A 65,484-nucleotide genomic window follows, 5' to 3' on the forward strand; every position below is an offset into this window, starting at 1 on the left:
GGGCAGGGCGCAGCGCCCCGTGAAATAAGCCTAGCGGGAACACTACTACCCTGTATAGCACTGACTTGCTGACACATTACATGTATCTATAGCAGCCTACCCGGTATAGCACGTCTTACTGACACATAGTGTGTATCTATAGCAGCCTACCCTGTATAGAACTGGCTTACTGACACATCGTGTGTATCTATGGCAGCCTATCTGTATGGCACTGGCTTACTGACTCTTTGTGAGTAACAATATGGCAGTTCACCCTGTATACCACTGGCTTGCTGACGCATTGTGTGTAACCATAGTAGCCTACTCTGTATAGCACTGGTTTACTGACACATTTAATGTAAATTTAGCAGCTCACCCTGTAATAGCACTGACTTACTGACACATTGTGTTTAATTATAATAGCCTACCCTGTATAGCACTAGTTTACTGACACCTTGTGTGTAACTATAGTAGTCTACTCTGTATAGCACTGGCTTACTGACACATTGCATTTAATTATAGTAGCCTACCCTGTATAGCATTGGCTTACTGATGCATTGTGTGTAACTATAGCAGCTCACCAACCTGTATAACACCAACCTGTATAACACTAGCTTACAGAAGCATTGTGTATAGCTATATTAACCTACTCTGTATAGCACTGGCTTACTGACACATTGTATGTATCTATAACAGTTCACCCTGTATAGCACTGGATTACTGACGCATTGTGTGTAACTATAGTAGCCTACCCTGTATAGCACTGGCTTACTGACATTGTGTGTAACTATAGTAGCCTACTTTGTATAGCACTGGCTTACTGACACATTGTGTGTGTAACTATAGTAGCCTACCCTGTATAGCACTTGCTTACTGACACATTGTGTGTATCTATAGCAGTTCACCCTGTATAGCACTTGCTTACTGACGCATTGTGTGTAACTATAGTAGCCTACCCTGTATAGCACTGGCTTACTGACACATTGTATGTAACTATAGTAGCCTACCCTGTAATAGCACTGGCTTACTGACGCAATACATGTATCTATAGCAGCCTAGCCTGTATAGCACGTCTTACAGACATATTGTGTATAGCTATAGCAGCCTACCCTGTATAGCACTGACTTACTGACATATTGTGTGTAACTATAGTAGCCTACTCTATAGTATGAAAGTAATATAAAGGTGTTCAAATCGCGCTTAGAATGCATCTTGGTGGATAAAGACACAGGGATGGTGTCCCCACACCATATAAACACATGAAAGAAAAAGATCATATGCAAGACCATATGAAATTGTGTCTCGTTCATCAGCGCTATCAATAGATAATACATCCCTATGAAGGTATATTAGTCTCCTCTTCTCCGCCTCAAACTGGTTTATACAGTAGAGATGACCGCAGTATTGAAAGGGATTCTTGTTATATATGGATACCCATTACCGAAGATGCCTGCCAGAGTGGGGAGAAAATACCATACATCCCTATATTATTAATTTATTTATTAGCAGTTTCTTATATAGCGCACACAGATTCCGCTGCACTTTAGAGAGAATATTTGAACATTCACATCAGTCCCTACCCCAGTGGAGCGTACAATCCATATTCCCTACCACATGTAGATTGGGCGTCTCCTCTTCTCCGTTTGTATGAAATAAAGTGTGGCCAAAATCGATAATCATCTGACTATACCACTCTCCAGTGGTGTGTACATAAGGAGAGAGATAAGTGTGCCACGTGTGCTGTTCATCAAGGCTTGTCTGCCTTTTTGGATGCTGTACACTGTATTGTCAGGACATAATTACCCATTTCCTTGTCTGCACCAAATAAGCGCTGGACTTGAAGTGTTCGGAAGAAGCCTGCTGTGTCTGTAAGGAGGATATTTATCAAAGATTGGAGAGAGCTAAGGTACCAACCAATCAGCTCTTAGCTGACATTTTTGAAACACAGGCCGTAACATGGCAGTTAGAAGCTGGTTGGCTGTTTTTATCTCATTCGAACCTTTTTCACTTGGATAACTTGTTATAATTTATTATCCACGTGGCCTACAATTGGTAATGGTAAAGTATGGCGAGGGAGGCACCATACGAGGGTACTTGGTACACTAATTGAGGGACTGTTGTTGACCTAGGCACTAAAAATCTTAAAAAGTCATGTCGACCTTTTGCTTGTCTCAAACTTTAGTCCATGTCAACCATAGTGCATGTAGACCTTTTTACTGTCGACCAATAGTGGTTGACCTAATGACCGTTGACCTAGTTATCGTCGACCTACTAATACACTTTTTGACAGACAGCAATGCTAATATTGCATTGTGTGTATTATTTTAGCACAAACTTGTTAGGAAGATGCAAAATATCAGTCACTGTGAACAAGGGGCCTCACTGCAGCGCTTTGTGAAGTGGCCATTTTGTTTCCTGAGGTAACATTTTGAATGTGCCGCAACCTACTGTATGAACTCCCCAGGCATTTGTAACATTACTGAAATTACAGGATTTTTATGGCTGTTTTAAATACTGCAAGGACCAAAGCAAGGAACCCTCTGGTATGTGTGTAAACAGGAGAATGATGGGGTCTCCTCCTAGACCAAGGGATCTCCTCCTAGACCAGGGAACCCTCTGAGATGCCCTGTATGTAGACACAATAATGATGAGGTAATGGCTGCATCTCCTAATAGACCAAGGAACCCATCTGAGTTGTGTGTAGACAGGAGAATGATGGGGTAATGGCTATGTCTCCTCATAGATCAAGAAACCCTTTGAGATGTCTGTAGATAGGAGAAAGGAACCAAGGAACCCTCTGAGATGTATGTAGATAGACGAATCATGGGTAATGGCTATGTCTCCTCATAGACCAAGGAACTCTCTGAGATGTGTGTAGACAGGAGAATGATGGGTAATGGCTAGGTCCTTCTCATAGACCAAGGAACCCTCTGAGATGTGTGTAGACATATTTAAAATAGTAAATGTACACATGTTTTATTTGACATATTCTGACACTGTAGCTGCTAAGCATTCACCCAGCATGGAGACGATCCAAATGAGGAAATAACCACAGAGATACAGTATTATTCACCACTCATTTTATTACCCAAATTGTTGTTGGAAATAACACATGATGGGGTATAAGATGGGAATTCTGTTGAAGATGGGATGTTGCCCATAACAACCAATCAGATTCTATCTAGTATCTCCTAGACAATACTAAATAAATAATTTGTCTATTATCTAGACTACTCATTAATTTAGTATCGTATAGGAGATAATAGATACAGTCTGATTGGTTGTTATGTGCAATATTCCATATTTAACAGAAGTTGAAATGTAGTGGGACGCCTCTACATTGGGAGTGCATGCCACTTCGTGATGGTGACAGGGGTGCATACCACTCCTTGGATGGTGTAGGGGGTGCATGCCACTCCAGTGACAGGGACGCATGCCACTCCGTAAATGGTGACGGGGGCGCATGCCACTCCGTGGATGGCGGCGGGGGTGCATACCACTCCGTGGATGGTGACGGGGGCGTATACCACTCTGGCGGTGGTGACGGGGGGCCACTCCATAGATGTTTCCTGGGTCTCTTGCCACTCCGTGTAGGTTTCCTGGGACTCTTGCCACACCATGGATGCTTCCTGGGACTCTTGCCACACCGTGGATGCTTCCTGGGACTCTTGCCACTCCGTGGATGCTTCCTGAGACTCTTGCCACTCTGTGGATGTTTCCGGGATCTCAGAATACCAGTCCATTGAGAATGGGTTCTCATGCCACTCCGTGGATTGGAACGGGGGCTCTTGCCTCTCCATGGATGGTGATGGGGGCGTATACCATTCCGTTGATCGTGACGGTGGCTCTTGCCACACCGTGGATATTGACGGGGGCGAATTCCTCAATGGTAAGGAAGCCTGTCTCTCCCTTGGTGCCGGTGGGGTCTGTCTCTCCCTTGGTGCCGGTGGGGCCTGTCTCTCCATTGGTGCCGATGGGGCCTGTCTCTCCCTTGGTGCCGGTGGGGCCTGTCTCTCCCTTGGTGCCGGTGGGGCCTGTCTCTCCCTTGGTGCCGGTGGGGCCTGTCTCTCCCTCGGAGGTGGTGAGGCCTTTCTCTCGCGGGGAGGTGGTGGGGCCTTTCTCTCGCGGGGAGGCGGTGGGGCCTTTCTCTCGCGGGGAGGCGGTGGGGCCTTTCTCTCGCGGGGAGGCGGTGGGGCCTTTCTCTCGCGGGGAGGCGGTGGTGCCTTTTTCTCGCGGGGAGGCGGTGGGGCCTGTCTTACCCGCGGTGCCGGGGGCATCTGCCTCTCCCGGGGTTCTTGTTTGGCTTGGCTCTCTGATGGCAATTGGGCCATTTCCTCTCTTGTAGCAAGTTTGACTCACTGCGTCACCTTAATTCAAGATAAAATAGAAATATTAAATAACAAATAAGCTATACACAAATATCCCTTCTAGTCATAATGGACGGAAACACAACGAACAGAGGAAAAATCATTCGATGCGGGTGGTGAATGTGTAAGCGTACGTGTTGCAGCATAGTGCGGGTATTTGTGTGGTGGGGTGGGCGTGCCTTTGGCGGGATGGAGTTTGCCTGCTTGATAGGCAGCGGAAATAGGCAGCCAAGCGAGCCCTTTACGCTACTATACGCGACCCCTCTGGGCGCCATGAAAAGCAAAAAATGAATATGGTCCCCGATCTCCTGTCACAATTAATTTCATATTCATATGATTATAATCCGGAATCACAATGCTCCGCTAGTAGGATCAGTATAAATATGTGTTACACAACTGACCACAGATATGCAGGTATCAGCGAATACAATACCATAATGGAGTATTGGGGGAAATAAAGGGCTTTATTATTTAAAGCCCATTTATCAGCAACCTCATTTGCAGTGAAATGTGGGCATTGTCACATGCAAATTGTGATTATTTAACCACCAACAAAAAGAAAGGGTTTAAACCAAAATAAAAAAGTGTTTGTGTGTGTGTGGGGGGGGGGGAGGGGGACACGAACCCACTGGAATCGAATAACCATTTTAGCTCATATTGAAAGCCAAAAATTTTGGGGGTCATTGGGAACCGGCAGTGATATAAATAATAAATAACCCCTCAGGTTTGGGCAAAGAGCCCCTGAAACACCCACTAAATTGGGACATAACCGCCTTCTATGCTATGACACGCCCACTTTAAGGCGAGCCTCGCCCTTTAAGAAATCCATGAAGAACCCCAATTGCTCAAACAAAAAAGTATGAATAGAAATAAGAGCGCACTTACCTTGCCAATATAGAACGGGACGCAGCGCAGGGCTGCTCCCGTTTGTCTCCTCCTTCCTCCTCTCTCTCCTCTCTCTCCTCTCTCTCCTTGCTCCTCTCCAAACACAATATATGAACTGAAAATGCTGAATAATCAGACACGTTCAAAAGCTCTGACTGCACAAGTCGGGACCAGGCAACAGAATGACTCCTAGTATTCCGTCCTGGCTCACCAGGCATTGTGACATCATAGAATCACTGTTATGTCATCCCAGGGCCATTGTGATGTCATCACACAGGTATTAGCAGTAGCCACACAGGCAAATATATGTATACAAATAAAGTGGTGCCCATACACTAGTAAGATTTATCTTCAGATCTGGCTGGTTGGAACAAAAGCATGGTTATGGATGAGTGACAGTTTGTCTGTTTTCCAACATTTCCAAGCAAATGGTCAACTGTCATTTGCTCTCATCCATAACCATTTTTTTGTTTCAAGCAGCCAGATCTGAAGATAAATCTGCGTGTGTATGGCCACCTTTAGACTATGTGTATATATAAGCAAGGGCAAAATAGCATATCTCCTACCTGCCTCAATTTACAACCCTGAAAGGGGCAAATATATTACCAAAGTGGGAGGCGCTTTGCAGATTGGGGCAGGGTTTTTTATACCAATATAACATGTCTTAATGCATCAGGCCTTGCCAAGTACCATACTAAAGTTTGGGAAGGGGTCTGTCAGTGCTGCTTCAGCCTCTGTGCTCTCAGAAGGTCTGTTCGGGCACCGCTACTGGTCATGTGCGACCCTGATAAAGCCATTAAAGTGAAATGCGCATTGGCGGAACACCTGTGTTGTTATGGTAACAGTGATAGGTTACTGTGTGTGGCCTAGACAGAAGGGCTCAATAGTGGAGTTACCTGTAAGCCATAGGATAGATAGCTGCGGAAGGCTGATTGGATATACTGAATCACCTCTATGCAATATTGTTAGCAAACGAGATATTGATAAAGATATCGCTTCACCTGGTGGGCGAACGATCTAGGTCTTAAACACTGAATGATACCATTAACGATTTATAAACGGAATGTTAGGAGTGAATCACTGCTCTCTGACCGTCAGTGTAACATCTACCTACCCTGTATATCACTGGCTTACTGACACATTGTGTAACTATACACGCCTACCCTGTACAGTATATCACGTTTTACTGACAAATTGTGTGTAACTACAGTAGCCTACCTAGTGTTCACTCTAGAAATTTTTTAGGGCAGGGTGCTGATCACGGGGAGGGCACATTTTTCAATCGCGAGGGCACATTTTTCATTCACGAGGGCACATTTTAATTTAAAAGGTCAAAATGGTGACACCTGATCTTCAAACCATCAGCACGTTATTGCTACAGTATATAATCCACCTTGTGACACCCGAGCGTCACACCATCGGCACATTTATGCTATATAACCCATCTTGTGACACCGGAGTGTCACACCATCTGCACAGTTATGCTATATAACCCATCTTGTGACACCGGAGTGTCACACCATCGGCACATTTATGCTATATAATCCATCCTGTGACACCTGAGCGTCACACCATCAGCACATTTATGCTATATAACCCATCCTGTGACACCTGAGTGTCACACCATCAGCACATTTATGCTATATAACCCATCTTGTGACACCTGAGCGTCACACCATCAGCACATTTATACTATGTAATCCATCATGTGACACCTGAGCGTCACACCATCAGCACATTTATGCTATATAACCCATCTTGTGACACCTGAGTGTCACACCATCAGCACATTTATGCTATATAACCCATCCTGTGACACCTGAGTGTCACACCATCAGCACATTTATGCTATATAACCCATCATGTGACACCTGAGCGTCACACCATTAGCACATTTATGCTATATAACCCATCCTGTGACACCTGAGTGTCACACCATCAGCACATTTATGCTATATAACCCATCATGTGACACCTGAGCGTCACACCATTAGCACATTTATGCTATATAACCCATCCTGTGACACCTGAGTGTCACACCATCAGCACATTTATGCTATATAACCATCTTGTGACACCTGAGCGTCACACCAACAGCACATTTATTCTACTGTATATAATCCATCCTGTGACACCTGAGCATCACACCATCGGCACATTTATGCTATATAACCATCTTGTGACACCTGAGCGTCACACCATCAATTTGCATGTGCACTGCACTCGTACTGCGAATGAATAGTATGGGTCTGTGACATCGGTCATACTTTGACATCATAATGTCAGTGATGGAGAATGGGCAATAGTGTTGTTGGCACCCATTAAGTATTGCCTATTTCAAGCACAAATTCCTTGAGTTTAGCCATGTAAACCTGATAAATTTATGAATACTGCTGGGCTTTGAGTACATTACTTCTGACCACCTGAGACCCCCTGGCCACATCCTGTATTTATTATGGACAATGTTTTGATTGGCAATATGCATACTGTGATTACAGAAAATGTGAGTGGATCAATATAATGCAAACAATTGCGTCCAGAAATGAAACGTTAAAGTTGGGTTCCTGCAACTTCCCTATGTATACTGGACAATATTATATGGCCAACAATGGTGGTTATTAGCATTGCACATGTAAATAAACTTGCACATATGAAACAGACCTTTGACACTTATCTGTGATTTATATAATCAACTTTGCCGTCCACGTCCCTGACCTGCTCCCAGCCCTCTGGCAGGGGTAACTCTCCGGAGCGGGTTATATCCCCCATAAAGTCCCCCAGAGGCAGCACTGAGGAGTCCGTGTGGCCTGCGGAGAGGGGGCAGATGAGCCGGGACCCCCCTACACGCTGCACTTGGGCGCATCAACAAGTGCGCAGCGGCGGGGGAGCGGGAGGGCTGCATATCCCAGGGTGCCCAGCTGTCCATCACCGGCCCCGGGGGCCAAGCACTCCTTCCAGCCAGCAGGTGTCACTACCAGCAGGCTTCTGGGCCGGTGCCTTCAAGTGGACGCACTGTCATGCACAGAGCAGCCTCTGCCCCGTGATCTCCTGGTGCTCACTGTCCCCCCCACTGCTGCGGCATGTCAGAGCTGAGGGGGGAGTGTCCACACGCTGCCGCGCTAGCAGCTTACACTGTCAGCGGGAGGAGACTTCTAGCGCGGCAGCGGCTATTAACTATGCAGGGCGGGCAGAAACAGGCAGGGTGGAAATCGGCAGCTATAAAAGGGGCAGGGTGCAGCACCTCGTGAAATAAGCCTAGCGGGAACACTACAACCCCGTATAGCACTGACTTGCTGACACATTACATGTATCTATAGCAGCCTACCCTGTATAGCACGTCTTACTGACACATAGACCCTTATTCAGATCTGATCGCAGTACACATTTGTTCTCAAAATGGGCAAAACCATGTGCACTGCAGGTGGGGCAGATGTAACATGTGCAGAGAGCATTAAATTTGGGTGTGGTGTGTTGAAACTGAAATCTAAATTGCAGTGTAAAAATAATGCAGCCAGTATTTACCCTGCACAGAAACAAAATAACTCACACAAATCTAACTCTCGCTATACATGTTACATCTGCCCCACCTGCAGTGCACATGGTTTTTCCCATTTCGAGAACAAATTTGTACTGCGATCAGATCTGAATAAGGCCGATAGTGTGTATCTATAGCAGCCTACCCTGTATAGAACTGGCTTACTGACACATTGTGTGTATTTATGGCAGCCTATCTGTATGGCACTGGCTTACTGACTCTTTGTGAGTAACTATGCAGTAGCGCACACAGGGGGGGTTTCTGAGTACCCAGAAACCCCCCAGAAGTCTAAGGGCCCTAGGCTGAAAGCTGAGGGTCCCCTCTTCCCATGGGTACAAGAATTTTAAAAATCGGCCCTTGGGAACCGGAGATATCTGACTTCAAAGCAGTGGTCCCCATCCAAGCCTGTTAATTGCTCTTCCCAGTCAGATATTTCAGGTTCTGGGCGGGATGTATCAACATACATCTCCGCCCTTCACACGGCAGTCGCTGCGATGCTACCGCATATGTACTAACATATGCGGCCAGCATCGGGCTGCGGTAACGGAGACCCCCTCGATACCTGTGATGTTGGCTGCGGGGGCAGTGGCGTAACTATATAATTGGCGCCCCCCCGCCAAACTTTTTCGGCGCCCCCCTCCCCCCTCCCCATAACCATACCTGACAGAGCCGCATCCAGTCTCCCTCAGCTCCGCTGCGCTGCTCCAGTCTCCGCTGCGCTGCTGCCCGGCCGCATCTGTGGTCACTGTCCCGTCACTCGCTCCCGGCGCCGGCTCCTGCTGATAATGAAAAGTGACTCTTAGAAAATGGCTGCCAAAACTGTCTGCAATACGGGGGCAGACATTTTCTAAGTGTCACTTTTTATTATCAGCAGGAGCCGGCGCCGGGAGCGAGTGACGGGACAGTGACCGAAGATGCGGCCGGGCAGCAGCGCAGCGGCTAACTATAGCACCGCAGCCCCCCCCGGCGCCCATAGTTACTCTGCGCCTCCCCGCCATGGCGGGGGCTGCGGAGGCCTAGTTACGCCACTGTGCGGGGGTCTCCGTCACCTCCCAGCGGCTGCCAGCGTCCCCCTGTGTCTCCTCCTCCCCCCTGAAGCCGGATGTCCTGCCGGCTGTGACACCAAGGGGAGGAGATGATCACAGGAGGATGGGAGGGGGTGGGCGAACGGACATCGGATGGCGGGCGGCGAAAGAAGCCCATAGGCTTCTATAGGGTATCGCCACCCAGAGGGTGGCGATACCCTCCCTTGCGAAAACGGGGCGGACGGGTATTAATACATAGGAAAATGCGGTAAAACGGGTGTTTTACCACATTTTCCCATTAGTACATCCCGCCCTCTGTCTGATTATTGATTAAGAGTTTTTCTGAGGGTATATTCCAAAAGCTGGGATTCTCCCCCTTTGATGGACACTAGTAGCTTGTCTCTACTGTTCCCAAAACCAGAGATATCAGCCTTCCAGCAGCTGGTTACTGCTCCAGCTCCACAAAGCTGGTATGTAGTTTTATATACTCGTTGGCAGATTGCTCTGCCTACTGAACTCTGATCCCCTAGTCACCAATATCATTTGGTAGGTGGGATTCTCTAGTTTTTAATTCCTGGAAACTGGAGATATCTGCTGTCAAGCAAGCTGAAAATTATGAATAATAAGCCCACTTCACTATACACCCCTCCTCTGCATATTAAACATCCTCTACCACCCTGGAAGTTATGTATCAGGGCCCCTTCATTCAGCCCAAAGCCAACTTCTCCCACCCCATCTCCCACCATCTGTGCAGTAAAGGTGTAATTAGTGGAAATTACTGATCCAGGCCCTACATGCTGAGCGGTTGATATAATACCCCCTACCACCTGGGGGACATCAAAGCTTCCCCCACCCCTACCGCTGGAGGATCGGTAGGTACCCCAATACATTGCTATGCCCAGGGGTCTACACTGCTGTTGACGCCCCTGTATGTATATATATATATATATATATATATATATATATATATATATAGTCCAAAAGACCGGCACAATCCACGGCCATAAGTCACGAAATCGCCAGGTGCCTGCACAAATTGTAGATACTTCACGGGGGTGAGAGCGGCACTCGCAGCATAAGAACAACACTTGTACAATAGGGTTCAAAGCGACGTTTCAACGTCTTTTATTAGACGTTTTCTTCAGGCTAATACAAACAAAAAATGACACTCACTTTATACACCTCCGTGCTCAAGGCGTCAATTCCCGCCGTCCGACAACCGGGCGTGCTGGGACTGACGTCACTAATGTGCACCCATCACCATGGATACATCTAAACAAATACACAATGTATACAAAACGTTACAAAACAATAAGACCATTTAAAACATATATGTACAATTGGATCATACTGGTAATGGAGACAAGAATATGGCAGTAATGATATCTTATAATAAATGTACGAATGTCATAAGTCTAATGCCGCAAGCATAGTCAAAACACACGGTATGATATGGAACTGCAAAGCAGCGGACATATCCGGACAATGAACCAGGTAATAACCGGCACAGGGAAATTCATGGGGGTACATGTCTTTTATTGAGACATCAGTATTGTACCCCCATGAATTTCCCTGTGCCGGTTATTACCTGGTTCATTGTCCGGATATGTCCGCTGCTTTGCAGTTCCATATCATACCGTGTGTTTTGACTATGCTTGCGGCATTAGACTTATGACATTCGTACATTTATTATAAGATATCATTACTGCCATATTCTTGTCTCCATTACCAGTATGATCCAATTGTACATATATGTTTTAAATGGTCTTATTGTTTTGTAACGTTTTGTATACATTGTGTATTTGTTTAGATGTATCCATGGTGATGGGTGCACATTAGTGACGTCAGTCCCAGCACGCCCGGTTGTCGGACGGCGGGAATTGACGCCTTGAGCACGGAGGTGTATAAAGTGAGTGTCATTTTTTGTTTGTATTAGCCTGAAGAAAACGTCTAATAAAAGACGTTGAAACGTCGCTTTGAACCCTATTGTACAAGTGTTGTTCTTATGCTGCGAGTGCCGCTCTCACCCCCGTGAAATATATATATATATATATATTAGAGATGAGCGGGTCCGGATCTTCGGGATCCGACTATCGCGATCCGAGTCTGGATCCGAGCCGGCTCGGGAGTTCCCGCCTAAATTCCGGACCGAAAACTAGGCAAAACGTCATCATTGCGCTGTCGGATTCTCGCGGGATCTGGATTCTATATAAGACGCACGCGCGCCCCGCCATCTTTACTCCTGCATAGGAGAGGGAAGAGGGTGGTTGTGCTCTGTGCTGTGTGCTGTGCTATAATAATAATATATTATTTTGCTGCTGCTTACTCGATTAGGGGCTGCAGGGGCTGCTGTACACAAGTCCAGTGTACAGGGGCTGCAGTGGCCAGTGTACAAGGGGCTGTACAGGGGCTGTGTTCAGTGTGACAGGGCTTGTGTCCAGTGTGACAGGGCCTGTGTACAGTGTGACAGGGTCTGTGTCCAGTGTACAGGGTTTGTGTCCAGTGTACAGGGGCTGTGTCCAGTGTAAAGGGGCTGTGTCCAGTGTACAGGGGCTGTGTCCAGTGTACAGGGGTTGTATCCAGTGTACAGGAGCTGTGTCCAGTGTCCAGGGGCTGTGTCCAGGGGCAGTGTCCAGTGTACAGGGGCTGTGTACAGGGGTTGTGTCCAGTGTGACAGGGCCTGTGTCCAGTTTGACAGGGGCTGTGTCCAGAGTACAGGGGCTGTTTCCAGTGTACAGGGGTTGTGTCCAATGTACAGGGGCTGCGTCCAGTGTACAGGGGCTGTGTAGAGGTGTTGAGTCCAGTGTACAGGGGTTGTGTCCAGTGTACAGGAGCTGTGTCCAGGGGCTGTGTCCAGGGGCAGTGTCCAGTGTGACGGCTGTGTCCAGTGTACAGGAGCTGTGTCCCAGGGTGGTGTCCAGGGGCTGTGTCCAGGGGCTGTGTCCAGTGTGATGGCTGTGTCCAGTGTACAGGAGCTGTGTCCAGAGGCTGTGTCCATTGTCCAGGGGCTGTGTCCAGGGTGACGGGCTGTGTCCAGTGTCCAGGGGCTGTGTCCAGTGTCCAAGGGGCTGTGTCCAGTGTGACAGGCTGTGTCCAGTGTAAAGTAAGAAAAATAAATAAAAGTAATAAATAAAATAAAAACACATTTTTGGAGGATGATGGAGGAGGAAATAGTGGGAGATCAGCAACCTGATAGAAGTGCTGAAGCTGCTACCACCAGTCATGACAAGGCCGATACCTCTTTGTATTTTTTGCTCTTTGGAGCATTTGTCTTTTTTTGGGATAGTTTATTAAACTGCCACCCTGTCTGCCCCTGCAGTGCCGCTCTGCTTCCAAGATGTGCCAGGTTGGAAGTGTAAGGTCCACATGTATGTGATGCCCACTGCTGTCGCTTAGCTTAGTCATCCAGCTACCTCGGTATACCCTTTTGGCCCAACTACAGTAAATGAAAACAATTTTGTAAGCTGCGAAGTGATCAAAATTGACTAGAAATGAGTGGAAACTAATGTTATTGAGGTCAGTAATACTTTAGGGGCAAAAACAGGCCCAAATTCTGTTATTTTAGCCATTTTTAGCATTTTTTCATAAAAATCCAGATCCAAAACCAAAACCAAAACCCACAAGGGTGGTTTTGCCAAAACCAATCCAGATCCAAAACACGAAGGGAGATCCAAAACCAAAACCCGAAAAAGTGGCCGCCGCACATCTCTAATGTATGTGTATGTATGTATATATATATATATATATATATATATATATATATATATATGTCCACAATGGCACAGCACAACCGATAACTGTAGTAGACTTTGCCCGGTGCCAGCTGTAAGCCCTGGATAGGGCTGATATACAATACTCACGCTGCCTGAAGAAGCAGCTACAGCAGCACCCGGGATTCAACAGAGGCAGACAGGCCTGATGACGATTTTATCAATAAAATCGAAACGTTGCAAGTGAACCTGCTGTCTGCCTCTGTTGAATCCCGGGTGCTGCTGTAGCTGCTTCTTCAGGCAGCGTGAGTATTGTGTGTGTGTGTATATATATATATATATATATATATATATATATACAAGAAACGAGGCGTCACCCAGCAGACTGTAAATATGAAGTACTTTACTCCAACAGTTTCGGGGCAGGTACCCCTTCGTCAGGGACAGACAGCATCTGGCATCATGAAGATTCCCTCCATTCGGCAGGTGTACGGGACTCTGTGAGTAATCACTGGGCGTGGGGGGGTGGGGTTTATGTGGGTATATATACCTGTATCTGTGCACTGTAAATTTGTATTGTATGCTGTCTGTCCCTGACGAAGGGGTACCCGCCCCGAAACTGTTGGAGTAAAGGACTTCATATTTACAATCTGCTGAGTGATGCCTTGTTTCTTGTATTTGCATTTGGAGGTCCCTACCCAGGACCTACCTAGGAAGGCACCGCAGCACTTGTCCTCTCTGCACTATCAAGCTCTCATTGAGCAGTCCTGAGTGCCGGATTACCTGCATCCCATATTTGGACTTTCATCCCGCCGCAAGGCAGTTTGGAGTACCTATCAAGGCACCGGGCAAGTAACCAACATTTGCAGTATTACCCATACGGATACCCCTCTATCCCTTGTGATACACCTGAGGGATCCCACCTGTGTATAGGCACGTGTTCCATTATGACTTCAGCTAGTCAGGAAATGGACCAGGCATTGGAGTTTATCCAGATGGACGTAAGAGAATTTCTAACTCTCTCTGACTCTGATGCAGACGGGATTCTATCCAAGCTGAGTCTGGCAGACGATGTGGCCACTCCTTCGCCAGAAGTCCTATACAAACAATTGCTGCGATTAAAACAGAAGGAATGCGATTTTAAATATCATAGCATTAGCCTGTCTGATTACTACAGGAGCAGATTGATTCCCCGCGGGTTCCGCGTGAAGAAAACACCAACCATCGGACGGCAGAATGCCGCCTTTTGCCGCCGATGGTTGGCAGTTCTCAACAAGTGTTCTATGGACTTGATCTTGTTGGTGGTGGAAGAGTCCACCCGGGAACAAACAAGTTATTTACAACAAATCGAGCAATTTGAAAAAGCACACAACCCTGTGCTAATGTCGGATCCCGACAATAAATGGATTGAAAAAATTCAACAGATGGACACCTACAAAGCCAATCTCCTGGCCTTTAAACGGGAAAGAAGTTAAGAAAAGTCCAATTGGACTATGACCAAAAGCGTGTCTATGAATGGGTGACTCCGAACCGCCCTCAGGGCCGGCCGAGGCCATATAGAAGACGGAATCAACTTCCAGGTGGAGGGAACCCTGAAGACTCGAGTACCTCCCTCAGTGAAGCAGATTCAGGCCCCTCTTCTACCGGCAGCGACAAACGCCCTTTAGGCACCAAGACGCAGGCAATGCTCCTCAAAGAACCCGCGGTAGCAGCAGAAGGAGGACTAGGCGCTCAGGCCAAAATAACAGGCAAAAAAGGCACCAAAGCCACCAAGAGCAAAAGGACCTAGTCTTTAACATATCTGGGGCACCCCTTTCAGAGGAGGAAATTCAGGTCTTGGCCAAAGGCCTGTCATTCATTCCTTCCACACATATGGATACATTCCAATGGAGGGTGGATTCCTTTCGCTTTAACCGGACATTACGCCTAAAAGATCATTTTGGGAAAACTCATACTCAAGTCCAGCCTGTGCCTGCAACTTTAGATATTCCTCTCAAGTTAAAAAAGATAGCGCCTAGGTCCATGTTCGACCCAATTTCTACTAACCCTGCGGTCAAGACCTTCACTCGCCTGATGGAGCAACAAGGTGAGAATATACAACAAAGTATTTCTGGGACTCCCACACATCACAATCTCACTCCAGCTGAAAAAAACGCCCTACAATCTTTGTCAGCCCGCAAGGATATCATCATTCGCGGGGCTGACAAAGGCGGAGCTGTGGTAGTCCTTGGTATTGATGAATACCGTCGAGAATGTGAACGCTTGCTCAGTGATGACATCACTTATGGAAAATTAGATAATGACCCCACCTGGGGCTATAAAGTTGAACTTGACTCTATCCTCCATCAAGCTCTCCGAGAGGGACACATATCAATGTACCTCTTTTTTATACAATTCCCAAGATACACAAGGGGGTCGAGAGCCCCCCTGGTCGTCCTATAATTTCGGCCAGGGGGTCTCTCTATCACCCAATTTCTGTGTATCTTGACAGCCTACTTAACCCATGTGTCCAAGCTTTGCCCTCGTACCTGAAGGATACCACATCGCTGTTGCTGATCTTGAAGGACTTACATCTGTCATATGACCTCGCCGCTATCACCTGTTTGTGCACAGCAGATGTTACTAGCCTCTACACCTGCATCCCACATGATGCAGGTGTAGAGGCAGTTAAAATGTTATTAACTGATAACCCATTGTACCTTGGACCACCGATAGAGCTGTTTGTGAAGTTGTTATATTTAGTGCTTACCAGAAATTATTTTTTGCACAATGGCAATTTCTTCATTCAACGGTCGGGCGTGGCCATGGGGTCTGCAGTGGCCCCGGCCTACGCCAACACATATATGTATGGTATAGAACAGCAGCTATACTTTCAGGGTACAAATTTGGGTGATGGGGTAGTTTTATACTACCGTTACATTGACGATTTACTTATCTTTTGGTCTAAGGATCCATCAGCATTGGACCAATTATTAACTGTTCACAGGGCTATTTTTCAGCAGGCTCCAGCAGGAACTGAGGCCCTTATTCTAGTTCACTCTTTCTGACAAAATATTTCTTAGATGGACAAAACCATGTGCACTGCAGGTGAGGCAGGTGTTACTTGTGCAGAGATAATTAGATTTGGGTGGGGTTTTACACCTGCCTTACCTGCAGTGCACATGGTTTTGTCCATCTAAGAAATATTTTGACAGAAAGAGTGAACTAGAATAAGGGCCTCAGTTCCTGCTGGAGCCTACTGAAAAATAGCCCTGACTGTTCATAATAATACTGGCTGCTTTATTCAATTTACCTCACACATAGATGCTCATCATGTTCAATTTCTTGATGTTGACATCACGCTTCATGCAGATAAGATTACCACAGCTTTGTTTACTAAAAACACTGACAGGAACACCCTGTTGCGCCATAATAGTTCCCACCCACTACCTTTGCGCATAGGCCTCCCTTACTCGCAGTTACTTCGAGTAAGGCGCATAACATCCGATGAAGCAGCAGTGCCTTGTTCACTGGATTCTATGGTGGAAAAATTTGTCCAGAGGGGCTACCCTCGTTCTTCACTATTGCCTATACGAGACAAAGTGGCTCATATCAGTAGGGATCAGACCCTACTGACTAAACCCGAACCTGATCCCTTGGATATGGGTTCTAAAATACCATGGGTCAATCAATTTTCCATGGACAGTAAGACCACAACAGCCCAGGTTAAAAAATGGTGGCCCATAGTCTCCTCTGACAAAGACCTCCCTCTGCTTTATAATAAACACTTAATGCCCAGCTACTCAAGGCAGGCCAATCTAAAGGACCGCCTGGTAAAACTGGACATCTCAGGATGGGACCGAGTGGCACCCTCTCATTTCCTTATTAGGAAGAATGGGTGCTTCCAGTGCCTAGGGTGTGCTACCTGTAAAACAATGCAGATAGGCCAAAGTTTTAAACATGCACACTCGCAGAGGGTTTTTTCCATCAAATATGCGTTGACGTGCAGCACTATGTACGTCATTTATTTACTCACCTGTCCCTGTGGGCTGTCCTATGTGGGGAAAACCCAGCGCCAGTTTAAGGAGCGCATGGCCCTACATAGGACAGCCATCAATCAGGCCATTCAATCTGGCCACAGTGACCAGCCCTTTGCGAGACATTGTCTGATTAAACAACATACCGTTAATAAAATCAGGTCTATCATAATTGATCATATCCCCAAATCTCTTAGGGGTGGTAATCGGAATAAGGCATTACTGCAAAGAGAGAGTAAGTGGATCTACACTCTGGGGACATTGGCCCCTGGTGGTCTGAATGAGACTCTGGGGTTGCAGTGTTTCCTCTAATGTGTTGATCCCTTATTAATATTCTCATGCCTTCATTTTGTCTTCTTCTTTTTGAACATGATTCTACTATGTGCTATGATGGTTTTGTATTATTGCATGTTAGTACATATACAATATTGCTTTATATATATACAGTTTTCCATTATTCCAACCTCTTTGCTGGTGGGTTTTGGGCCACACTCATGGTCGACACACCAATTTAATTGTGTCATCATGAGTCTGGCCATTATCAGCATCAAGGTGTGTGCTTTTTCATAAATGGTTTTTTTCTCATGTATATTTTGTCCTATATTTATTTTTATTTTTTGCATATGGGTTTACTGTCTGTAGTGCCATGTGCTGATTTTTGTTTTTTATTTATTGAGGCATTTTTCTTTATGGTTTTGTCTGATCTCGGTCTGAATAATACTTGTTCCATGTGCATATCCAACAGCGCTTTTTGCTGTCTGATTGCATATAGGATAAGTATGTCTTAAATTTTATGTATGTTTATTATTAACATTATTCACTGTTTATTTATTTATCTGTGCATTTTTTCATTTTTCATTCATTTGTTTGGTTTACAGGCGCAGAGTCCTGTCAACGAGCAGGGGTCACCGCCACACTTCCGGGTCTGGCTGGCTAGCTGCGAGTGTACTGGTTGGCGGAAGTATCAGGGTTTTTACCACTGTGCTCCGTCTTTCCAGGCACTTCCGGCCAGCTGCTCAATACCAATGTGACGGCAGGGGGAACCTTTGTTATCCGGCTGCCGTAGCGGGGGAAGACTTCAGCGGGTGGACTTTCCAGTTCATCTGGCATCATGAAGATTCCCTCCATTCGGCAGGTGTACTGGACTCTGTGAGTAATCACTGGGCGTGGGGGGGTGGGGTTTATGTGGGTATATATACCTGTATTTGTGCACTGTAAATTTGTATTGTATGCTGTCTGTCCCTGACAAAGGGGTACCCGCCCCGAAACTGTTGGAGTAAAGGACTTCATATTTACAGTCTGCTGAGTGACGCCTCGTTTCTTGTATTTGCATTTGGAGGTCCCTACCCAGGACCTACCTAGGAAGGCACCGCAGCACTTGTCCTCTCTGCACTATCAAGCTCTCATTGAGCAGTCCTGAGTGCCGGATTACCTGCATCCTATATATATATATATATATATATATATATATATATATATATATATATATATATATATATATATATATATATATATATATATATATATATATATGTATGTATATGTGTGTGTGTGTGTGTGTGTGTGTGTGTGTGTGTATATATATATATATATATATATATATATATATATATATATATTATTATTATCATTTATATACATTTGGTCTATCTATAATACTTTAACTGACCCGGCATATACTGGGTCACCTAAGTGTCCATCTCCGTGCTTTGCTCCGCCCCTTTGGAAACCCCCTTCTGAAAATCCTGCATTTGCCACTGTCCCTCACACCAGAAAATGCAGGGACGAGGCTGGTATAAAAGGGGCCAACCCAGGAATGCATTTTCTAGTGTGAAAGGAGTATTATTTCAAATAGCTGGGACCAGCAGTGCTCTGAATACAGCCAGGCGGCGGCTGTCCCCCAATTACCGCGAGCATGTATTCCCCCTTGGCAATGAGCATGTAATCCTACATGGCAACAAGCATGAAACCTCTGGCAATGAGCATGGGACCCATGGCAATGAGCATGAAGATAAGCAGCACTTATGTAGCATCATTTTTAATAGGCATTATGGTGTGTGGCATAATACGTAATGGACATAATGCGTGTAACTTAACGTGTAATGGACATTATGGTGTAAATGTTTAATGCGCACCTTTGGAGCACAATGTTTATGAAGGGTATTGTGAATTTTGGCTTAATCTGGGTGGCATTATGTGAATTCTGGCTCAATCCGTGTGGCATTACGTGAATTTTGGCTCAATCCGTGTGGCATTATGTAAATTTTGGCTCAGTTTGTGTGGCATTTTATGAATTTTGGCTCAATCCGTGTGTTATTATGTGAATTTTGGCTCAATCCGTGTTGCATTATGTGAATTTTGACACAATCCATGTGGCATTATGTGAATTTTGGCTCATTCCATTTGGCATCATGTGTAAGGGGCAAGTATAATAGGGTCTAGTATTTTGTTGCATAATGTGTAGAAGCTGTATATGGTGTGGTACACTACACTCAAGGACATGCCCCCTGTTTAGTGGCTACACCCCCTTTTCCGGAGCGCACCTTTGGCGTGCGCACAACTACATCCGTCACTTTTGGAGCCATGGTGGGCCTGCGTACTTTACATGCCAGGGCCTATTTTTAATCCCATTCCCACCCTCTCTCTGTCGCTCTCTTAGCATGTACACTGGCACCACTAACACCGCCCTTCTCCCCCACCCAAACCCTCTTTTATCATGGTGCCCCCCTGTCATTTTATCCTGGATCCGCCCCTGAGCGCATGCGCAGTATGTATGATGTTACTGTGCAAGCGCTGGCCCTGTGCAGGGGACCGGCGGCCGGGGAGCGCGACGGACGGGGAATGCGGTGGCGTCAGCATCATCGGGGGGCACATTGCGGCAGCCCCCCTCCTCCAGAATGGTAAGAGCCGCTACTGAAAAAGACTGTGTGTGTGTGTATATATATATGTATATATTATTATTATCATTTATATACATTTGGTCTATCTATAATACTTTAACTGACCCGGCATATACTGGGTCACCTAAGTGTCCATCTCCGTGCTTTGCTCCGCCCCTTTGGAAACCCCCTTCTGAAAATCCTGCGTTTGCCACTGTCCCTCACACCAGAAAATGCAGGGACTAGGCTGGTATAAAAGGGGCCAACCCAGGAATGCATTTTCTAGTGTGAAAGGAGTATTATTTCAAATAGCCGGGACCTACAGTGCTCTGAATACAGCCAGGCGGCGGCTGTCCCCCAATTACCGCGAGCATGTATTCACCCTTGGCAATGAGCATGTAATCCCACATGGCAACAAGCATGGAACCTCTGGCAATGAGCATGGGACCCATGGCAATGAGCATGTAGATAAGCAGCACTTATGTAGCATTATTTTTAATAGGCATTATGGTGTTTGGCATAATACGTAATGGACATAACGCGTGTAACTTAACGTGTAATGGACATTATGGTGTAAATGTTTAATGCGCACCTTTGGAGCACAATGTTTATGAAGCGTATTGTGAATTTTGGCTTAATCTGGGTGGCATTATGGGAATTCTGGCTCAATCCGTGTGGCATTACGTGAATTTTGGCTCAATCCGTGTGACATTATGTGAATTTTGGCTCAGTCTGTGTGGCATTTTATGAATTTTGGCTCAATCCGTGTGTTATTATGTGAATTTTGGCTCAATCCGTGTGGCATTATTTGAATTTTGGCTCATTCCATTTGGCATCATGTGTAAGGGGCAAGTATAATAGGGTCTAGTATTTTGTTGCATAATGTGTAGAAGCTGTATATGGTGTGGTACACTACACTCAAGGACATGCCCCCTGTTTAGTGGCTACACCCCCTTTTCCGGAGCGCACCTTTGGCGTGCGCACAACTACAACCGTCACTTTTGGAGCCATGGTGGGCCTGCGTACTTTACATGCCAGGGCCTATTTTTAATCCCATTCCCACCCTCTCTCTGTCGCTCTCTTAGCATGTACACTGGCACCACTAACACCGCCCTTCTCCCCCACCTAAACCCTCTTTTGTCATGGTGCCCCCCTGTCATTTTATCCTGGATCCGCCCCTGAGCGCATGCGCAGTATGTATGATGTTACTGTGCAAGCGCTGGCCCTGTGCAGGGGACCAGCGGCCGGGGAGCGCGACGGATGGGGAATGCGGTGGCGTCAGCATCATCGGGGGGCACATTGCGGCAGCCCCCCTCCTCCAAAACGGTAAGAGCCGCTACTGAAAAAGACTCCTATTGGCTAGTGCACATTAGTCTGGGTGCGGGTTTAGAAGGAGAATAAAGCCTAAAGCTAAAGGCCCATACACACTGGGCGACTTTGAGCTGAAAGTTGCTCAAAACAGCAGGTTTGAGCGGCTTTTAGCTCAAAGCCACCCAGTGTGTATGGCCCGGCGATGAGCAGTGAGCACTGCTGCGCGCTCCCGCAACATTGCCGGGAAAGCCACTCATCTGCTGGTTATACCAGCAGATGAGCGGCTTTGAGGACGCATACCTCCCAACATGACCCATTCCAGGAGGGACACAATGCTCTCTTTCTGGACGTCTCCCTTTACTTATTATTGCCATCATTTGTGTTGAACAGGTCGATTGATATGAAAGGTACTTGAACACAGGTGAAAGCAATCATAAATTAAGGGGCAAGTCCAGAAACAGAGCATTCTGTCCCTCCTGGAGAGGGTAATGTTGGGAAGTATGAGGACGGCTTTGCATAGTGCTCCGCTATGCAACGCCGTCCTCCTCCTCCATCGGCACCGGGTAGGGGGAAAGCCTCTCAGTGTGTACGCAGTGATGAATGCGATCATCACTGTCCATACACACTGGGCATAGCCGCCCAGTGTGTATGGACCTTAAGTCTTGAGTACCACAGCACACCTGCGATTCACCCAGGATAAACAGCCAGCACATATTTTACATACAGCATAACATGTACAGTGGGCTTGATTTTGGTTTACACGCTCCCCTGTGTGTACTCGCAGGGGGCGATGTTTGCCTAATGCACATGCGCATTTCTGTGCATGCGCTGGGTGCGAACGGGAGTGGCAAACTACAATTTCGCCATCCTATCCGCACCTAACAGTGTGGGTGGGGGCGCGGTGCGGTAGTGGATAGATGTGCTCATGGGAACATCCAGCGTTCAATGGGTGTTCCCATGAAAACACTGGACGTACCCAAGGAAATAAGACAGTGATGCGGCTGCCAGGGGCGGGCAGCTGACATCATCGGATGTCAGCTGCCTGCCCTCTCCTCGCACACCTGAGAGTGTCTTAGTTTTGAGAGCACGTTCCACATCATTCAGTGGTCGGCGAATTGTGAGCAGGCTTAAAATCACAAAAGTTTGTAGCGCTGTATGTGAACCAGAATAATGTCCATTGTGTTTAAGTGTGCTAAATGGCCCCATGGCCCCCGGCGATGTAGCAAAAGGGCTCCAGCTGTTAGTTTAAAATGTTACCAATTGGGTTTTAGCAGCTTAAACACAACACTGATTTAGATACATTTTTACTGATTTAAAAATGAACAAACTCAGTCTTCAGTAAATATACTTCCAGGAAATCAGGTGAGACAGAAATAAAGGAACACGCACAAAGCCCTAATTTTTGTCTGGGTCAGGAGCAACATAAATGGGTAATTTTACTAAAGCTTCTAAAAGTTAAAGGGGTGATGTTGCCCACAACAACCAATCACATTTTGGGCCTGATTCGGACCTCTTCGCTAGGCTGTGTATGATCGCAGCCTAGAAAACTGGTAAAGTTTGCGCAAATGTCCAACCCCCGCCGTATGAATGCTTGCAGTTGCATGTGAGGGACAAAAAATCATTTGATGGTCGCCGACCATGGAATGATTTTGAGCTCAAGGTAGCTAACTTTTGGCATTGTGAGCTATAAACATCCTAGCATCTGATGTGTGACCTTGTGCATGTATACATTTTCACATTTCAACACTTACTTATATATACCTGAAATAATGACTCTGAGACTTGGGTTTGGCAGAAATTGTTAGCTGAATTTATTTAAAACACTTTAAGCTAATTGCTTTTTATTAGAATTCCTTAATTAAATGGTGGCCCAGAAAGAACGGCTAGTGATCTAAGCTCCACCCCACGACTGACGTATGTAATGACGTATTCCCTACACAAGCGGTATGGCTCCACCTACTCCATTGACTGCCAACCCGAGCGGGTGGTCTCGCTGACCCCTGAGCGGGTGATCTAGCGCAGGCCTATAGTCAATGCAGGTGAGCGCACCGAAAACATCCGATATGATGTATAAACATCGCTTACTGAAGACCTAAATCAATTAATCTGCCGTTCTTTCCCGCCAAAGCGGGTGTCCTGGTCCCAGGACACCCCCGCCCCGCCACCAGACTAGAGCACCAAAAGAACGCTCCTAGGAATAGATCCTCCACAAATCTGAGCCTCCCTTTCCTTACATAGGGGATTCTAACCGGGAGAGGCCACCGGACTGCTCCAGGTCATGGCCCGTAGCTTCCCTGCTGCGCTAATGTGTATCAGATCACTCGAAGTCAGAGCCCGCAGCTTCCATGCTGTGTCCTCGGCCCACTGACCCCTTCTAGGTCAGGTCCCGCAGCTTCCCTGCTGCGCTAACATGCATCAGACCACTCAAGGTCATGGGCCCACAGCTTCCATGCTGTGCCCAATGGCCAACTGACCACTTACAGGTCAGGGCCCGCAGCTTCCCTGCTGCGCTAATCTGCATCAGACCCTCAAGGTCATGGGCCCACAGCTTCCATGCTGTGCCCAATGGCCAACTGACCAATTACAGGTCAGGGCCCGCAGCTTCCCTGCTGCGCTAGTATGCATCAGACCCCTTAAGGTCGGGGCCCACAGCTTCCATGCTGCGCCCATGGCCAACTGACCACTTGAAGGTCAGGGCCCCCGGTTACCATCCTGCACTAGTGGCCAACAGACCACTTGAGGTTAGGGCTTACAGCTTCCATTTGGACTAAGGTGTGACCTGCCCTCCGTACCCCGATACTATCTCTTCCCGACCCCTTATGGGTGGGTACAAGAATTGTGCACTGGTTTGTAAGGCTATGATATGTTAGTGTATTTTAGGAGGATCTGCCAAAGAAAACAAAAATTTCTGATGCCCAATTTTGGTTGCATATAATTTGGTAAAGTACCAATAGAACGCCCATTTCTGACACAAAGGGGGAAGGGTTCTGTGGAATGGGGATTACTCTGCTGGAGGACAAAAACATCTGGACCTGCTGAGGGACTATTGACTATAGAATTCATTCTGTCAGTTCAGGTAAAAAAGCGTGAAAACTCCGGACGCTCTGCCCAACAACAGAGCGTAGTTAATCCCCAAGTAGGATGGGCACAAATGACATACAAACATCAACCCAAGCGCTAGCGCAATCTGGCTGGCGCACTGCCCTCATGGCAGTAGATGCGGGTGGATGTACTTATTGTAACTAGCGGTACGCCATCGGCCCAAGGCCCTACATTTTTTTGCCGTGCGGCCTGCCCTTGCCGCGGTTGTAGCCTCCCCTATTCTGTTTGAGTGTGTGCCGAATTCCCTTGGGGAGAGGCCTAACCCTTCAAGGCATCAGCGCAACATCCAGCTGAAGGGGTACCCCACTTCTAGGTCAGGGCCCGGGGCTTCCCTGCTGTGCCCAATGGCCATCTGACCACTTACAGGTCAGGGCCCGCAGCTTCCCTGCTGCGCTAATATGCATCAGACCAGTCAAGGTTGTGGGCCCCCAGCTTCCATGCTGTGCCCATGGCCAACTGACCACTTACAGGTCAGGGCCCGCAGCTTCCCTGCTGCGCTAGTATGCATTAGACCCCTTAAGGTCAGCATGTCCCTTTTTAGCCCCACTTACTCCCCTTACTGTAGTTAAGTAAGAGGGATTACAATACTGCGCCGCTGAAGGCTGCTGTAACCGTTGTGAAGGTTGCCCTGTAGCGATGGCCGTGGGCCCCCAGATATGTGAGCTTCCCAAATAAGCCGTGTTTCCTTTAGAAAGAAAGGGCCATGACGTATAGCTGTAATTGGCTGTTGTGCCTGCCGCTCTCTTTCAAGCCTCGTGGATCTGCGGTGTAGCCGTATTGGACCACCCCTGGCCAAGCCGCCCTCCTGCCCTTATTGCTGTGCCCTTGCTTGCTCGCCCGCCTACTGGCATACCTGGCTGGCTGTGCCCTTGGGAGCCCTGGCCGTGCTACTTACTCCCGGCCCCTTTCTATCAAGAGTGGCTGGCGTGAGGCCCAGCATGCGCAGAAAGGGAAGAACACCAAAAAACATTGTCTCACCACTGGAAGGACTGTCACCTGCTTGCTCTGACTCGGCTGTCCACACCTCATCAAACTCCTTGTTCGATTTGGATTCGATTTCCAATTCCTTCCACGTTTTCTCGAGCAATTTGTCATCTGTGGAGACATGTGACTGGTCCCTGTCCTACTGCCCTCACACTTCCCTAATGCTGGAGTTATGTTATATACTAATATATAGTGCGATCCGTAGAGGGTGAAGTAGGGTTCTGGGGGGTGGGATCAAAATGTTAATATGGTATTGCGACATATGGCCATATACGCCAGCCCCTTACACCATGGCTAGCGAATAATAGGTTGAAGGATGCTATCATCCCGATGTATGTATTCCTGCAATTGCTACTATCTATGTGTTAGCGGTGATTCATATTGTTCCCATATTACATAGTGCTTTCCAGGGAACCTTTTACCCATAGCGCACTGTCCTGAATCTTAAATTCTATATTTCCTTCCATATGGACGCATATGCCCTCTAAAGCTCGTTGTCAGCACCCCATGCATGTATAAGTATGAGTGTGGAATATTATAATTGGGACTATTGGTTAATATTGTAATGCTGGTGGTGTTAGCTTTATCTATGTTGCTGCTTGTTGCCAAGCCCTAGGGAATATCTGAGCGGGAACCTAGCTCTGTCCATGCACCTAACTTCTGTGTTCTGCAGCCGAGCATGGCATCATTTTGCCGTTGCTGTTATTTAATAGTAGATCTGTGTAGCAGATGGCGGCTCTTGTGTCCTAGAATGTAGCTAATCTGACCATTAAAGGCTAGTGCTCTTAAATACTCATTGTGCGGTGCCCCGTGCATCTACTGTCATATTATGTCATCTATTTATTATGCCGTTTATAAGGCCCCAATATCTAGACCAGTGATTTTCAACCTTTTTACCTTGCGGCATACTAAATGAGATTTTAAAATTGCCAAGGCACACCATGAGATCCCCACAGGGCAAAACCTTTTGGCCCCCATATAAAAAACAATCAAACTGGTCCCCACAGGTAACAAAAATAAAATACATTGGCCCTTTACATGAAAAAAAGAGACCAGTAACTAACAGTTGAACTGGTGGTGGCTGTAAACTGGTTTGGGCATCGCCATCTCCAGATCTGGGGGCACACTTGAGAATTGCTCAAGGCACACTAGTGTGCCAAGGCACAGTGGTTGAAAAACACTGATCTAGACCAATGCCTGGATAACAGTGATCCCTGAGACAAAACACCTTTTATTAACCACTGTATACCTAGGGGCCAAGTGTCAATTATAGCAAGAGATTGCGGTCAGTGTGCAATATGACAGAATATCTATAGATTGTAAGCTTGCAGCAGGGCCCTCCCACTTCCCTGTCTGTCTGTCTGTCTGTTGTTACCCCGTTTGATTTCCCCTTGTCTCTGATTGTAAAGCGCAACAGAATCTGCTGCGTTATATAGGAAACTGCAAATCAATAGATCAATGCGCAAATGTGACAATTGTAGAAGGAAGTTTGATTCCTGTCCTAGAATATAGCTGCTCTCACCGTTAAAGGCTATTGCTTTTAAATAACTCTTTTATTTTTTTACTTTCTTTTATTGAAGCGTAATATCAAAGAAAATCAGTACATTTCAATTTTTTTTTGTATATATTGCACAGTTTCAAATACAAAATAGTTCAATACACAAAATCGACTTCCTAACATTAGGGTACTCTTTCTCTAATACAGGAAAAATAAGAAAATGACATTCACTTAATTTGTTGTTCATTACCATTCATGCATTGTTTTAAATAAATTTTTCAATCGATTCTCATCACTGGTGCGCTGTTCATCCCTTTTTTTCCTACTCCAGTCTTCACTTAATTTCTGCATGGTTTGGTCAGGTCCGGTTCCTTTTCCCCATCTGTGTTCCCTCTTTATAGGTCCGTTATTTTAAAAATCTAGACTTTTAAATAACTCATTGGGTGGTATTCAATGTGAATACTGGCGACGTGCAGCGAATCCTGTTTAGGATTCGCTGAACATTCGCCACTGCTCGCTGCGTTCCGGAGCCTCGCCGGCTCCGGTATTCAACGAGTCAGGGGCTCGCTGCCCCTGACTGGCGAATTTGAGCTCCTGCGGCGGACGCCGCAGGGAGCCTGAGGACGGTGGCAGGCAGGGAGATGGAAGTCTCCCTGCCTGCCCCAGAAAGTTTGTGGGGGGGTGGTGGACTCCCCGGGTGCCAGGCAGCACAGGCTGCCCCCCGGGGGTGCCAGCAGGGGACCGGGCATATTCACTACACCCGATCATGAATATGTAATGATCGGGTGAAGTGAATATATGAATATCTAATGAGCGGCTCGGCTCCGGCCCCCTGCTGGCTGGTCTGTGTAAAAAAAAATATATATATTTTTTTTTTTAATTAAATATATATTCATGTGCTTACAGCACATGAATAAAAATAGCATGCCCCTCCTCAGAATAAAATTCCTGATTTTTTTACACCAATTGTAAAAAACAAAACACTTTATTTTAAAAGTTCACCTTCCACTTCACCATAAAAAGATAGCGATTGCTACTCGGTGAATCATGGCGAAAAAAACCTTGAAATGTATTCGCCATCTGGTCATTGAATAGGGCGATTCACCGTTTTAGTCAGAAATTCGCCTTACAGCACAAAATCGCCATAAAAACCTGGCGAATCAGCCTCATTGAATACCGCCCATTATGCGTTGCCCTGTGCATCCACCATCATATTATGTAGTCTATTTATTATGCCGTTTTAAGGCTGCAACTTCGAGACAAATGCACTGGAGAACGGTGATCCCTGAGCCAAACGCCTTTTACTGTATACCTAGGGATTGCGGCTGATCTTATTGAGACATAAAAAACACATAAACACAGACATAAAAGTGGCGCCCACTTCAACACGGCGAGACTGCCAACTTCCAGACACACTAACCGCAAAACAACTAAAGTGTTGCCGCTCCATTCTACAGAAGTACTGCTATTCCACCGCAAAACCTGTGAGTGTTACTTTATCGCCATCACAATATGGGCTGCCAATTGGCTTATTAACTGTGTCTAAGTTGCCTACTAACACGCTGGTTCAGCAAACTGCTATAAAGCCATTACCTGTATGAAATTTTCTGCGTGTCAGCTTACTCGCTAACCCAGGTCCGGCTTTGGCTTAACCCTTCACCTGCTGCTACATAACCTTTCCAACCGTGTGCATACTAACTGGCTTCTCTCTGAGGGGATCCCTCACATATTATTCCTGCTGGGACGCCAGCATACCCATACATGTGATTTTACCAAGTCTGCATTTTATTCTACAGTTTTTGTACTGGCCCTGCTACCCAGGTTTTATATGAATATATGAGCATTTGTCTTTATATGTATTATACTCCAATTTGTGTTTATATACCCACCTGAAATTTATTATTATTTTTGTCTATATAAAATTCAATTGTCTTAAGTATTGGCCTTACTACTTAGGTTTTATATGAAAATATAAGCATTTGTCTTTATATGTATTATATTCCAATTTGTGTTTTTATACCTACCTGAAATTTATCATTATTTTTGTCTATATAAAATTCAATTGTCTTAAATACAGCGTGTCCTCTTCATTTTGCTTGGTGTGCCATATACCTCAGACCAACCAATTTCATACTGTCCTGACTGACAGCGCAGTGGGTAATCCCAAACAGTATTCTCTGAAGGAAAACTTTTGTTTCTCTTCATTAGAGGTCGGGCAGACCTCTCTCCTCTGCAGCAGCCACTCAGTGCACCATTTTTTATACTATATGTATTCCTCACAAGAGGTATTTTCCATATAATTCAAATCCAATAGCGCCGGGGCACTTGGGAGATCTGGAAATTTCCTTTTTTCTCCTAAGTAAACACAAAACCCAATAAAAAACACAAAGGGCAAACGTGTCAAATATAGAAAGAGATTGCTGTTAGTGGACAATATGACAGAATATGTATACCTTGTAAACTTGTACCCAGTTTGTTTTATCACTGTCTACAACTGTGAAGCGCAACAGAATCTGTTGCACTATATGGGAAACTCTAAATAATTAATTAAATCAATATTCAAACGTAGCAATTATAGAAGGGAATTGCTGCCAGTGGGCAATATGGCAGCATCTGTGCAGTATGGCAGTATAGTGGTTAGCATCACTGCTACTAGTCGGGTTATTGCGTAATTGCAATACCTTGTCCAACCGTTTAAAAACATACTGTACCAGCATGCTTTTTCTTTTTTACAATTGTAACACAGTATATAAACCTAATGCCGTCCGTCCTGGGGGTGGGCCATTAACCTAGGAGGCCCCTGTCTGGGGCGCAATCAATTGCCATATGACATCTATGTGGCCTCCGTGTCCTAACCAGCGGTTGGGACATACTAGGCTACTTTGACTACTAGTTTCAGGGAGATGATAGTTGGTCGAAGAATTTTTGCACGGTGCCTTATGAGGCGGCGTGTCATGCCCCATCCCAAGGCGTGTCTAGTTCCCTATAAGGAGAGCTTGTGCACGTGGCACCTAGAAGCGTGGGTGTGTACTGCTACATCTGAGGGGAATTATTATTATTTATTTATTTTTTTATTGCCTTATATCCCAATGTAGGTGAGGCCCGAAGCAGTTATTTTGAGGCAAAATATAACAGTGTCATGTGTGCCTCCAGCAGTTACTCAGGGTTTCCTCACGCACTCTAAAAACATGCTGTTAGGTTAATTGGGCAGACGGGTGGGCCAACGGATAACTGTAAAGCATGGCAGTCCAAGTTATCCCCTTTTCCCTGCCAGGCCTCTCCAACCTCTGCCTTTGCTTTCCTATTCCTTCCTATTTTCCCATGAAGATTCCTCCATCAGCAGTGTTAAAACCCCTGCCATTTAGAGCCCCCTTTAAGGAAAACAGAGAGGAGTGAGGGGTTCAATGCGGGGGCAGGTGGGATTGATTTAGAGTCACTACCAGACCTTGGAAAAGACCTGGAGTGTTCCCCTGCCTCTGAGCCCCGCATTCCCACCTCAAATTCCTTTGCCTTACCCCTTTCCTGTGAGTCTGAGATGAGTGCGTGCCATCAGCGCCCTCTAGTGGCTGATCCGGCTCCCCCTGTTACGTTTGTTGTTGTTGCTGGCAATACTTTCCCCCCCGCTGCTTCTCCCGTGCCGACCCCCCGCTGACCCTTGACCCGTGGCTTCCGGCTCCCTGCGAGGCCTTGCCGGTTGGAGCCGTGGTGCTTCTGCTGACCTGGCTCCCTCCGGCGCCTAACCCGGCGCTCCCCCTCCCCAGCGGCGTGATAGCATGTGCTCTCCCCCTCCCTTCCGCCATCCACGGGCAGGTGTGTAAGGCAGCCCCGTCGCTGCATCACCCCTGGATTCTGCCATAGAGGGACCTGGCAGGTGGACGTAGGTAGGAGGAGACAATGCATGGTGCCGCGGCGACACAGCTGATGTGTCGGTCGCCGCGGCACTGTCCAGTGCCTTGCTAATGGACCGGCATTGCGTGGAGGCAGCGGGGCGCCGTGGGGAACAGAGCGATGGCTCTGAGGCTTTGAAGCTCAGAACGGCAGCCGCAATAAAGCGTGCGGGCGGGCAGAAAGGGGCGATGTGGACGCCATTGTTTTAGCGGGCATGCGGGCACAAAACAACCAACAAAGGGGAGGCAACAACCCCAGCAACAAACCAATCTCGATTTCACTAATGCTTGTACTGATCCCCTAGCCTTAGAATAAGCAAATAATCAAATGGCTAGTCTCACCACACAATGTTTAATGGCTTATCCCCACAAAGGCTAGTTAAACCCCGGCCTAGATTTTACAGCAGGGTCACAGGGGAAGACAAAAGACTTCCTCCGAAACTTCTCCAGGACTCAGTTATCTGCTCTACGTTCCCTGCAATACCCTGCTAATCTCATGGCCACCTAATTGCAACTGCTCTATCAGTTAGCTAATTGTGTATGCTAGCACTGTAGTAAGGCCTAATAGTGTAAATAAGGGACATCACTCACCAGGACCATTCCAGTGAAATTCCACAGGGAAAAGAGAAAGACTCCTCCTTCCCTGCCTCTATTATCCCAGCTAACTCTGCCCTCCCCTGCTTTCCTATTGGCTCCGAGTCACATGCTCCGTGGTGTACACACAGCCTTGGATTTTTAATTCACTCCTTTCCTATGGCAGTCATTACGTTATTCCTTTGAGCTCTGTATCGCCTAGTGTGTAATCACTCACCATCTAATGGAATCCCCAAGACTGTGTGCCGCGGCTAAGTAAGCCTAGACTTACTTGGTGCTGCGATGGCCCGCCCCAATTACTATTACTTACCAGCAGCGGTGGCGCAACATCTCCCTCCAGCAGCGGCGGTGCAGCATCTTCTCCCTCCTTCATGAACGGTCAGGACTCGGAGCACTCACTGCACAGTGCAGCCTGCAGAGCGCCGAGCCCCTCTGTATCCTAGGCTCTGCTCTCTGCAGGCTGCACTGTGTATTGTGCGTGCCTGGCTGGGGGGCACCGGGTGGGGGATGCATTGTGCGGATGCGGGGAGGTGGTGCCGTGCCACTGTGGGCAGCTGCCCGGGCCCCTCCAGTGGCCAGGGCCCGGGACAGCTGTACCTACGGCACCGCCCTGTCAGCGGCCCTGCCTGGGGAGTTCGGGACTGCTAATATCCTCCCAAAGGCTGGGAGCCGCCCTCGTTTTTCCATGGCACTCCCAGAAAATACCAGGGTGCCACCCACAAACACCGGCTGACCATCGTTTGTGAATGGCTAGTGATGACAAGTCACCTCTGGCTTTGTTCACAGAGAGATCTGATTCAGACCCTTTCGAAGGGCTGGTAATTATTTCTCGGGATACTGCACATGCGCAAGGTTCATGGTGAACCTATTATTGAGAGACCGCGCATGTGCAACATGAACCTTGCGCATGTGCAGTCTCCCAATAATAAATAATTGCCAGCCCTGTGAAAGAGTGCACTGAAGATGATGGCTAGCAAAGCAAGCATAGAGGGCAGATGTACTGCAAGATGTACACAAATCGGGTATGGGTATTATTTGAAATCATTGATGGTTCATGGCCGATGTTGAATACTTTTGCCATCGATGGTGAAGAACCAGATGGTTTCCCTCCATCGATGGAATAGCAAAACAATGTTTTGCTTCTTTTTTTTTTTCAAAAAGTGCCGGGACACGGAGCATAGCTCCGCCCCTGACATCTGCGAAGCCACGCCCCCGTGTTTTGATTGGCCCACAGTCCAATCAATCAAACACAATGGATGACCAAAATATGTAAAAATATCGATGGCCATCCATTGCATAGTTAAGCACTATCGATAGCCAGGTGCAGAATTGCCATCGCTGTTAACCATCGATGGTCATGGCAACGATGGCCATCCCTAGGTATGGGTCATTGGGTACTCTTTACCTAGAACGGCGCCCGCGATTGGCATCGCGGGCGTCGGGGGTAAAAAATCGCGGGCATCGCGGGTACATAAAAAACGGGTGCAACGCGATGCCCGCGATTTTCCCATAGGGATCATTGTTAAAACTGTGATTGGACGTGATTTTACTGTTAAATGCCTCAATGCCCGCGATTTGGCCATAGGAAACAATGTTAAATGGGCCACAGAGCCCTAATACCCCCACTATCCACGTCGGCGTGGAGTTGAGAATAGAATAGTGTGGCGAGCGCAGCGAGCCACCGAGCCCGAAGCGTGGCGAGCGCAGCGGATACCTTCACAGGTAAACGTGTCCCTTCGCGGGCTTCACAGGTGTCCACGTCGCCATGGACACCTGGGAAGCCCGCGAGGGGACGCGTATAACTGTGAAGGTATCCGCGTGCGCTCGCCACGCTTCGGGCTCGGTGGCTCGCTGCGCTCGCCACACTATTCTATTCTCAACTCCACGCCGACGTGGATAGTGGGGGTATGAAAAGGTCGGAGGACGCGTACCGCCGCCCCTCGCGGGCTCGCAACGCTTCGGGTTGACGTTGATCGTGGGGTGGCGTTAACAATTGTGGGGGCCATTTCAGACGTCACGGTGACTATTTGGGCTCTGTGGCCCATTTAACATTGTTTCCTATGTAAAAATCGCGGGCATTGAGGCATTGAACACTAAAATCGCGTCCAATCTCACTTTTAACATTGATCCCTATGGGAAATCGCGGGCATCGCATCGCACCCGTTTTTTAGTGCATTCGATGGTCGCGATGGTCGCCGTTCTAGGTAAAGAGTACCGGTCATTGGGTTGAACACTGAAGGTCGACACCTGAAATCGGTCAACATGGGTAAGGTCGACACATGCAATCGGTTTATATGGGAAGGTCGACAGTAAATAAGTCGACATTAGTTTTTAAAGAAAAATTGTCCCGAATGTCGTCACAGTCAACATGGACACCGTTTAAGCATACCATGTCCCATTGCTTGGCTATTATATTCTCCCAACACGCTATAGTGTATGGTAGTGCATGAAATACCGCATGTCGGCACGTTGGCTCAACAAAAACGTGAATAATTCAAGTCTACCTTTTGACTGTAGAAGACCTTCCCACAGGGCCGGTGCAAGGCACCGGAGCGCCCCAGGCGAGTCGGGGTGGGGGCGCCCCGGAGTCGGGGTGGGGGCGCCCCGGTGCCGGGGGGGTGTACCTGTCCTGCGGCTGTGTATATAAAGCTTGCGGCGGCGGGGGGTCCCTGCAGTCAAGAAATAACGAGCGCTATCCACCTGGCTACGCGGAAGCGCTTCTGTTGTGAAAACACTGGCCGCACGGCACACGCTGATTGGCTGAATCTCAGCCAATCAGCGTGCGGCCAGTGTTTCCACAACAACTGCCTTCCCATTGTTAACCTAATGCTTGTGTCGACCTTCCTATCCTGTCGACCTATTTCAGGTGTCAACCTACAGCAATCGACCCAATGCATGTTGACCTTAATAGGGTAAACCTAATGACCGTATCCCCACAAATCTGCCAGCATGCGAATAGTCACATTTTTAGCCATACATGCAAAATGAGATCAGTTACTTTATGTTTTCCCTAGAGAGCCTTCATTTTTGGGAGGATTACCAAAGCTTGGAAAGAGATATTACAGCTGATCTGTTGGTACTGTCTTTATCTCTTTCACCAGTTCATAAAACACACTCTTATGAGTTAACACATGTTTCAACTTTTCATGAATGACTATCACCCCTATCTCTCTGAGCACATGCATGCTGCCCGGTATGTCAGGCTCTGCCACCGCGACGCCCCCTGTGGCCGTTAACTACACCGATCCCAGCGCTCAAACAGTGCATGCCAGCGGCTCAGTAGGCGCCGGTTATAGGGGTCTCTCACTCTCTCAAGCTTTGAGCCCATGCGCGTCACGTGACGCTTATACCTGGGCCACGCCCCTCCTTCCGCCTGGTTGCCAATCGTGTTCGCCCTTCACATCCGGGCCACGCTGCTCCTCCTGCTCCGGTGCTCGGCGGCTGGAGGTAACCGGGACTAGGGTGTGGCACGACCGGGTTTGACTCCGCCCGGGGGGGACCCTGCGGGGAGGGGACAGAGTGATTCATGCGGCACACACACCATGGGTGCTGGAGGAAGTTTTAGCTACGTGCGAGATACATATATAAATATAGCGCAGGCTGTCACGCACAGGCTATGGCGGACGCGGTAACGCTCATTCGTGTCTCTAGCAGCGGCAGTTACCGGTGCAGTAGGTGTATCCGTGCGCCTGTGTGAGGCGGCACAGACGTGTCACCCCCAGCAGCCTCGCGTGTGTCACTCACTTATAGCGCAGAGCCGGTGAGTGGCGGTTGCTAGTCCCACCACACTCAGGTGTCCGCTGAGTAGCAGCAGCTGGTGTCACCGCTGTATCCTGCACAGTTACATTGTATCCTCAGTGTGTGTCTGAGTCATGTCAAGCAGCTCTCCTGTTCATAATTCCTGTGCCGGCACTATACATCATGAAATAATAAGATACTGTGAATATGTATTTATGCAGCACCGCAGACCACCATTTACAGAACATGTGAGTTATAGTTCAGGCCAAATACCACAGAGGAGGAATGAGCCGAATCTCTCCCAGTGCATCGTTTAGAACCATTTCAAAAGGTTCCTGTGTGTGGATGAAGTAATGCAAATATTACAATTCTAAGAGAAATTCGTATTAAACCATATATATATATATATATATATATATAAATCCCAATAATGCTGCTACAGCCAGTGATATCTCCTATTCATGAAATCATTCTAAAACACGTCATTTTATTACAATTGATGCTTTGGTTACAGCTGCAAACCTGTTACTGTATTACATTTGTAGCTATACTGTAAATTCTGTTTAAGTTTTTCAATTAAAGACTATGCATTGCCACTAGATAAAGGATTCAGCACCTCTAAAGAATTATTCTGATTTCCGATGGGAATAAATGTAATTTGTGTGGTTTTACGGACACCGTCTGGCTGCGTAGAGTATTACAGGCAATTTGTTTCAAACTGTAACTTTTTCACCTACTCTGTATCCTTCAGTGGTCCACTGCCGAAAAGGGTTAATATAAGCTGAGACACTGGCGCAGGAGGAGCAGCAAGCATCCTGGGCCACTCGGGACATACAGGTTAGAAGTTAAGTAAGGTTCAGAGAAATGTGAATGTTTTTGAGGTGTGGTTGAACGGAGCATATTTGGTTTCAGGCGCAAGAGGAGGAGCTGGCATTCCAGGATTTATTGTCATTTTATGGCTATGAAGCATCAGACCCTTTATCAGACAGTGAAATAGAGAATACTGTATCTGAATCCACGCAGCCCCTTGTCTGTCTGCACCAGGTAAGAATCACAAGACAAACTGCAGCGGGATTGAAGACATCTAAATGTTGTGCTTAGTGGTGTATTAAGTGCTCTATTATGCTTTTTCTTAGGAACAAGTTTCCACACAGTCTACACAGATGTCTCCCTCCCTGGCATCTGGAGGGTCCACAGATCTTTCCCCCTGTTTTGCTGATTGTGAGTACATAGAAAATATGCCACTTGCAGAATGAAAACTTTGTGGCACTTTTCAAGACTTAAGGGCCCCATACACTTATCCGAGAAATCAGCCCAAATTGGATGTGTTTGACATCTCATCCAAACCCGATGCGCATCGGTTGGACCCTACAGATTGAGCCTTTTGCAGGTTCAATCTGTGGGATCGGACCCATTAGTGGCACATCGCACGTGCTTTTTAGCACCCGCAATGTACCTGCTGGTGAGGAGCAGTGGGACGGGCAGCGGCGGGTATTAGAATTTTTAAAAAAGAGTGTCAAATGACTCGCCAGCCTCTGATTGGCTGAGAGCTCTTTCAGTCAATCATCGGCCGCCTGGAAGGTTGTGTGCTCTCTTCAGCCAATCAGAGGCTGGCCAGTCATTTGACACATTTTTGTTTTTTTAAATTCTTATAGCTGCCTCTGCCCAGTGTGCCCGTCCTGCTGTTCATCACCCGCAGCAGCTCATTGCCCACACCACTGCTCCACACTGCCTGCTGCAGCTCATTGCCCACACCACTGCTCCACACCGCCTGCTGCAGCTCCCTGGGGATTCAGTATTGAATCCCGGCGGTCGGGATCCCGGCGTTCAGAATCCCGACGCCGGAATCCAGACAGCCGAAAAATGCAGACAAGGGGGGGACGTGGATCGCCCCCCCTTGCGGGCTCGCTGCGCTCGCCACGCAGCGGGCCCGGTGCCACGCTACGCTCGGCACACTAATTTATTCTCCCTCCAGGGGTGTCGTGGACACCCCAGGAGGGAGAATGTGTCGGCATTTCGGTGGTCGGGATTCCGGCGTCGGGATTCTGAACGCCGGGATCCCGACCGCCAGGATTTTAACTGCATCCCCTCCCTGGTTACATGTGATAAATTGCATGCGATTTTATCACATGTAAAAAATGCCAAATAATGTGAGCCTCCAGGGGAGCTGCTGGGAGGCTCACAGAAGAATTGGGTCCGACTTGTCCTTAGGACAATTCAGCCTAATGTATGGGGGCCTTCAGTATATCACGCCTGGTGTTTTAAATTTTCTTTTGATCAATGTGTATGTATTATTTAAGGCCCACCATACACTTGTCTGATCTAGCCTCTTTTCACACGATTCCGATGGTTCGGGCCAAGAAATCGGGTAAAATGTAACCAAATCTGAGGTGTTCGCCAGATCTGATCCAATGCATAGTCCCATGCACATTGGATTGAAGGTGGAGGTCAGACCTGCTACATATCCGACTGGAAGTGAGGAATGGGGTTCATTGCGAAATGTCTTATGCAGGAGGACCGCATACAATATATTGTATGTGTCTTCCCGGGTGATTCAAGGGACATCATTTGCGATTTCGCTCCTCGGAGAAGTCTAATATTGTATGGGGTTCTTAAAACCAGATAGAGTCAATCCATCAAATTAAGATCCTCCAATAAAAGAGAATGAAAGAGCGCCATCTTATAGCTACAATAGGAATTAATAGAAACTGCTATGTATTTAGAAGTTAGACAACTGGGGGAAAAAATCTCCAATAGTTCAAGTGTGTCAACCTTAATTTAACAATGCACAGGAGCAGGCCTTACTTTTATTGTTAATAACTTAACTTTAATACACTTGATTTATATAAGTTTTTATTTTTGTGTCGCCTTCTAAATAACTAGACAGATCGTAGGACAAAAATCTTTTTTTTTTTTTACGTATGGCAAATATGGGTTGAATATAAGAGGGTTATTTAGAAAATAAAGACCATTTGCATATTCCAACTGCACAGGTCATTCATCCTTCACAATTCTTGACACTTGGGGCCTGATTCTGGTTCCCTTGCAAAAGCAAATTCTCTCTCTGATGGACAAAAACATGTGCACTGCAGGTGGGGCAGATGTAACATATGCAGAGAGAGTTACATTTTGGGAGTTATTTTGATTCTGTACAGGATTAACCCTAAAAGAAAGCAATATACAGTATGAGTTATTCACTTAAGACACGGTATGCTTAAACGGCATCCATGTCGACTGTTACGACATTCGGGACCATTTAAAAAAATAAATAAAAAAAAACTCATTTCGACTTATTTACTGTCGACCTTCCCCTATAAACCGATTGCTTGTATTTTTCATCCCATCCACAAGTGCACCAGATGAGCAGCCATGGTGGGTGCACTATGAAGGTTACACTGTAGGAGACGAGCCATACAAGGACCCAATGCATATATTGGAAAGCAAATACTTGTGTAGTAGTATGATAAACCCTGCACAGAAACATCTACACATCCTGCCCGCAGAGAAACCATCTGAGGCAACCAGCTTGGTATAGTGAAGTGATGCCTCCATGGCTGACTTGTTTTACCAGCACAATCCACAGATATTCAATTGTCTTGAGATCTGGGGGATTTGGATGCCAAGTCGACACCTTGAACTCTTTGCCATGTTTCTCAGGCCATTCCTGGACAGTGCTTGCAATGTGGCAGTGCACATAATTCTGCAGAAAGATTCCACTACCATCAGGGAAAACTGTTGCCATGAAGCTAAGGATGTACTTAGTTTTGCAACTATGTTTAGATTCTAAACAAACAGCCACATGAATTCCAGAAACCAAGTTTTCATAGAACATTGTGCAGAGCATCACACTGCTGACCTGCCTTCCTCTCATAGTGTATCTTGGTACTATCTCTCCCCCAAGAAAATGATGCACATACATTTCCAGGTTTTTGTTCCCACCAGATAGATCAGACAGAAAATCTGTACGTGTGTACGCACCTTTAGCTGGCCATCCACATGATATTAAAGAAAACAAGATTTATCAGATCAGGCCACCTTCTTTTATAGCTCATTGTTCCAGTTCTGGTGCTCACATGACCAAACCTCTATGTATCAAGGCTCCACAAGACCAAAAGTTTCTCATTGAGATATTCAGAAGGAAAAAAAAAATATGTAACTTGTGCCTACTTGCCATGCTTCAGTTTGGTGGTGATGGACAGGGTTACACATATGTTATGATTGGCAGCCACCAGCACAGAATTTGTTTAGCATATTAACCATAAATAATTTTGATTTGGCACTGAACCGCCAACCCCTGGCACCCTTGTAAGTGCCCTGCAGCACCCTAGTTTGCCATTGCACCCAGTTTACGAACCACTCAATTAATTTTTTTCTTTTGGAAGTCTATGTGCAGATTTGCCAAAATTAGAAAGAAAGGACAGGGAAAATATGTATCTTTTAATTTGTATATGAGTTATATAGACTTGGTAGAAAAGTTTAAAGTTTGAGCACTGAAGCATGGACTTCCCCATTTATATCTAGTCATGTAGTCATTGGGATGTTGATGCTATGGAATTATTATGGGCATATTTGTTTATTTCAACAGCTCCAGATGACTGGACAGTGGAGTCTGAGATGAGGGCTGAGGTAAGTAAATAATGAATTTCTTTTTAAAGCATCCATATATTACCAATGTATATGGAGTCTGTTCCTCTTAGCAGAGTTTTGTAGTCTAGAAACTTTTTTTATTCTGCCGATTTCTTATTTTTAATCTAGTAGAAACAAAGAACCATTTTTGTAACTATGTCACCTGCCCATTGGGTTTACGGAACACAGTGCAACTTATTTTTGTTTGTCTTAAAATGCTGAGGCCATATGCAAAACATATATTTAACATTAGTGCCAGGTCATCTTCCTTAACAATGTAGCAAAGTTTTCTTTTTCTCAGGTAGACCCCCAAAAAAACAGACTTTTTTTTTTTTATTCAATTGTAGCCTTTTTCAGGCATTTTTAGACCTGTTTTGCCAATTCAGTTTCCCTTTTTTTCTTGACTAAAACACATGGGTCATGAGTAATTTGCCTATCCATGTAGTTTCCAACTGTGACAGATTTTTCAACAGTTAAAAATCAGCACTTTAATTGAATAGGTCAAATGTAAGTTTGACCTAAAATCGTTGAAAAGTTATGTTTTTTTTGACGGTCTAAATATATCATGGACTTTCCCCCAATATGTTCCTTAACTACACTGTAAATGTTAATGTTAATATAAACTTAGATAGGAAAATAACCCTTTCACTGCGCTGTATGAGTATCGGCAGCACCTCTATAAGTCCCCCCTGTTAGTGGAGGAGAAAGAACGTATGGAAGAAAGAGATATAGCGTGCGCCTTTAATTGATTCACCACCACCACCTTGAATTTCAGATGGACATAGACATTTCTTGGTAAAACAATTTGTACAATTTATTATAAAATCAAAATTTGTTCCATATGCAGTCACAGTCTTCTTATTCACAATAACCCGACGCGTTTCGTCCTACGGACTTCATCAGGGGTATTACATATGACTCATATTGGCATGTGTTCTTTGATAAAAAGCTGGTAATGCTGGTTTCTCAGTAGGATACTGGAACCGTCTAAAAACGTGTCTCTGCAATTTCCCTTTCAGTATGGAATGGGGCAAAAGAGTTGATGGTTTGGAGAGGGTTTTTTCTCTCAGTCCTCTCCAGAACGTATTCAGTATTCTCTCAAGCTGCAGTCAATTGGAGTGGTAGCTTGAGAGAATACTGAATACGTTCTGGAGAGGACTGAGAGAAAAAACCCTCTCCAAACCATCAACTCTTTTGCCCCATTCCATACTGAAAGGGAAATTGCAGAGACACGTTTTTAGACGGTTCCAGTATCCTACTGAGAAACCAGCATTACCAGCTTTTTATCAAAGAACACATGCCAATATGAGTCATATGTAATACCCCTGATGAAGTCCGTAGGACGAAACGCGTCGGGTTATTGTTAATATAAACTTGTTCAGTAAAACAAAATGACTAATGTCTGGCTGATCAAAATAGATTGGGTCATTTTTTTCACATGGTGGAAAGTAGTGGTAAATACAATTACATGCCACAAGCAAGAATATGGCGAGTAATCTATGTTTTCATGTATTCTATTTTTTAGAACCCATCATTTTTTCTTATCATATGTACTGTAATCCTATTCTACGCTTCAGTAGTATAATTGTAACAACCATAACAGCATGCCACACACACCTATTTATCACGTGTTGAAAAAATAACAATAAGTTGCATTTATAGCATGGCTCAAAAAGTCACAGTAACTAAATAGCTAGATTGCATTTAAGTCTACAGAATTGTATCCAACTTCATAAACAAAGAAGCTTAGTAAAGATGAATCTATCTTGAATATGCTTAAACAATACAGAGACAATCTCTGGTAAGGAATATCTTACCTGGCTGTCTTTGGTATATAGGGTTAAGACGAATACATGTCACATACCTTAGGCCTTATTTAGAGTTGCACGTAAAATGGATGCAATTGCATGTAATGTAATGTGGATTTCTGACCTGTATTCAGAATTGGCTTCATTGATGTGACTGAGCTGCCTCCATTTATCCACTTGTGATACAATCCATCATTAGCACTCATTTGTATCAGTCCTAGGGGTGCTGCATTTCAAAAATTAAATACTGGGATACCTTCGTGGGCATCCATGTCCAGAATTTGGACATTGAAGGCACATTTAAAGTTTATCCTGACTATATGCTTTTTTTTTTTTTTTTTTAAATATATGGGATTACTGAACAAATAAAGAAAAGGTTTTTTTTGTGTAGTGTGTGAGTAGTTTGATATGATGTAAATGGTATATTCTGTGTTTGTTGGAGTGTGCATGCGGTTATGTAGTGCTATAGTACGAAAAGAGGAGACTGATGTAATTGCACCCTTGTATAGTCGTAGTAAACTTTATTGTGGGGTTTTTGACCAGCACTTGTCCCCTGGTAGACCTTTGTTCTGCCAGACTCCATGTTGTTTCTGGAGAATGCTGCTGTGTGCAGTACAGAGAACTCTGTGGCAGCGACCTGCACTAGTAGGGATACTCTGACAAAGTGGTACCCTACCGGTAGGCGAGCAGTTGTAAACCACACCTGTTGTCATCGTTCTTCTGGGCTCTCGGTGCTTCTTCAGTCTGAATGGTTAAATAGCAGTTGGATGTGTGCTTCTATTGGGGACAGTATCTATCCGTAGGTGATGTGCCCACCTCTGATACTGTGCTGAATGATGGGTGGTGTCGCTCCAGTGTGTAGAGCCTTTTTCAAGAATGTGAACAATGGCAATCTCCCAGCTTCCAATTGCAGTGACATATGGTAGGGGCACCTGAGGAAACGAGAGTTTTTGTCTTGAGCAGATATGACTGAGATCCATGACTGAATTGCATGATCAGTTTGCTAAAATTCATGAGATTTATTCACAAACTGTGTGCTATTCTGAATCAGGCTCCATATATACTGCAAAGTGATCATTTCACAATACCATACATTTTCTGGCACTGATAGCTTTCTCTAATAGAGATGTCATTGTTGTACTGTCTGGAAGGGAAACCCACACTACCCCTATAAGAGCTATACTGACACGCACTCCATGTTCTTTACATACTGTAAACCCTCGTTTTAGAGCTGACAGCTATGTAAGCTTGATGTTATTTCTCTGAAGTTTCTCCTCATTGTTCTCAATGGTTCAGCTGTCAAAATGCTAGTTTACACCTTTTGTTACATCTGTTACAACAGAATGCTTCATAATCAACACAATGTAATTTATTACTGCAGATAAATAATAAAAGCATATGGCCATACTTGTATTATTACTTTTCTAGAACTCATGTTGGGTTTCTTTTGTTATTGGTTGAATAAATAGTATATTTGAATGTTTTTTTCTTTTTTTTTTTTTTCTTTCCAGGAGGCCATGTTTGGGTCTGAGCCTCAGCTCCCATATATGAGATATACCCCAACAGGTGGAAGAGGTAAGGCAATGTCTGGAGAGATATAGAAATAGAAACATAGAATTTGATGGCATATAGGACCCATATGGCCCATACAGTCTGCCCTTTAGGTGAATTAGGGATTAGAGTATTAGGGTTAATTTTGGGGTTAGGGTATTTGGGATAGGGTGTTAGGGTTGGTTTAGTGGTTTGGGTATTATGGTTAGGGTAGTACATTTATGTTGTGGATATTATAGTTAGTTTAAGGGATTGGGATAGTATATCAAGGATATCCTATTATGACAGTTTAGGTTAAGATATTAGGTGTATGGGTTATGGCTAAGAAGTGATTAAGAGTTATAATTGTTAAGGTATTATGGACAGGGTATTAGGATAGATATTAGGTTTGGCTACTACGATAAGTGCTAAGGTAAGGATGCTCTATATCCATGATGGCTAACCTTGACACTTCAACTGTTGTTGAACTGCACATCCCAGCATGCCCTGCATCAGTTTTATCATGGCCAAATAGTAAAACTGATGCAATGGAAAGCTGGGATGTGTAGTTCAACAACAGCTGGAGTGTCAAGGTTAGCCATCACTGCTCTGTATCATGGATTTAGCAGGATTTTACAGAAATCGGGGTATGTGCCCAAGGTCTGTGGGAATAGTGGTGCTGAGAGGGTTTAATTTCCGGTGGCTAGCCAGGTGCAGGGGAAAGACCTCTTCCAGCAGCATCAGGAGAGAATGTCAGGCAGAAACGCACAGGCAGGTCATAGCATACAGGAGCTGAAGGGGAAATACTAACCCCTTCTAACCTGTAGCATGATTTGTTTTTAGTCTTCATTTAGCAAAGGGAAGCAGGTTTTTTAATCAAACTGAGTCGCTACGAAGTATACGTTAAAAAAAAAAAAAATACTATGAATTTTACTAGCCTTGGTTTTTTTTTCGTGACAGTTTGGTAGTGGTAACTTGCTGCAAAGTATATGGGCCTAGATTGGCTTTCTGAATCAACATCTTATCAGGATCTGTCAGATATCAGCCAAGTGCAGCCATATATCTGGTTGTGACACAACTGACTGAATAGGTTCATTGTTTGACTGTACTAATGGTGCTCTGTCAGACCTCAATGTTTAGCCTATGGAATAGATGGATTGGCCAAATTCCCAAGACCCTACCTGCTCATTGTTACTTTGTATGTTTAATCATCACTTTTCTTTATAATAATATAGGAATAGGTTTGCCATTTGATTAATTAGTAGACCTTATACTCCATGATTTATTGAATGTTTTGTTATGCAGATCTTATGCAATTGGCTGCATAATAAGTGTTTCTTTATAGAGTTAAAGAGAGCTTTTTGAGTTGTATGGTTAGGACAATTTTTGTGGGCGAAGCCAGAAATAGGTGTGTGTGTGTGTGTGTATATCTTTTTTATACTCCCACAAACTGCAGCACTCATGGCACCCGTTACTTTGGATGTCAGGAGTGTTGCTGTTTGTGGGAATTTATTGTGTGTGTGGTTCATCAGGCACCCGGTGCAGTTACTAATCAACAGGAAGAGCCGGACTAGAAGTCTGGTTCTTTATTTGTTGCAGGTAGACATCATACAGGATAACAGCTTGACAATTCTTAGGTTACAGCAATTCAGTTCTCAGGTTAAAGCAATGGCAGGTTTCAGCAGGCAACACACATGCTTCACAATAAGGGTACTCCAGAAAATCCCTAACGTAATCCCCACATTCCCTCCAGCCGCTAAAAGGCATTGGGACTCTGACCCTCTGCTCTGTGCAAACCTACAACAGAAATACAGGGCTGCTTATATTTAAAATCTACAAATACCATTCACAAATCAATAAGTATGCAGATCAATAAGTATGCAGAGGATACACCTATCCTCAAATTAACGTGCATCTTTTAAAAAACATTAGCGAAGTCAGGGACCTGGCAAACAAGTCTTTGTCACCTGTTGTAACATCCCATCCTCAATAGAACTTCAATCTTGGTAAATTTACCCCGTGTGTCATGTTGCTTCACAATGCCACTATCTGAATGTTCTCTTCAGATTCTCAGGAGAAAGACCAACTGCTTTGGGATCCCAATGTTCTTCCAGAGAAAGAAGTAGAGCACTACCTGAGTAGAGCAGCTGAACTTCAGCAAAGATCTGGGGAAGAATATAGCCAAGAAGAGGGACATGTGAGAGATAATGAACAGGTGAGAGAGTGAATGATTGTTTTTTTTTTTTTGTGCAAACACAAATAGCAACTCATTGGCTTCTATAAGCTCCATGTTCTGTTTAGCATATGTTATTTACTAACATACACATATACCTGATAGACTATTTTCCTTCTTATTAGGCTCTCTACGAGTTGGTGAAATGTAGATTTCACACAGAGGAGGCTCTGCGAAGGCTCTGCTTTAACGTCAAGGTTGTACAAGGTGAAGGATGGTTCACTGAATAATAAATAATATATCCGTGATACAAAAGTTGTCACACTGCTGATATATGTACTATATCATTTTATTTAATAGATCCATGTAAAGAACTACTGCATTTTAGTTGCATTTTTGTTATATCTGTATTTTGTCCTACTGTAGGTCACCTCTGTGCTTGGAGTGAGGATGAATGTAGAAGTTTTGAGCAAGGGTTTCGTGTATATGGGAAAAATTTCCACCTTATCCAAGCTAACAAGGTAAGGCAGGTTGCACATATAGGCCCTTATTCTGATTCGCGCGGTACGGCCCGCGTGCGGCCGTACCGCCGATGTTTTCCGTCTGCACATGCGCAGAGGTCAATCTGCGCATGTGCAGGCGAATTCGCCGCACATAACGTTAGTACGCCGCAAAGGGGGCGTATAGGGGAGTGAGGGGCTTCATGTCCTCATTTCCCTATGTATACGCCCCGCGTTTCATGGGCGTTCCCATGCAAACGCGGGGCGTACGCATGCTAATGAGGGCATGACGCAACTCATGGGGGCGGAAAGCTGACGTCGCCGGATGTCAGCTTTCAGCCCCCATACAAGCTACCACACGGACGATTGTCCGTGTGGTCTCAGCTTGCGGGAGCTGCCGCGGCGTGCGGACCTGCCTTCGATGGTCGACGACCATCGAATGCAGGGGGCAGCTCCCACCATGGTGGAGGCGTAGCCTCCACCATTTTTATGCGGATCGCCAGCCGTCCGTGTACGGACGGCCGTGGCGATCCGTAGGGTGGGCGGGGATTCGTCTGGTGCGGTCGGAGCCGCATATGCGGCTCGACCGCACCAACCAGAATAAGGGCCATAGTGTTTTTTACATGTATTTTATCTTTATTTATATAGTGTTTTGGGCTAAGGCTTTTATTAGCACCTTATTATTTTTTCTATGTCTAGAAAAGTGCATTTGCAAGTGGTCATGTGATAGTCTATGATAATATGCAGACACAGAACTCATTGGGGGACACATATGAAGATTGAGTGAAGAAACATATTGGCAATCAGACCTTTTCTTTTTATTATATATTAAAGTACTAGAAAAATGACAGCATCAAATTGACTACTACGAATTATATTTTTGACAGTCATTTGTTTTCATAAATCCCACCCTATTGTCTTTTGCAAAGGTCCGCACGCGGTCAGTAGGTGAGTGCGTACAGTACTACTACGCCTGGAAGAAGTCTGAGCGCTATGAGCATTTCACACAGAGTCGCTTTGGCAGGAGGAAGCAGATGATGAATGCAACGTCTGTGTGAGTGGTCATGTTATGATGACTATATAGTGTAGAAAACAAAGATCCCTAAAAAATACTAGAGTTCACTTTTGCTTTGCCCCACATAGGTTTATTAGTATAAAAAATAAATAAAACGCTGTTTGAGCACAGTTTTTATATAGAAGACCATTTTGCTTCCCAAGGTTGTGCACACACTAAAGTGTAAATTGTCTTCTCTCCTCTGTTAGGGAGTATGAGTGTGATGTGCCAAACGTGGAGTGTCCATTTGGATTGCGTGATTCTGTATTTGGCAAAGGCGCTGCTGGTAAGGCAAATTCCAATGTATTTGTTTTGCCTGGAAGTTGTGACATAAGGCCCATACACACTTGAAGATTTTCATTTCAAAAGACTTTGCCAAAATCTTTGATAGATATATCTTTCCCCAAAGTAGTTCGTACACACTGAACTATTTTCCCCAAAGAGCAAGAGATTTTCAGGAAGCGAAAGACTTTGCTGAAAATCTTTCATATAAAAGGCTATTTACATAATGGGCGGGGTTTAGATTCCAAGCATGGGAGCAGGGGACATTTTATTCAGTTAATTAATGCTGTCCATATTTAATTGTTATAACCTTATAACTATACATGCAATATGCTGGTGCAGGCTAGCAAAGTATACATTACCGCCACCACTGCCCACCAATGTTTATATACCCACTGCCACCAATGTGGGCAATGGGCCAATAAGCATTGGTGGGCAGTGTTGGAGGTAACATATATGTTGCTGGCGCATGCTAGCAATGTATACATTACCGCCACCACTGCCCACCAATGTTTATATATTTATATACCCACTGCCAGCAATGTATATTTATTTAAATACTCACTGACCACCAATGTATTTATTTAAATGTATATTATATATCTACATTATATTGCTGGCGCAGGCTGCCAATATTAACCCCTTGAATGGTATGCCCGGAAATTTATCGGGCTCAGCTGCGCTGCCGCAGCGGGCTGTCCCGGAAAATTTCCGGGCATACCACAAATATGAAATAGGTGCACGCCAGTGGTGTCCAGGTGTACACCACTGGCGCAGCACCTCTAGAGAGCCCCAGCTCATTTCCCCAACCCTCCCATCACCTGTGCTCCGGCGATCGCACGCCGGAGCTCTTCTAACCCCGCTCCCCTTGCCGCCTGCCGCCATACTTTTAGTAGCAGTGACGTTGACGGCAGGCTCGGGGATGTTCGGGGGGACTCGGGAGTGCTCAGGAACCCGAGTCCTCCCGAGCCGCGGCGAACATCCCCCAGCCTGCCACCGACGTCACTGCTGAATGTGACAGGCCGGCGGCTAAGGCAGCGGGGACAGTGGCGGCAGGGAAGCGCCGGAGCAGAGGTGAGGGACGGGGGCTTCCAACTGTGGTGGGTTTTGCTGGGGCAGGACAAACCTGCCCTGACAGGTTTGTCCTGCCCCAGCAAAACCTACCACTCAAGGGGTTAATAAACATTGTTGGACAGTGTCAGCAATAACAGTGTTGCCAGCAGCATATATATCGCCATTTAAATAAATAAATAAATTGGTGGCAGTATGCATATAAAAATATAAACATTGGTGGCAGTGGGCATGGGCATATACTGTACTGCACATATATAAGCATTGGTGGCAGTGGCATATACTGTATATATGTACAGTATATGCCCACTGCCACCAATGTTTTTATAAGTAAACATTGGTGACAGTTGGCATATAATTCACATATATAAGAATTGGTGGCAGTGGGCATATACTGTATATTTAAACACATTGGTGGCAGTGGGCATCTAAATGTATATATAAACATTGGTGGCAGTGGATATATTCTGCACATAAACATTGGTGGCAGTGGCATATACTGTATATATGTACAGTATATGCCCACTGCCACCAATGTTTATATATGTAAACATTGGTGGCAGTGGGCATATGCTGTACATAGATATATACACATTGGTGGCAGTGGGCATCTAAAGTATACAGTATATAAACATTGGTGGCAGTGGTACTCACTGCTGTGCTGCAGAACTTTTCCTCCTCCCTGCTCCGTGTAGTAAAAAAAAAAGCAGGGGGAGGGAGCACACAGACTGTCTCTGCTGCTGCACGGAGACCTCTGCTTCTGCTGCTGCGGCTAGATCCGGGGGCGGGGAGAGGACAGAAGCCAGGCTGAAAGTCTATCATCTTTCAGCCCGGAGGCAGAGGTGAGCGTACACACAAAGCAATGATGGCTCATATACCAGCCATCATCGCTAGACATGCTGGTCAAACCAGCCGACGTGGGATCTTTTCAGCGATGATGCGGGAGCGCGCATCATCGCTGATCTTCAGTCTGTGGCCCATACACACTGAAAGATTTTCATCTGAAAATCGCTCAAAACGGCTGTTTTGAGCGATTTTCAGCTGAAAATCGTTAAGTGTGTATGGGCCTATACTGATATTCTGCTATACTGTACATCTCTATATTTCTTGTGCGAGAGACATTATGCAGCTGCAGGAACAGCACTAAGACCGACCTTATATTTTTTCAGCATGGGTTTTCAATGCTATTGAGAAGTGATCTAACCTTGTGGTGGAAGGTTTTTAAACAGGTCTGTCTAAATTAAATCTCAGTTCCTTTACTTTGCAGAGCAGATTAATGAAGCTGTAGATTATTTAGGTCAGGCTACATTGGATACATCTTTACTGAATTCAAAGATTGTATGGTTAGTGGTTGTACCTGTGGGTAGTTCTTCTGATTAAAATTCATTAGAGTTCATTCCGTTCAACCTCCCTTTCAACATAGGAACCTGTCAACATCTTTTAAATCAATCCTTTGTTCTGGGTGGTTGTTGAAGAAGTAAACAGACTTTGCTTGGAAGGAGCCAGACAAATGTCAGGCCCATAGGTTTCATTATAAGACCATATGACAGGAAGAACTGAACAATTTGTCGATTTTCATTTGGCAGGAAACTACATATTGGCATTTTTACACGGCCCTAAAATTTTCACTTCAGTCCACTGTAAGGCAGCAAGGTAAAGTGTCTGGCTTTAGAGTACTCAATAGCTCTTGTCAGGAGTCATCCTTTACTAGACAGTCAGGTGACCCTGAGGGTTTTACTCCAATCTATTCTCCATTCAGAAACCTGACAGGAGTTACCAGCCAATCTTGAACTTTCTGTTTTAATACGAAAAGTAACACTGCAACTAGGGAGGCCGATCCCGGAATTTGGGCCTAAAATTGGCGGGGTTTGAATCCCGGGATTGAAGCTCCCAATCCTGGGATTTCGGGATTAGTCCCCCGTGTAAAATTCACTTTTTTGGGGGGGATACTTGTGTAGTTTCACGGCGCCAACATGGCGCTGTGAGTCTGAATCTCCTTGCGGGGCTCGCCACGCTATCTAAAATCAACCCCATGCCAACATGGATAGTGGGGGTACGAACTATCCATTGGCATTTGCATGGAGTTAACTTACTTTATTTTAGATAGTTTGTGGCGCCGTGAAACTACACAAGTACCTTTTTTTTTTTTTTTATAAAGTTGGGCAGCACTGAGCACCTTAGTATATGGCTCAGATGCTGCCCGGCTGATTGCTACTGACCAGTGACCACCCGGCGGTGCCGCTGTTCGGGACAGTGATCTATGCCGACAAGCATGGCGGTGCCCAGGCTGTGCAGCGTGACCCCTGACATCATGTCATGCTGCGCAGCCTGGCTGCCACCATGCCTGTCAGCACAGATCACTGTCCTGATCCTGAACGCCCAGCCACACGCCAGCTGTGCCGCGCCTAGCTGCCCCTCTGCAGGAGGAGGACTCCTCCTCCTGCCTGTCACCACCAAAGTTAGTGACTGTACTGTCACAGGAGGGATAGGAGGATTGTCGGGGGTGGCTTATTAGGCATTTTTAATAACATGTGTAGGGGGCGGGCAGTTTGGAAGGCAGGGTCATTTTTATTATTAGAGAGGCGAATCCCGGGGTTGAAAAAATGCCCCAGGGTTGGCATCCCTAACTGTAACTAACACTTTGTCTGGTGTCACAGTGTACAGAGTGCGCCCTTGATAAAGGATCTGTTTTGAAAATATAGCACATATTACTTTGTATTCGATTTTTACATATCAAGGTCAATAGCTGTATTTATACCAGACAGTATATCTAAACTAATTGTGGGTAATCTTTTTACTGTGACTATACAGTATATTAGTAATTTGCATTAATAAATCCATTCACAGTAATAATACATTAATAATTCACAGGGTTTACTATTATATTACCGTATATACTCGAGTATAAGTTGACCCGAATATAAGCCGAGGCACCTAATTTTACATAAAAAAACTGGGAAAACTTATTGACTCAAGTGGGACCATCACTCGAGTATAAGCCGAGGGGGCTTTTTCAGCATAAAAAATGTTCTGAAAAAGTAGGCTTATACTCGAGTATATATGGTAATAATAGTAATCGTTACTTGTTTAGTTTCACGGCGGCAGTTTCGTACTTAGCGGCGATTTCAGAATAGGCCTTGTGTTCCCACGGCAGCATAGTGTGTTCCGTGCGACCAGCGTAGTCAGTCAGAAGTAGCGTAGTGTAGTAAGCGTAGGCAGTATGTAGTCAGCGTAAGCATTCCTGTCAAAATCGGCGTAGTGTGTGTACCCGCGACTAGTGTAGTCAGAAACAGCGTCTAGTTCTAGCGTAGTCACAAACCGCATCTAGTTCTAGCGTAGTCAGAAATAGCGTCCCTGTCTGAAACCGCATCTTGTTCTCACGCCTAAGTAAGCTAGTAGAATGAGCGGTACACAGTTAGCGTAGTCAGTCAGCTGTTGCATAGTCAGTCAGCTGGTAGATTGAGCGGTACGCAGTTAACATAGTCAGTCAGTCAGCCTCTGAGAGGCACACGTATTGGAGTCATGGCTGTTGAGAAGCTGACACTATTTAATCTGGCCCAGACTGAGGAGGCGGCGGTGGCATTTCTTCAGGGCCACAAATTTCCTGCCTGATACACAGACCTGCCCCCAATGGGCACCCTATGAGGCTCAGTATCAGGGAGTGGCTGTGCCTCTCATGATTTTTCTTTCATCCATGCTGGTGACACAGCTCAACCATGGGATGTAGAAGGGTCTGAAGGACGAGGCAGGCTCCTCCCTTCTGCATCCCAGCAATCCTCAGTTTTAGGTGCTATGCTGAAGGGCTTCTGCTGCAGCCATAGGACAGAGAAGCTAGGGTGTTTGTTTTTATTAATATTACAACTTAGTTAGTGCAGGCACAGTGTAAGGCTGTCAGCTCCCTGTGTACTGAGAGGCACTGTCTGGTCTCTCAGCACAGCGCTAAAACATCATCACTAGAGAGATTTCCTGGACCCTGGGGGACCCTAGAGCCAGCTCCCTGTGTAGGGGGATCATGGGTGACGGGCACCCCGCGATGGCGGCCGCCATCTTGAAAGGGTTTGCCGGCTGAACTCTGCGGAGATTGCAGCCTGTTGCATTGAAGGGGAGACACAGGGATCAGAAGAAACTTGCAGTAGGATTGGCTCACAGGGGGAAAAAAGGCACCAAAGTGCCTCCCACCCAGCTGTAGCAGGGACTTTGGTCTCTTCCTTCACTCTGCATTGGCGCCCCTTCACCCTTACTGTGCGGAGCTGGAAGGAGAGGATTTTTCCTGCCAACAGAGTGACTAGTTTCTTCTGAGGCGACGCCATCCCCGGTGACCACAGAGGGTCCGACAGCAGACTGCTAAGTACACTGATATATATTGGCTTTGTACTGACGCCTGACTTATTGCACTGTGATATAATCATGACTGAAAGGTGTAATGCTGTGTTAGGCGAGGGAGCGCCAGCCATGTTAATTAACTGCAAATTTTGCGGGTTTAAATTAACCCCTGAACAGATGGACCATGGGGATATATGTCCTTTATGCGAGTCTCTGCCCAGTTGAGCGCAAGCCCAGAGGGTTGAGCAACCAGAATCTGCGTGGGCAGCGGCTCTGGGGAAATCTGTGTCGCCTTTAGTACAAGGAGCGTCAGCCATGTTAACTAACTGCAAATTTTATGGGCTAAAATTAACTCCTGAACAGATGGACCATGGGGATATTTGCCCTGCATGCAAATCTGTGCCCAGTGGGGCGCAAGCCCAGATGGCTGAGCAACTGGAGCCTGCGTGGGCAGCTGCTCTGGGAAGTACTGTGTCTGCCTTAGTACAGGCTTTGAACAGACAGAGAGATGATATGCAAATACAAAAAGGTGGGACAACCAGCGCTTGATAGAAACTTGATCGTGAGCTGGAGATCAGAGCACAGCTGACGTTGCTGGTGGATTAATAACCACACTTACTTTATAGTTCTGTCTCGAGTTCACGTAACAGTTTCTTTAAGCAGGAAAATATGCTATCCTGACGTCAGTACTGCTTGCTGGCTCACCTTATTCCAGCGCGTCAGACAAGGTGAACGGGAACCGTCTGCAGCTCTGTCCTATGCGTCTGCAGCGCCTGAGACAAAGAACCTTCCATCCCGCAGCAGTGTCCTGGATCCCCTTCCGTGTGTGTTTTTATCGTGTTATATCTTTGAATAAATCTTTGTGACCAATCCCTGGAGACTGGATCCTGATTTTAAAGATACCATTATGTGAACGCGAGTCTAAAATAAAAAGTAAGTTGTACCCGATCTGCTCATTTCCATTGATTGATGTTGATGTTTGGAAGAAACAAAGATACCTTTTTGTGTACTCGTGATTGAACCAATAAGTAAGTGTCCAGGATAGCATATTTTCCTGCTTAAAGAAACTGTTACGTGAACTCGAGACAGAACTATAAAGTAAGTGTGGTTATTAATCCACCAGCAACGTCAGCTGTGCTCTGATCTCCAGCTCATGATCAAGTTTCTATCAAGCGCTGGTTGTCCCACCTTTTTGTATTTGCATATTGTTTCCATTGTTTGGAGGATTGGATGGCCTCCAGGGGATAATACTCAGCTGCTTTTCCACTAGCGCTAGTTCCTATCATTTTCTTGTCAGTAGACAGAGAGATGAGTTGGTGAGATCTCCCAGGCCATTGTCATCCTCTCAACATTCTGTAGGCTCCATTCCCCCCTCACAGGGGGACCCTGCCTTTTTACAAGTGATGCAGGATACTGCTCAGAGTGTGCACAAGATTAATGCTCTTATGGAGCCGTTTACAAAGGAGTCAGAGGTCTCTCCCAGACATCCTTTATCCACACCACCTATTCCTAATATTGACTCTGAGGAGGATGTGGAGTGAATGGAAGACATGTCATGGGACCAGAGGGAGGAATTGGAAGCCTCTGTCCCAGGTGTGGATGATTTAATTATTGCTGTTAAGCAGGCATTGGATTTATCTGAGGCGGATAAGGCTCCGCAGCAGTCACTTTTCCTTCTGATGAAGGCATGCAGGAATTGCTGGGAGGGGCGTGGAAGACGCCGGATAAAAGACTTCTTATGCCCAAAGGAATTTTGAGTCTTTACCCTATGCCTGAAGAGCATGTGAAATTGTGGGAGAGTCCCACTGGTAGATGTCCCGGTCGCCAGGCTGTCAAAAGCAACTGCTTTGCATTTAAGGACCCTGTGGATAAAAAGTTAGAGGGTTGTTTAAAGGCAGTCATCTTTGAGGGTGTTGGTTTTACACGGAGACCTATTATTGCTTCAGCCTGGGTCTCTAAGGCCATGATGGCTTGGGCAAATAACTTGTGTTCACTGCTTCAGCCAGATTCAGAAGCATTTGCTTTGGCAGAGAAATTAAAGGCAGCAGCTGAATACCTCTGGTGAAGAGGGAGTCAAAATGGCTTCCAAGGTGTCCGCCACTTCAGTGACGGCCAGAAGGGTCTGGAAGCATTGACCTTTAAAGGGGAGTTGCTTTTTGGTTCAGAATTGGAATCCCTCCTTAAACAGGCGACGGGGGGGGGGGGAGCACACATTTCTTCCCACACCGGCAGCAAAACAAGGATCTTTTAGGTTTGCTGATTTTTGCTAGTCCTTTTGTCCCTCCTTTGGAGGGGGTGCATCCTCCAGGGGGCAGTCTGGTAGAGGACGATTTGTTGCGGGCACAGGTAACGCTCCCATGTCCCGTTTTGGTGCCTTTGCAAAAAAGCAGGCTGCCAGGGGTGAGGAGAAGCCCTCCGCACGAGGGGCCGGAGACTCCCCGGGCTGGATTCAGAGTGGGGGGTCGCCTTTTGCAGTACCGGGATGCGTGGGCCCTATCAGGCCAGGATCCCTGAGTTCTCAATGTGGTTTCCCAGGGATACAGGATCAACCTGAGGGGGGTACCTCCAAGGAGGTTTCTCCCTACACCTTTACCCAGGGAGGCATGCTTAAGAAAGGCCCTTTTGGGGGCGGCGAAGTCTCTCCTGGAAAAGGGCGTGGTGGTCCCGGTAACGAGGGAGGAAATGAAGGAAGGGTTTTACTCCATTTTATTTCTCGGTACCCAAACCGGACATCGTTCAGACCAATCCTGAACTTGAAGTCTCTAAACCTACACTGGTGGATCACTTCAGAATGGAATCCTTAAGAACAGTGCTCCTGAGCCAGGAGAATTCCTAGCGTCCATGGATATTCAAGGCGCCTATTTGCAGGTTCCTATATGTCTTTTTGCGTTTTGCGATAGGCGATCTGCAATTTCGGGCTCTCCTTTGGAATGGCGGCAACAGCCCCAAGGGTGTTCACGAACATTATGGCGGTCATGGCAGCAGCACTCAGGCTTCGGGGAATTGTAATCATCCTGTTTCTGGACGACCTGTTGTTCAAAGCTGAGTCAGCAGAGAAGCTTCAGGAAAATCTGTCAGCGGCAATTCATTTTCTGCAGAGCCATGGGTGGATTTTAAATCTGCCAAAGTCTCAGATGTGCCCTACTCAGAGGCTTCAGTTCTTGGGAGTTCTTCTGGACACACATATTCATCGGGCATTACCGATCAATGTACTGGAACTGTGGGCAGTATGGAAAACACTTTTTACTGGAACCGCGGGCAGTATGGAAAACACTTTTGCAGGCGGAAAAAGTGCGGAGGGGATCTCCCATTTGGATCCAATCAGACAATGCCACTGCTGTGGCTTTCCTGAACCATCAAGGGGGCACTCGCAGCAAGATGGCGATGAAGGAAGTGTCCCGGATCTTTGGGCAGAGGCCAATGTGCCGCCTTATCTGCTGTGTTCATTCCAGGAGTTCGGAATGTAGATGCGGATTTCCTCAGCAGAGCAGATCTCCTGGAAGGGGAATAGGCGTTACACCCGGAGGTGTTCCAGGAAAATGTGACTCGGGGAATGCCAGAGCTGGACTTGATGGCAATCCTTTGCTGTGGGCGATAGATGCCATGATAGTGCCCTGGAATTTCAAGATGGCATATGTCTTCCTGCCATTTCCCATGCTTGCCCGGGTCCTCAAAAGAGTGAGGACACAAGATGAATGTGTCATCCTGATAGCTCTGGATTGGCCAAAGAGATCTTGGTATTCCAACATTCTGAGCTTGTCAACAGAGTTGTGGCGTCTTCCTCTTCGGCCAGACCTTCTCAGGCAAGGGCCCTTCTTTCATCAGGACCTTCCTTGGTTCAATGTGATGCCCTGGCTCTTGAAACCTCCATTCTAAAGAAGAAAGGTTTCTCAGAGGAGGTTATCCGTACCATGATTAGTGCAAGAAAACCAGTTTCTGCAGCTAATTATTACAAGGTTTGGAAAACCTATATTTGATGGTGTGAGAGACAAAAAGTCCACACGTCTAGGTTCAAAGTTTCAAGACTGTTGGAGTTTTTACAGGATGTTTTCTCGTCAGGACTAAGCCTTCAATCACTAAAAGTGCAATTGTCAGCTTTGTCTATTTTCTTTCAGAAGAAAGTGGCTTTGCTACCAGAGGTGCAGACTTTTCTCCAAGGGGTTACACGTTTGAAGCCTCCTTATAGACAAAAAAAAAAAAAGAGAAATAGCAGCACTACACCTTTTAAACAAGAACTTAATGAAAGGATTGGATGATCTTCACAAAAGATTTAATGTTTAAAAAACAAGTAAAACATGATAAAACACAATGGTAGGATAGTATCATATGGTCCCACTTCCACACTAGCAGCAATAATGGAGAGTCCGTTCCTATCTTGCCAAACAGTATTACGTTTTTGTGCAATATTTACCACTCCTGGCTGGTCACTCCCATGTGATGGTATTACAGTCCATATATCCAAGTGATCGGCCCCAGATGGTACAATGGGGGGGGGGGGGTGGCGGCCGGGGGACAGCTCTGGTGCTGTCTGTCTGTGTCTCTGGTGTTGTGATTATAACTGGAGGGGCAGCCCCATAGCAGGAGCCGCCACTGTCAGTGATGCTGTTTTGTGCCCTAGCATGGTGCAAATAGCATCCAGAAAGGGCACTCAAGTCGGAGAATGACGGTTTTTGTGACTAAATACCCATGAGTACTGACCTTCTCCAACATGACGGCACAATTATTTTAATATTTCTGGAAGCTCCCTCCTGGCACTACTCAAAGAACGCTGAATTGAATCATCCCCAATAATTAGGGCTAGAAAGCAGGTATATTAAAAATTTATCAAAGTCTGATCATCCTATAGAGCCTTGGAACCTTAACCTTGCTTTATTAACTCTTCAGTTACCACCTTTTGAACTCTTGGAAATGGTGGAGATCATGTTTTGGCTTGGAAATTCTGTTTCTTTACAGTGATTTATTTATATTGAAGAGTTTCTGAATGGGGGTCTTGTCTTGCAATTCTGTTTCTAGTGGTAAAATTAAGATAGAATAATATTACACACAGACACATCCTTTCTACCAATCATTTTAATCCGTAAATTCTCATTCCTGCTTTTTGTAAATTTAGTACTACAACTAATCAGGTTCACTTGTCACACTTGAATGTTATAAGAGCATAGACTGGAGAAAGAGATTTAATGGTACAGATGGAGCCGCTCTTGTTCATACCGAGCGCTCGCCAGATTTCACTAGCTGGCAAGCGTGGGCCAACGGATGTCTTACTAGCACGCATCCCATTCTGGTACGGCGGTGGTGATCATCTAACGAGAGCGGCTCCATCTGTAAGTACTAAAAATCCTATTTGCAGATTTCAAATTTCCTCCTCTATTCTCTTCTATGGAGATAGTGTAATAAGGTAATACCTGGATGCAATTTAATAGTGTAAACCTCCATTTTTTAAAAATTTAAATAGACAAAGACGATCAATTATTTTATATCTTTACACAATCACTGCTGAATATTATTTCTATATATGTATATTTCTATGTATTTGACTATATTTAATCTCCCAAGGATATTTAAAGAAAGGTTTGTCATGTTACGTATGTGTCATGTTACATATGCCAACAGATAGAAGTAGTAGTTTCTCAGTAAACAGAGGCCGCATGAAAGTAAGACAACCATTAATAATGTTTTATGTTATTTATGTCTTATATTCTTGTTTGACTCAGCAATATGTAATTAGAATCTTACAAACACATAAAATAGACCTAGGAATGTGTTACAATTTCTCTTCTTCAGTTCATCAGCGTGCTACCTAGTACAGGCCCTTATTCTGGTCGGTGCGGATATATCCGCGTGCGTTCGGGCCGCCGATGTTTTGTGTCTGCGCATGTGCAGAGGCGTCTCTGCGCATGTGCGAGCGGGCCGTACGGCCAAATCCCGCATGATATGTGAACACTCCGAACAGGGGGTGGAGAGGGGCGTAAAGGGCTATTTGTGCTCATTACCATATGCATACGCCCCGCGTTTCATGGGCGTTCCCATGCAAACGCTGGGCGTACGTATGGTAATGCGGCCGTGACGCACGTGTAGGGAGAGGACATATGACATCGCCGGATGTCAGCTGCCCGCCCAGATCCCTGCTTTTGCACGGAAAAATGTCCATGTGATCTGAGGTTGCGGGAGCTGGTGGAGCACTCGGTCCTGCATTCGATGGTCTGCGACCATCGAATGATGGGGGAGGTTCCCTTAGATGGAGGAGGCGTATTCTGTGTAAAATACACGTGCGGTCCGTTCGGCCAGCTTCTTACCGCGTACGGACGGAGTTGGCAATCCGTATGGAAGGCGGGGTTTCGCACGCACGGTCCTGGCCGCATAATCGGATCCGGCCGCACCGACCAGAATAAGGCCCACAGTTTGTTCCTCTGTTGCCTTTCTCAGTGCTATACAATATCTGGTAATGTCATTGGTTTTTTCACAGCTTCTTCCAAAAAGAATACCTCTCAGAACAGCTCCTGCTCCTGCGCTAATGGTCAATTTACTTGCGAACTGCACTCCCTACCCTGTGCTAACCAAGGGGATCATCAAGAACCTCCTCCAATGAACAGTGATCAGATCAGTCGTGACCTCTGTCGTCCAGAACTGGCCTTAATGCCTGGCATGAGGAAACAGGACCATCCTCTGGAAACATTTAGCATGGCTGACTTATCTCTACCTGGCTTTCTGTCTAGACCATCTCTTCTTTGTTCCAATACTCTCTCCCCCTGAGCTGTTTGGCAATTTACGTCTTATAAATTAACTAAAGGACAAGGCTGCTTTGGACTATTTTTTTCTGTCCACTGTAGCAGATGATTCACCAGCTCCTTGTGTTATTATCAGCCATTGGGATATTAATGCTCAGTTTTATCAACTCAGGAAGATATACCGAACAGTACCAGAAATTGTGGCGCTTTTATTCCAAGTATTGAGTAGGTGCTGGAATTAGTTGAGCAATTTATTTAATTTTATTTTCTATAAGGTACTGTAAGCACACACAGAAGATGTACATGAAATGCCCCTCGCACTGTACCTAAGTTTTTCATTTGTTTTATTCATTACACTGTGGGTTAGTTTGATGCCAAGGAATTATATGCTACAAGAGTGTCTTGCTTGTTTGCTTGTCTCACATGATTTGATTGTGGTAAAACAACATAATGAATAAGACCAATCACTTCAATGTTGCTGATTTAACAGTATGTATTCCTAAGATTGTGGACAGGTTTCCATCCGTCTAAGGAATGATCCGTTATTGAGTCATTATTTTGTTATTTTCCTATTTAGATCAATTGTAATACTGGACATAGAGGAGCATTTGTATCAAAACCTTCCTATAAAATATCCTGTAGGATGTACGTCCCATGTTTGTATGTACAATGCATCTGTGTATTTTGCACCATCTCTGTTGGTAGATTGGAGCCAATTTTTATTTGGTTTTGTAACCATCAAATCAATAAAGTGACATATTACAAAAATCTGCCCTTTAACAGTCACAAATAAATGAAATGGCTTATTCTTATTTCTATTGTTTCTCGTTAATATTTCGGAACTTTGGAATTGTGTTCCAGGCTTATTTTATATAACATTGCTCCTCACTTTTCTCTCTCTCTCTCTCTCTCTCTCTCTCTCTCTCTCTCTCTCTCTCTCTCTTTCTTTCTCTCTCTCTATCTATCTATCTATCTATATATATATATATATATATATAATCACCCTACAATAGTGTTATATGGCACCCTTACATAAATTTAGAGTTGAACTAATTTCTGTTTTTCCCAATCCTTATTTGTCCAATTTGTACACACTAAGATTTTTCTTTTATGTAAAATACATTTATTGACACAAACATAAAAACATTAAAACCAAACTTTTTTGCAGTTAATTCTTGTCTTTGGTATTATCCTTTGATTTAAGAGAAATCTCCAGGTTTTTTTTAAAGCGGCAATCATTTACACTTCAAAACCAGTTTGATTTTGCAGTGCAAATGGTTGCCGCTTTAAAAAAAACTGGAAGTTTCTCACCAAGGAGGTTATTCTGGTTGGTGCGTACATTTCTGAAATCTTTCGGAGCGGTCCGCACACCACACTGTGCGGACATCGTCCGAACAAACGCACACCGGACCTCCGCATACCGAGGACTCACACTAGAAGAACAGGGCGTGTTTACGGATGACATCCAAACCTTGCGTGTGCGGTGGACACACACATATTCTGCACGGTCTTACAGCGTTTGCACGGTCTTACCGCATCAGAACGGACGGGAACCTGCCCGTACGCACCGATGCGGTGTAAAAGTGACATATATATTTATATTAGTGATAGGAAGTTCTGTCCATTGCTTGCAGTGTAAATATGTGTAACAAATGCAGCCGTGCTTTGAGTGTGTTTAGTAATGGTCCATTTAAGCTGCAATGGATCCAATTGAAGCAATGACAAGAGTGTAATTAATGAGTAATGAGTGGATTGTATTGTGTTCAGGTGCGCCCGTACTGATTGGGCATTCCGAATGCCTAGCGCATGACCGAGTGGTGTCCGCAAAGCAATACTTGCTTATGAAGACTGCATATTTCCTGCCTTTTTGTTCGTGTGCAGTCGGTGTGCTGTCCGAATGCACGGCTACCAGAATTAGTGTACGCCCATGTTTACGCCCAGTTTAGCCCACTTTGAAACTACGCCCCTGTGTACTTCCGAATGATGCCCATATTATGCCCATATTTCCCCAGTGAATGCAGTGCACATTTCTGTACGGTATTAGTGAGAACGAGTACGGAGACCTTGCGTGGCACATGCGCATAGCGTTGCCCACGCATGCGCAGACGGCTAAAAAACGCCATCCGAAAGAATTCGGAAAATTACGCATCGACCAGAATAAGGCCCCAAATCTCTCACTTTCTTAATCTCTCATCCTATTAAATCTCACTCAGAATGTCTTGACTAATGGCATAAATGCAACAATGCACGAAAATGTTAAAAATAAACAATATATAACCTGTGTAAAGCTGGATGGCAAAACCCCTAATAAGAGAGGACATATACTCCACACAGCTAAACTCTAACAGGAATCAGTTGAAATACTGAAGGTGGAAAAAACAGCACTTATCTCTGTCAGACTTAGGGCAGTATTCAATGTCAAAGTTCTCCGTGCATGGAGAGCGTTTTATTTCGCTCTCCATGTACTCTCCGTGTTCCGGAGGGCTCTCTGCCACTCCTGCTCCCTCTATTCAATGTGGTTAAGACTCTCCGCCACTCGCGGCGAGTCTTAACCCCTGCAGGGAGCTTTCAGGGAGCCGGAAGCAGCCAGAGAGATTAAAGTCTCCCTGGCTGCTCCAGAGGAATGTGGAGAGGAGGGGGGCTCTCCGGGACCCAGGCAGCACAGGCTGCCCCCCCCTATAGCCAGCGGGGGACCCAGTATTCACTGCACCCGTTCGTGCATACTATCGATCGGGTGCAGTGAATATATGAATATGTAATGAGCGGCTAGAGCGCTCCGGCCCCCTGCTGGCTGCACTGTGTAAAAAAAAAAAAATTAAAAAAATTTTTTTTTTTTAAATTAAATATATATTCATGTGCTATAAGCACATGAATAAAAATAACATGCCCCTTCACAGAAAAAAAACCTGATTTTTTTACACCAAAATTTAAGAAAAAAACCTTTTAGTTTAAAAGTTCACATTCCATCTCTCCATCAAAAGATGGAGAATTGCTACACGGAGAGACACGGAGAACATCACTTAGAAAGACGGAGAGAATTTCACATTGAATAGGGTTGCTCGCTTTTGGAGAGCAAAATGCTCCGTCCAAGGCGAACAAAGCACAAGTTCTCCACTAAACACGGAGAACTTTTCTCATTGAATACTGCCCAGGGTCTGTGTTCATACAGGGTCTCATAGACTGCAGCAATGGTTCCCTGACACAGGCAGGACTTCACAAGACACCCATCTTCGATAGAACTCCCATCTTACAAATAAACCGCAATGTGTATAGAAGTGGAGAGGAAATAGTGTGCTCATGTACAGGAAGGCACATTAGTGCACCTTGCGTGCCGTATAGGTTGGATGCAGCCAATATATGCCATTTAGAAGATATATCAGATGGTGATGCTTCAAACTTGGCCCATTATCATCAGTAGAAACTTTGTATTTCCTGTGTCACATTTCGTGAAGCACCAGCTGGAGTGTAACGGAGGCTGGGTGCTTTAACCCCTTCCCGACATATGACGTACATTTACGTCATATGTCGGTTGAGGGGGAATCAAGCCAGCTCACGGAGTGAGCTGGCTTGAAAGAGAGCAGGTAATGGCTGTATATTACAGCCAGGTCCCTGCTCTCACGGCCACGAGCGGCGAGTTCGCCGATCGTGGCCGTTTAACCCTTTAAGCACCGCGGGCAAAGCGACCGCAGTGCTTAAATAGCTGATCGGAGGGGGGGGCGCCCCCCTCCGGCGCCGATCGGGGCCCCCCGCGGCGAGATCGGAGGGTGCCGATCGGTTGCCATGGTAGCCAGGGGTCTAATGTAGACCCCTGTGCTGGCCGTGTCAGTATTCCTATTACATCCTGCCTGAGGCAGGATGTAATAGAAAGTGCTGAAAATCACTACGTTCAGCCATAGAGCTCTATGGCTGAACCTAGTACAGGCGATCGCGCCCCCTAGTGGTCAAGTACACTAGGGGGCCTTGTAGTAAAAGTTAAAAAAAAAAAAAAAAAAGTTTAAAAATAAAAAAATATTAAAAGTTCAAATCACCCCCCTTTCCCCATTTCACAAATAAAAATAAATAAAAAATAAAAAAAATAAACATATTTGGTATCGCCGCGTTCCTAAAAGTCCGATCTATTAAAATATAACATTAGTTATCCCGCACGGTTAAAGGCGTAAACGGAAAATAATTCCAAACGCCAAAACTACGTTTTTTGGTCGCATCGCGTACCCAAAAAAAAATAACTAAAAGAGATCAGAAAGTCGCCCATATCCCATAATTAAATTAATTAAAAAGTACACTTCAGCCCGCAAAAAATGAGCCCTCACCCAGGTCCGTAGGTGGAAAAATAAAAAAGTTATAAGCCGCAGAACATGGCGACGCGACGCAAATTAGAAAAACCGTAAAAGTTGCGATTTTTTTTTTTAGTGGTAAAACATAACGAAAACTATATAAGTTTGGTATCACCAGAATCGTAACGACCCATAGAATAAAGATAACCCATCATTTTAAACGAACTATGAACTCCAAAAAAAAACGTAACCAGCGCAAAATTGTGGAATGGCGTTTTTTTTTTTTTTACCCCACATTGAATTATTTCCTGATTCCCCAGAATATTATACGGTATAGTAAATGGTACCATTACAAAGTACAACTTGTCCCGCAAAAAAAAAGCCCTCATGTGTCTATATAGCCGGAAAATTAAAAAAGTTACGCTTATTTGAACGCAAGGAGGAAAAAAAAAAAAAATTAACATAAAAGGCAATGTCGGGAAGGGGTTAATGTAGGGCTGTTGCATGCAGATTGGAGTGAAGCAATTGGATAAAATTAAACCTTTTTTAATAAAGATACTGCGGTACAAGATATGAATGATGGCATAAAGAATAACTGTAGATATTGATAAACTGAAAGACGGCAATAATAAACAGTACTTATTGGAGAGCTTGAAGATGATTGAGAAGTTTGATGATTGCAGGATTGGATGATTGAAGAAAGATTGGATGAACAATTGGATGAAGGATTGGATGATTGAATGAAAGAGAAGAAGATGAAGTCCAGTTGAATCTGTGCTGAGTGAGATCATAGCTGCAGGACCAGGGATGCAACCACGGATAATAACCGTCAGGAATGAAGGAAGAAGATGACACCCTTTGGGGGTTAACCTTGTCCTATCCTAATAGATGATATAGTGGAGCAGTGGACTATCAGCAGGGAGATCAGCGAAGACTTTCACCAGGATGTGAAGGAGAGCTGTAGTGGATACTACAGGGATACCCAGGAGTGACCAATGATGTTAGCGGGTAGACATCATTGTACTGATGTCGGTCTGGCCCGGCTAGTCAGACTTTAAGGGTAGAGCTGAGTGGTGATTGGCTGCGCATGTGACCTCACACTTTGGAGCCGCGTAGCATAGGCTGTAGCAACCAAGAAGATGGCCGCCGCCAGATGCGGCGACAGAAACCAGCCGGCGGAGAATATACGTGGAGGCGCTGCAGCCGGCGCTTCCCAGCCAGAGGCCTAACATGACACAGACACCATCATGGCGGCTCATGCCTCACGCCACCCAGAGCCTGCACAGCAGGAGACTGCACACCACAGCTGTCACCTGGTGGTGACAGAGTGTCGGAACGCAGACAGCCAGCATGGGTATCAGCAGTGGAGGTGAGCACCAAGACAGAGGGTAGCATATCAGAGGTCTATAGGACCAGGACAGCACAGGGAGCCAGGGTAGCTGAGATGGTGGTTGTGACATCTATGTTGTGGCCCAATTTCTGGATTTTTGCAACAGATAGTACAGCAGCAAAACTCGTACCTGAAGGACACCACAATGTTTCTGCTACAATTGCAAGCATTATCCCATCTGCCGATCAAATACCTCATGTGCACTGTCGATGTGG

General features: G+C 45.6%; 1 protein-coding gene across 3 annotated transcripts; it reads left to right on the top strand.

Moving 5' to 3' along the window:
• The first annotated feature begins 35,070 nt into the window (after window positions 1-35,070).
• LOC146073813 (mesoderm induction early response protein 1-like) lies at window positions 35,071-60,417 on the top strand. Of its 3 annotated transcripts, none has more exons than XM_083181297.1 (12): window positions 35,071-35,219; window positions 36,262-36,347; window positions 36,423-36,554; window positions 36,647-36,731; window positions 40,096-40,136; window positions 43,456-43,519; window positions 45,541-45,689; window positions 45,833-45,914; window positions 46,074-46,168; window positions 47,077-47,201; window positions 47,411-47,487; window positions 59,344-60,417. In XM_083181297.1, exons 4-12 carry the CDS (start codon window positions 36,674-36,676, stop codon window positions 59,628-59,630), a joined length of 978 nt encoding a protein of 325 aa, XP_083037423.1. In that variant the 5' UTR covers window positions 35,071-35,219; window positions 36,262-36,347; window positions 36,423-36,554; window positions 36,647-36,673; the 3' UTR covers window positions 59,631-60,417. The 3 variants fall into 3 exon arrangements, with proteins under 3 accessions (XP_083037423.1, XP_083037430.1, XP_083037436.1); XM_083181304.1 differs by lacking the exon at window positions 35,071-35,219 and adding an exon at window positions 35,316-35,532; XM_083181310.1 differs by lacking the exon at window positions 35,071-35,219 and adding an exon at window positions 35,585-35,758.
• Window positions 60,418-65,484: the final 5,067 nt, after the last annotated feature.

Source organism: Crinia signifera, chromosome 1 (genome assembly GCF_055691185.1).
Source record: "Crinia signifera chromosome 1, ASM5569118v1, whole genome shotgun sequence".
NCBI lineage: Eukaryota > Metazoa > Chordata > Amphibia > Anura > Myobatrachidae > Crinia > Crinia signifera.

What these genes read in the sequence shown, in the direction of transcription:
- LOC146073813 (XM_083181297.1), top strand. Translation starts at nt 36,674, where the DNA reads ATGTCTCCCTCCCTGGCATCTGGAGGGTCCACAGATCTTTCCCCCTGT. An exon ending in ATGTGAGAGATAATGAACAG is followed by an intron (nt 45,690 to 45,832) that starts GTGAGAGAGTGA and finishes CCTTCTTATTAG; the next exon opens with GCTCTCTACGAGTTGGTGAA. An exon ending in ATGATGAATGCAACGTCTGT is followed by an intron (nt 47,202 to 47,410) that starts GTGAGTGGTCAT and finishes CTCCTCTGTTAG; the next exon opens with GGAGTATGAGTGTGATGTGC.